The sequence below is a fragment of the Bos grunniens genome, chromosome 16, assembly GCF_055505025.1.
Source record: "Bos grunniens cultivar Pamir isolate PY7600 chromosome 16, Bosgru_T2T1.0, whole genome shotgun sequence".
In the NCBI taxonomy this organism is placed as follows: Eukaryota; Metazoa; Chordata; class Mammalia; order Artiodactyla; family Bovidae; genus Bos; species Bos grunniens.
In genome coordinates, this window is record NC_141180.1 from 75,059,139 (window position 1) to 75,131,227 (window position 72,089).

The 72,089-nt window shown below is 41.3% G+C and overlaps 1 protein-coding gene and 2 long non-coding RNA genes across 3 annotated transcripts in view; 2 read left to right on the forward strand and 1 right to left on the reverse strand.

Annotated features, from left to right (window-relative positions):
* Nucleotides 1–294: 294 nt before the first annotated feature.
* Nucleotides 295–22,327, reverse strand: LOC147357026 (uncharacterized). Its single transcript, XM_086342941.1, has 13 exons — nt 22,165–22,327; nt 19,556–19,626; nt 19,047–19,071; nt 17,355–17,425; nt 16,826–16,901; nt 14,954–15,024; nt 14,504–14,528; nt 12,591–12,661; nt 12,140–12,164; nt 9,621–9,692; nt 5,748–5,795; nt 807–874; nt 295–378 (listed from the first exon to the last, which is right to left on the reverse strand). The coding sequence occupies exons 1-13, from the start codon at nt 22,325–22,327 to the stop codon at nt 295–297; spliced, it is 870 nt and encodes a 289-aa protein (XP_086199067.1).
* A 14,145-nt stretch (nt 22,328–36,472) lies between these two features.
* Nucleotides 36,473–38,033, forward strand: LOC147357027 (uncharacterized). Its single transcript, XR_015143730.1, has 2 exons — nt 36,473–36,826; nt 37,422–38,033. It is a non-coding gene; the product is annotated as an uncharacterized LOC147357027 (long non-coding RNA).
* Nucleotides 38,034–64,219: 26,186 nt separating this feature from the next.
* LOC147357028 (uncharacterized) overlaps nt 64,220–72,089 on the forward strand; it is a 12,046-nt gene continuing 4,176 nt past the window's right edge. Inside the window, exons 1-2 of the long non-coding RNA XR_015143732.1 lie at nt 64,220–64,438; nt 71,714–71,841. This is a non-coding gene — a long non-coding RNA (uncharacterized LOC147357028). The remainder of the gene's footprint in view (nt 64,439–71,713; nt 71,842–72,089) is intronic.

The window sequence follows — 72,089 nt, forward strand, 5'->3', positions numbered from 1 at the left end:
ACACAGTGGCCCCACAGTGCCCCCAGCCTCCCTGCAAATGTAAGAGCTGCCGGAGTAGCCAGCCCAGCAACCTGGGGTGTCTGTGGACGGGACCTGTGCCCTGGGGAGACGTGCTAAGGGCATCCTCCACTCATCAGTGCGGATTGTTACCACCCTCTTGTCTCCACTTTTGTGGTCACACTCAGCAGCAGACCCCAGGGTTTTTGCTCATGTTTCTGAAGCACCAAGTGAGCTGGGATCATGATGGAGACACATGCCCTCGTCTGCCTCACCTTTTCAACTCAGGCCCCACGTTCACACTTCCTCCTGGTCTTTTTCATCAACACTGATGACATTTTTGCCATTCTCCAAAGAGCTGATTAGAGAGTTGTCTGACATCTGGAAGGAAGAGATCAGTCAGGCAGGTCCCAGAGCAGGAAAGCAATCATATGGAGTAGCTCAGGGCAGTGCAGACTTTATGGGGCTCCTTCAGCTTTGTGGGTCCAGACCTGCTGACAACAGCCTCAACTCCTGCTCAGGCCACTCATGGTGACAAAGCCAGGTTCAAGGGTGTAGACGTGAGGTCAGGAGCCAGGGCAATGCTAAGAAAATGGGGGAAGAGGGCTGCAGACAGATTTCATAGATTTTATATAAGCTTCTAGAACCCTAAGTGCCTACAAGACACCAAGTCCTCCAGAAGGTTAATCACAAAAAGTTGAAAAGAGGAGATGGCGAAGGGTTACAAGGAAGAGTCTATGGATCAGAGAAAGATAAAATTTTTGAAAGATATGAAAGAAGAAATAAATGACCTCAGTATTCTTGCTCACCGTCTCCAAATCTTCATTATCTGCCATGTACCCATCTGGTGTCTGAGGGCAGCAGTCATGTGGAGAGGCTGTGGGAAAGCAAATGGGAGACTTAGAGTCAGGATATGACCAGGGGACCCTGGTGCTCCTCACAGCCTGGCGTTGGGACCCCTGGTGTACTTGCCTCAAGAACCTCCCAGGGCCTCAGAGTTTCATCTCTGCAATGAAAAAGTGGGTCTCTGACCTCCAACATCCTGTTGCCACCCTCAACTTGTCTACATGTGACCAGAAATGAGGCCGTGACTACCTGTTCCTCCTCCAGGTGGTCACTGTCTCCATGCATCTCTGCCCATGACCTCGCTTGCCTCCTTCTCCCACTACTTCCTCTCTCTTCCTTCCTCATTTCTCTCTTCTTGTCCCTGTTCCTTTCCTTCCTCCATGAACCTCCACCAACCCTAGAGTTCTCCAACAGGGGCACATTGGAAGAAGGACCATGGGTGTATGACCAACATCTCCAATCAGCCCATTATTGAATTAACCAATCCATCCCTCCCAGGAATGGCATGGTTCTGAGAGTGTTTTGACCCCTGCGGGAGGGAAGGACAAAAATTCCACACAACAGAGACTCTCCCGTTGACTGAGGTGACCTGAGATATCTGGGAGATGCTTAATGCTCACAGCAACATCTCAAGTTTCCCAAACCCTTAGAGAGGACAGAGGCAAATGCTTCCAAATTCATTTAGCCAGAATGATGTGGCAAGAGTCCTCCATAAACACCTGGTAGCTTCCGGGTTTACACTGAGACTTGGAAAATTGGAGGGATGAAACCTGGGAAGGTGTAAGGAAAGGACAGAGGATGGGGCAGGCCTGGGACTGGGAAGAAGGGGCAGGACTCTCTGGATGCAGCAGTGGGTTATGAGAGCAGAAGTGACCCCAGGACCTGCTGCCCTGGGACTGCTCAATCCCAGGAGAGCAGGTCAGCAGGGCTGTGAAAGCAACTGTGTGAAGAAGCCCCGTGGCCCCTTCACAGACTCTAGAATCTGCAGCCATGGAGGCTCTCTAGGAGCAGCTGGACGTGGACTTCTCACATGGAAGCACATCAGCCTTGGCTGGTGTGGAGGCTGAGTTGAGCCCAAGGAGACCGAGCCCAGAGAGGGACACTAGGACCTGTGCGCTGTGACTCATCCACCCCTGGGAGCGACCTCTACATGAGGAATTAACAGTGAAGGCAAACATGAGGGGAAGTCACAAGTCCTGAAAGCTCAGGAGGAGAGAGTTCACATCTCACACACTACCTCACATGCGCTACAAGTACATGGTTTCCAGTGTCAAGTGGCAATGAGAGTTTTGTGCCCACTAGGATATGGCCATCATAGTTCAACATGAAATAGAAAACAGACTTCAGTGCACAATACCCGAGGTGCTGACCAGAGACCAGGCTTCCATACTAGTGGAAAAGCAGAAAAGAGCAGCTCTTATGGGCAAAATAATTTTTGAAGAGTAAAGCAACAAAAGGTGTTTATAAACAGAGCACAATGCAAGTCCAGGACACGATTTCTCTATCATATCATGAAAATATGAAAATAGTAAGTCAGAACTGTACACAGAGTTCCTTCTTCCTAATTTAATGTTCACCTTCCTTAGGCTCCAAGCAGGATATTTAACCCTAAAGTTCCAGGAAGCCTCTCCCATCAGATCCCAACTGAATATTGTTTCCTGCCCGTGTCCCCTTTCTCATCACTGCACCAAATGCTCTCCACAACACATTCCATAGGAACACAACCAGGAGCAACAAGGTGATTAGATGAGCGACCCACCCACTTCTGCCCCAGTTGAGGCCCTGCTGGCTCTCACAGCATCACCCTGAACTTTTCCCTAGGATACTAGAAAGACACTTCACCATGGATAGCAGATGGCAGTCATCTGTGCTCTGTGCAGTCAGAGACCTTCAATAAGACACTGATCTCAGTTGCAAACCTAAAGATAGAGACGGTGAAAGAGTGAATTCCAACCTCTCACTTCTACAGGCCCATTAGACTTCTCACCTTCATGCTAACCAACCTGAAATTCCAAGTGTTTTTGACACCTGTAAAACATGCCTTTAAGCAAATTATAACAGTCACATCTGGCTAGTGGCTACCACACTATAACACACAACAACCACTATATCCGTTTATCCACGTGCATGTGCTTAGTCACTGAGTCATGTTCAACAATTTGTGACCCTATGAACTATAGCCCACCAGGCCCCTCTGTCATGGATTTCTCCAGGCAAGAACACTGGAATGGGTGGTCATTTCCTTCTTTAGGGGATCTTCCTGACCCAAGTTTCAAATCCAGGTCTCCTGCATTGCAGGTGAATTCTTTACTGTCTGAGTCACCAGGGAAGATCGAATGAATCTGGAGATCAGTACCACTTGTTCTAACACTTCTGATAGATTGTGGTAGAATAGTTTTTGGAATGCCAGGGGACTTTGTTACAAGGGAGGATGTAGGGCTTCCCAGGTGGCTCAGTAGTAAAGAATCTGCCTGCCAATAGAGGAGACATGGTTTGAATCCCTGGGTTGGGAAGAGGCTTTGGAGGAGGATATGGTGAACCACTTTAATATTCTTCCCTGGAGAATACATGGACAGAGGAGCCTGGTGGGATATGGGTCCATGGGATCTCAAAGGGTCAGACAAAACTGAGTGACTGAGCATGCAAGGCTATATATAGGATGTTACCACCCCTCTGTTATTTTCCCTCTCCTGATTATTTCCTCTGCAATTTCTGGCCATTTCAAGATGGCTGTTTGCTGATAGATTAACAAAGACAAGACTTCAGCCCCATGAAAGTATTTAGCCTGAGGGGCTAAGAGAGGGATGTGATGCTCTACTGGTTTTCATGGTAACCAATTTAACCAAGGAGCCAACCTGCTGTTCATTCCCACTGTAACTGGTAGACTCCCAATCCCCCCGAGTGAAGAATGCTGCAGCTGCTGTCTTCTGCCTGTCCCCTGCTATCCACAGTGGGTGTCTCTCCAGGATCCTTTTACTTCAGACATGGAAATCATCCCATCTATTAAACCTTTGATATCTCTGTCAACTCTGGGATCTTTCTTTGGTCTCAAGTCTAGATAAGCACAGGACTTGCAGGCCTGTGAATTGTACCCCAACAGTTTCTGTAGAGCATCCGACTGGCTTGATTTGATGATTCATTTGTAGGTATTTCCTGGGCTCATGCACACATCCCAGGTACTCATGAGCCTTTGGGACACTGAAACAGCAATGTCAACACCCAAATCTTAGAGGAATTCCCAGCAGGTATTCCTCTTGAGGGGCCAGGTATGGATACAGGGCCCAGGGCACCTGTGCTGAATATCATCAGAGAAGAGGTGAGGAGGAAGGGAGAGACACTGTGTCTCCTCACAAGCCCATCCCTCCACCACTGACTCTGAGATCAGGGAAGGAGGGATACGGGGCCTTCAGAGAGACACGAACAGCACACTGAACACTACACACCACACTGAGAGAGTGACTCAAGGATGAGGAATTGACATGACATTCCATGCTCATAGACTGGAGACTTAGTACTATTGACATTTCTGCAGTACCTAAACCTAAGTAAAGAATCATTGCAACACCAATCAAAATATTAATGTCATTTTCATAGAAATAGAAAAAACAATTCCAAAAATATGTATGGAACCACAAAGAACTCCAAATAGACAAAATGATCTTGAGAATAAAGATCAAAGTTTCTCACCTCTTGATTTCAAAACACATTACAAAGTTACTGGAATCAAAGCTGTATGATACTGACATAGAAATAGATGCATAGCTCTAAATACCAGAATGAAAAACAAACAAACAAGTAAACTCATGGATACAAGGTGAAATAAAATTTATGAAGGTTCTAAGACAACAAAATAGGGAAAGGGTAGTCTCTTCAACAATCAGTAGGATGAAAAGTTAACCTACAGAAAAATTGCAAACCATATATCACATTAGGAGCTCATACTCAAAATATATCAGAAAATCCCAAAGCTCAAATGCAAAACAAACAAAAAAATAAAAGGTAAACAAATGAGTTGAGGAGTGTGCAAAGATGGTGATCAAAACCACCTGGAGCTTTGGTCTGGAGGGAGTAGTGGTTCTAAGGGGAGCAGTCACCCCAGGTCCTGCTGCTCTGAGTCTCTGACCTAGGTCTGGTCAGTCCCAGGAGACCAGGTCAGCAGGACTGCTAGAGCAAATGTGTAAAGAAAGCCAGCAGCCCCTTCACAGTCTCTAGAATCTGTGGACATGCTGGTCTCTAGGGGCAGCTGCACATGGACTGCTCTCATGCAACACAGCATCCTTGGGGAGGTGTGGTGCTGAGATGAGCTCCAGGAGACTCAGCCCAGGCAGGGACACCAGAGCACATGAGCTTTGACTCATCCAACCCTGAGAGCACCCTTCATACAAGGAACAAACAGTGAGGACAAATATGAAGGGAAACCACAAGTCCTGAAAATGCAGAGGGAGATGGGTTCACATCTCACCCACCACCTGACACTCACTGCCAGAACTTGGTCTCCAGTGTCAAGTGACCGTGAGAATTTTGTGTCCATAGCATGTGGCCATCATAGGAGAATTTAAACAAAAAGCCAAAGTTCCTTGTACATAAAACCCTGCAGGTATTGACCAGAAGCCAAGCTTTCACATTTAGCAGTGAAAGGACAAGGAAAGAGTAGTCTTGTCGGAAAGGAGATTTTTAAATGGACAAACAAAAAGAGATGTCTTGAAGCACAGCACGATATAGCACATGATCACATGGGTCTATAAAATCATTAAAATATGAAAAGAACAAATAAAAAGTCTACGCATATTTCCTTCTACTTCCTCAGTTGATATTCACCTTCCTTCATCTCCTAAGAGTTAAGTGTAACTCAAGTGGTCCTGGAACCCTCTCCCTGTTAACCCCACCTGAGAGTTGTTCCCTACCTGAGTTCTCTTCTGCATCACTGTTGCTAATATTTTCCAGGAAGCAGTCTGCAGAAAGACAACCAGGAGCAATAATACAGTTATTAATACAAGTTGACCCACCCATTTCTCCTCCTCAGCTTGGCTCACACATCATCGCCCTGGTCTTTCTTCCAGGTTCACAGACCTCCCCTGTGTTTGTGGAGTCAGAGCCTTTCAACAAGATGTCAATCCCAGTGCAAAATTTCATATGAGAGAGAGATGCTGACAGAATCACATTGTAACCTTACACTTCTACAGGCCCAATATAGCTTTTACATTCAAGCTTACAAAGCTGCAATTCCAACAGTTATGGACACACTGGAGATATGGCTACTGTGATCAACAAATGTGTGTTTTTTGTGATTTTTTAAAAATATGTTAATTATTGTTTGAAATATGTTAATTATAGATAGGGAGATCTGACTACTGCCTACTACATTGGAAAGTTCAGCTCTCATAGCTACAAAGACAAGGAAAAGGTAATTAATTGCCTCTTCAGGTTTTTCTCTATTGTAGACAATTTGATGCCCTGATGAGATCATTCATATATAGGTATACCTGGGGCTCTTGAACCTAGGCCAGGGATTGGGAGAGTGCTTGTGAACATTAAAATAGTAAGATGAACACTCAGATTCAAAGCAAATTCCCTGTAGGGAGCTCACTTGTAGGCAGTGGTGAAGGGCATGGCCCAGAGCTCCTGTCTGACAAGTAACTAGAGAGTAGGTACAGAAGGCAGGGAAGGGACATTCACAGTCTTCAAAAGCCCATCTTTCCCATCCTTGACTCTAGAGGTCCCAAGCAAGGCAACACAAAAGGCCCCTTAGGAAGTGAAAGATTTGTGCACTGAAAACCATAGAATGCTTTTGAAAGAAAGACGAGACAAGTAATCAGAATACCATACTATATTCATTGACTGGAATATTTAGTGTTGTTGACCTTCCTATACTCCTAAAAGTGATGTACATATATATTGAAACCACTCACAAAGTCTCATGTCATTTTCACAGAAATGGAAAGAAAAAATCCCCAAATACTGAAATTTATGCAACTGAAGAGAAACCCAAAGAACAAAACTAATCTTAAGAGCAAAGAACGACAATGGGGTCTTCAGGCTTCCTGAATTCAAAACAGGTAAGAATGCCACAGTAGTCAAAACTGTGTTCTACCTGCAGCAAAATAGGCAGAGACACCAATGAATCATAAGGAGGGAATCTTGAATAAATTCACACATGTGAGGCCAAATGATCTTTGCCAGGGTTCTAAAATGACAAATAAAGAAAAGATGGTCTCTTCAACAATCAACAGAAAGGCTACTGATGGAATGAGAGGAAGTATCTGCAAACTTTGCATCTGAATAAGGGGCCAATATCCAGAATATATAGCAACTACTACAACTCAGCTTCAAAACAACAAAAGGCAAATAACTGACTTTTAAAAATGTGTAAAGGCTTCAATAGATATTTTTTCATAGAAGACAGAGAAGTGATCAATATACATAGGAATAGTCCTCAACATCAGTAAGTATTAGTGAAATGGAAACCACGTCAAACCACCTTTCAGGTTGTGTATTTTAAAAAGAATGTAAAAGATTTTGGCAACAGTGTAGCAAACTGGAAATTTTGTACCTGTTGGTAAGAATGTAAAATGACATAGCCATTATGGAACAGTTTGGAAGTCCCTCAAAATATTATTAAGAGACTGATCTAAGATCCAGGAATCACTCTTTTGAGTTTATGTCCAAAGAAGATAAAATGAGAATGTTCAGGAGATATCTACAATCACATATCCATTGCCATATTGTACACAAAATCCAAGAAAACTGCCCAGTGTCTACGGGCAGATAAATAAAAAAGAAAATGGGGTGTACACATACACTGGAAGCCTTTCAGCATTTAATAATGAAGGATACCTTGTCATTCGCAGCACTGTGAATGAAGCTCGAGGATACTGGTAAGAGTGAAATAAGGTAGTCAACGAAGGACAAATACTGCACAATTCCATTTACCTGAGGTTTCTAAAGGAAAATTCAGATAAGCAGAGAGTGGAAGGGTGGTTCCAAGAACTGGGAGGAGGCTGACAGAGGGATTATCTGTTTAATGGTTATAAAATTTTTGTTGCAGGATGGGGAAGTTCTAGAGACAAGCTGAACAACACAGCGCACTGAATTAATAGGACTGACTGGACACTTCAAAGCTTAAGAGGCAAAGCTGGCCTGAACTTCATCTATGCTTTTAAGTTCCTCCTTTCTCAGACTCCTCTAGACCTGGGTGTGGCATGTGGGTACCACCAGGGATCCCTGCAGAAGGAAGGAGCCTCCCCAGTACTGGGGGCCTTGATTGAAGGGGAAAGATTCATTCTGAGGCTCTAATAGGAAAGAGTTTGAATGATGGAAATGGCAGATGAATCATGACCAATCAAAATGATATAAGACCTAGTAAGAAATGGGATTTATGACTAAATGAAGGTGTAATTGGCCCAGGAGGGGGACAGTTTTGTTTTTTATGAATCGTATAGGGCTTCACTGGTGCCTCAGTGCTTAAGAATCTACATGCTAATGCAGGAGATACGAGCTCAATCCCTGGTCTGGAAAGATTCCAAATGCTTTGGAGAAACTAAACCCGTCAGTGCACCACAAGGACTGAGCCGTGTTCTAGAGCCCAGGAACCACAAGTGCTGAGCCCACCTTCCAAAACTACTGAAGCCCAAGAGCCCTAGAAGCCATGCTCTGCAACAAAAGACGCTGCTAAAGTGATACACCTACGCACCACAACTAGAGAGATGCCCTCATTCTCCACAAGCAGAGAAAACCCTGCAGAGCAATGAAGACCCAGCAGAGCCAAGAAGAAATTCAAGAAAAATTAAAAAGACTCCAGGGTAAACATTCTCCTGGGTAGTGATGAGATTTGTCTTTCAGGGTATTGGATGTTCACTTGGTATAAAATCAATGGATACAGTGAATGTGTATACTTGGTTTAATTTTTATGTACATACTCGTTAATGGTACATGGTGATGGGAAATTTTTTTGGGGGAAGTTGACACCAGTAACAGTGATGTTTAAGGTGACAAATATCGAGGAAAACACAAGACAGAAAATTCACAGACACATGGAGAATCACACTATTCATTACACACAGAGACACACCCAGTCCCATGGACACAAACCTACACTATTAACCATAGTACAGCTTCCTCCTGGAACTACAGTAATCAGCCACATTGCTGTACTTATACATTACTTTCTATCACTAGGGCCCCTATACTCATTGCCAGCAGGAATTTGGAATCAGTTTGGCCTCTATACTAAAACCGGAGAGAAAAGCCCCAACTTTCTCATCTACAAAGTTTTTCTCCCAAAGTGAATGATTCTACAATACATACCACTTTCACATTCTGAAAGGGCCACCTGCAAGTACAGAAGAGAAGACACTATGAGGATAAGATCACATAGATGCACACTCTTTGGTTCATTTAGTGACAGTTCCTGATGAGGAACAGTGGTGGAGTTCAGCAACATCAGAACACACATACTCAGGATGAAAGGCAAGATCTTTGCCTGGAGGATGGAACTTCTAAGATCGTTTGGGTTGGAAATTGCAGAATTCTTTTCTTAGAGGAAATCTGACTGCAGGAGAGAGAAATCTGTACTCAACAGGATGTAATGGATGCTAACAATTTTAATATCCTGTGGACTGAGGCATCATGATCTGGTAATAAGTATCTCACTCCACATTATCCCAACCAAGGGAATCGTCTCTATCTGAAATGAACACCTTCAAAGACTCATAACCTAATTCTACTCAAAAAGAAATGAAACAGTATTTCTATCTCAGACCAGGAAAAAAAAAAAGAACTTTCCTTGGAGACACATGGAGTCTCTTTGGTCCTGTCACAAGTTGGGTTGACTGGCAGGTCCTCAGTGAAACCTAGGGGACACAGAGTAGCTGTTAGAATGCTAGAGAGGAGGCTGAGGAATCATGCAGGATTTTTTCTCTTTGTGTGGACATGGGGTGGTGTGTATGGATGTGGGAGGTTAATAAGCATGGACTGAACGTGTGTTCCTCCATCCTCTTGGAGGAGGAAGGAAAGTAAAGGAGAGGAGGAAGGAAATGAAAACAGATCTTTGGCTTTCTAGCTAGAGGAATCTAATCAACATGAAATAGTCAATCTAAAAAATGGAAAACTCTAAAATGTGTGTACTCTTCAATGAAAGAGACCCATGACTCCTCCTGCTCGTTTGCTGCTGCTGCTGCTAAGTCACTTCAGTATGTCAGACTCTGTGAGACCCCATAGACGGCAGCCCACCACTGGAGCTCCTGCTAAATCGCTACTGTCTCCTGATTTTTCCCAGATCACTCTTCCTCCGAGATCCACAGTTGCTGCTACTCTGTTCATCATGTTTTCTATGAGACTTTGCACTTGATTTAAAGTAAACTCTGTTAGAGGACTGAAATCAATCCTGGGCAAAGTATGCTATTCTATTAATTCACTAATTACTTGTCTTAGAGAAAATCAAATACACAAGATTTTATATTATTGAATTCCTACCATTTAAAAATAGCTATTATGAATAATATAGTATTTTTCTATCAATATTCGTTTTCTATACAGTGTGTACATGCCCACTGAGCCAGTAGCTGCCCATACTCACAGGAGCCATCTGTTTAGTGGGACAGCTGATTATAGAAAGCATAGTTCCTCCACCAGGTTTTCCTGGGGAGCTAGAGGGACAGAGTAGCTCTTAGGACACAGGTGAGGCTACTCACCAGTCACTCAGCTTTTTTTTTTTTTTTTGATAGGGACAAGGGGTGAAGTGTATGCATGAAGGGGTAAGTAACTATGGACTAAGCTGCTGTTGAATCATCCTCTTTGCTGGATGAAGGAGAACAAACGAGAGGAGCAGGAAAGAAGTGAAAGAGAGCCTCTGGATTTTAACAAGTGATCTAATAATAACCTAAACAGTGGGGAAAAAAGAAGCACTAAAATGCATTCCAGCTTTAAATGACAGAGATGAACATCCCTCCTGCTTGTTTGGAGCATCTGCTAAATCAGCCCAGGATTTCTTCCTAGATCACTCCCTCCCCAAGATGCAAAGTTGCAGCTATTGAAATGAACAAGTTTTCTGTGAGATTTTGTTCTTGATTAAAAGCAAGCTCTATTAGAGGACTGAATTCAATCCTGCCTTTACAAATATCTATTATCAATCATGTGATATTTTTTCCCAGTCTTCACTTTCCAAACAATATTTGCATGTCCACTGAGACAGTGGCTGTCCACAATGAGAGAAGTGATACATTTAATGGGACAGTTCATTATGGAGAGAAACCAAGGGTGAATGCTGACTGTCTGTGACCCAGCGCTTTAGGAGATTACAACGACTCATAGTCATGAGGCTAACTATCAAAATCGAATGTGAGATCTATTTGACACATTCCCTAGAGTGTGTGTTACCAGGTTTAATCAATGTAGGGCTTGTGGTAATATCATCCAGTAAAATGAAATATCTCCCTGATGATAATCTGCTTTATTCCTTGTTTAAGCATGACACTAGCACCAAGAGATAGGACCAACATTGTCTACACAAGGCCGCAAAACTCTAACAATCTGTGAGTTCACCAGGGGATGCAAACCCCGAGGTGCCTTTCAAAATAATGACTGTGCCAAAGTTAGCTGTTAATCCACTTTGCTTGCCCTGGTTTTGAGACCACTGTGCCAACCTTATAATGATGGGCACGGTCTGGACCTCCAGCTTATAGTACCTCCAGGTATAAACATAGATGCAGGGACCCCTTGTTTCATGACTAGGATTTCAAGGATGAGTGATCAGTTCAGGTGAGGTGTGCAGACCAGAAACACTGGAAGCCCCCTAGGTACTAAGTTTGGCTTTTCCACTTAGGAGGACAAGGGCTTGGGCCATTTTTCTCAGCAGCATCTTCATCTGAGGAAAATGAATATTAATGAAACTTGAGGAATGGCTGAGTTGAGGAAACAATCAGGTAATGTATAATCAGTGGGCAGTGGTGATGAGAAGTGTTTAGAAAGTTCACAGTTGACTTGTGCTGTGTAAGGGGGAAAAATCTCCTGAGGAAACACACATACACACACTTTAAGAATCACATCACAGGGGCTTACACATGGGCCCCCAACCCTGATTCATACAAACTCACATCATCTAAAAGATGTGGTTGTTTCCAGGGACCATAGAACACAGACATTGTTCTTAATGTGAGATCAGTCTTTTCTCAGAACCCCCAACCCTCACTCCCATTAGGAACCCAGTATTAGGGTGACTCTGCAAAGCTAGCTGGCAAGAGAGCCCCACAATCATCAGCTAAATTGTTCCTCAGCAGAGGGACGGTTGCTGAATATTTACCATGTTCATTGGCTGCTCCGGCTGCCTGTGTTTAGAGAAAAGAAAACTGTGAGGGTGGCAGCATCGTGTGTTCTCTGCAGTAACTTTTATGTTATCTGATTTTTTTTTGTTTTCCTCAGGTAACTAAACTCTTTAATAAATCATTCATTCCAAAATAAAACAGAGAGGACCCTTGTTGAAAAGGCTGGGCTCTTTCATTTAAGATCTTTCAATTTCAAGGAGGAAAAATTTCTACTTAGGAAAGTGCCTACAGTAGTAATTGATAGTACTTTTAGTGTCCTTTTGAATCAGGGCTGTGTTTATAACAGATTTAACATCAATATTTCACCAGCAAGGAATTTCATACATAAGTGCTAATATACATTGTCTGATTACTATAACTGTATTTCGCTGAATGAAACATAAAGAAGTGAGGCAGCAGTCTATGTGAGATACAGAGAGTTGAGCTTACCTCCAGGGGATGCAGGGGCGGCTCCTCAGCCCCAGCCTGGGGCAGATCCAACACCACGTGCTCCTGGGGAGCTAGAGGGAAACAGAAGGCCATCAGGACAGATGAGAGGCTGCTTCCAAAGATCTCAGGCTTCTTTTTTGTTTGTTTGATGGGACATGGGGTGCAATGTGTACATGAGAGAGGTTAGTAACTATGAACTGAACTGTTCTTGAATCCTCCTCTTTGCTGGATGAAGTGCAAAAAAAGGAGACAAGCAGGAAGGCAATGAAAGAGATTGGCTGCATTTAACTGGTGATAACCAAACTGATGGGGAAAAGTGAAACATTACAATGCATGCCAACTTTCAGTGACAGAGACGCATGTCCCTCCTGCTTGTTTAGAGCTTCTGGTACATCACACCTATCTTCTGGATTTCTTCCTAGCTCACTCAAGCCTCAGGATCCACTGTTCCAACTATTGTACCTACCAAGTCTGGGAGACTTTATTCTTGATTAAAGGCAAACTCTTGTTAGAAGACTGAATTCAATACTACCTTTCCAAACAGCTGTTATCAATCATGTGATGTTATTTCCCAGGCTTGATTTTCCAATGTTTGCATGTCCACTGTGTCAGTGCTATTCACACTCATAGAAGTCATACTTTTAGTGGGACAGTTCATTATGGAGAGGAAGCATGGAGTGAAAGTTACTCTCTCTGACCCCACTGTGCATGAGATTTACAACAAGGATCATGGTCACTAGACTATCATTTTCCACTGTGAGCTTTATTTGACAACTTCCCTTGAGTGTGTACTACAGGGTTTAATCAATGTGAGGTTACAGTAATGTTACCCAGTACAATGAAATACATCTCTGATGAGAATATGCTTTTGTCCTTGTGTAAACAAAGACAGGAACACCAACATATATGACTTCCACTCTACAAAAGGCTACACAACACTCAGAATCTGTGAGTTTACCAAGAGGATCTGAGTCCCGATTACTTTTCCCAATAATGACTGTGCCAAAGTTGGCATTAATCTAACTATGGTTACCCTGGGTTCCTTGAAACGGTGACCACCTTATAATGATGGGCAGGATCAGGACTCCTGGACCTGCTAGTACCTCCAGGGATGGACATCGATGTAGGCACCCTGGTGCCCCATGACTGAGGATCACTTGACTGACTGGTAAGAGCAGGTCACTCCTCCAGAGGAGCCAAATTGGGATCAACACTAGGTACTCAGTTTGGCTTTTTCACTACGAGGTCAAGAATGTTGGGCATTTGTATCATTTCCATCTTCACCTGAGGAAAATGAATATTAAGCTAGTTTGAGGAATGGATTCCCTGATTGCTCAGTTGTTAAAGTGTACACCTGCAATGCTGGACACCCCATTCGATCCCTGGGTTTGGAAGATCCACCAGAGAAGGGAAACACTACCCACTCCAGGATTCCGGCCTAGAGAATTCCATGGACTCTAGTCCACGCGGCCTCAAAGAGTTGGACACAAACTGAGTGACTTTCACTTTGGCTTTTGAGGAAAGACTGAGTTGAGGAAAGAATCAGGTAATGTATAGTCAGTGTGCAGTGGTGATGAGAAGTGTTTAGAAAGTTCACAGTTGACTTGTACCGTGTAGGAGGGAAACATGTCCTGAGGAAACACACCTTAAGAATCACACCACACAGGCTTACACAAGGGCCCCCAACCCTGATTTACACACACTCACATCAGCTAAAAGATATGGTTGTCTCCAGGGACCATAGAACACAGACACTGTTCTTTCTTTGAGATCAATCTCTTCTCAGAACCCCCAACCCTCACTCCCGTTAGGAATCCAGCATCAGGGTGACTCTGCAAAGCTAGCGGGCAAGAGAGCCCCACAATCATCAGCTAAACTGTTCCTCAGCAGAGGGACGGTCACTGAATATTTACCATGTTCATTGGCTGCTCCGGCTGCCTGTGATAAGAGAGAAGAAAACAGTGTGAAGGTCGTAGAATCGTGTCTTCTCTGCAGTAACTTTTATGTTATCTGATTTTTTGTTTTCCTCAGATAACTAAACTCTTTAAAAAATCAATCATTCCAAAAGAAAACAGAGAGGACCCTTGTTGAAAAGGCTGGGCTCTTTTACTTAAGATCTTTCCGTTTCAAGGAGGAAAAAATTCTACTGAGGAAAGTACCTACAGTCGTAATTGATGGTATTTTTAGTGTCCTTTTGAATCAGGTCTGTGTTGATAACAGATTTAATGTCAATATTTCACCAGCAAGGAATTGCATACATAAGTGCTAATATACATTGTCCGATTACTATAACTATATTTCACTGAATGAAACATAAAGAAGAGACGCAGCAGCCTTTGTGAAACACAGACTGTTGAGCTTACCTCCAGGGGATACAGAGGTGGCTCCTCAGCCCTGGCCTGGGGCAGTTCCAACACCAGGTGCTCCTGGGGAGCTAGAGGGAAACAGAAGGCCATCAGGACAGAGGAGAGGCTGCTTCCAAAGATCTCAGGTTTCTTGTTTGTTTGTTTGATGGGACATGGGGTGGAATGTGTACATGAGAGAGGTTAGTAACTATGGACTGAGCTGTTCTTGAACCCTCCTCTTTGCTGGATGAAGTACAACCAAGGAGACAAGCAGGAAGGCGATGAAAGAGATTGGCTGGCTTTAACTGGTGATAACCAAACCAATGGGGAAATGTGAAACATTACAATGCATGCCAGCTTTCAATGACAGACCCATGACCCTGTTTTCTGTTTCGAGCTTCTGGTAAATCACACCTATCTTCTGGATTTCTTCCTAAATCACTGCATCTGCAGGATGTGCTGTCTCAACCATTGTACTTAAAAAGTCTGGCAGACTTTTTTCTTAATTAAAAGCAAACTCTTGTTAGAGGGCTAAAGTCAATACTACTTTTCCAAATAGCTATTATGAATCATGCAATGTTATTTCCCAGGCTTGATTTTCCAAACAATGTTTGCTTGTCCACTGAGTCAGTGGCGGTTCACACTCACAGAAGTCATACTTTTAGTGGGACAGTTCATTATGGAGAGGAAGCATGGAGTGAATCTGACTGTCTCTGACCCAGCTATGCATGAGATTTACAACAAGAGTCATGGTCACTAGACTATCAGTTCCATTCTGAGCTTTATTTGACAATATCCCTTGAGTGTTTACTGCAGGGTTTAATCAATGTGAGGTTATGGTAATGTTACCCAGTACAATGAAATACATCTCTTTTGATAATATGCTTTTGTCCTTGTGTAAACAAAGACAGGAACACCAACACATATGACTTCCACGCTACAAAAGGCCACCCAACACTCAGAATCTGTGAGGTTACCAGGAGGATATGAGTACTGAGATTCTTTTCCCAATAATGACGTTTCCAAAGTTGGTGTTAATCCACCTATGGTTACCTGGGTTCCTTGACCACTTGCCCACCTTATAATGGTGGGCAGGATCTGGACCCCTGGACCTGCTAATACCTCCTGGCATGGATATAGATGCTGAGACTCCCTTTCCGCATGACTAGGATCACACTGGTGACTGGTAGGAGCAAGTCACTCCTCCAGAGGAACCAAACTGAGATCAACCCTGGGTACTAAGTTCGGTTTTTCCACTAGGACTTTAAAAATTTTGGCCATTTGTCCAATTACCATCTTCACCTGAGGAAAATTGATATTAAGCTATTTTGGGGAATGGATTCCCTGATAGCTCAGTTGTTAAAGAGTCTGCCTGCAATGCTGGATACCTGTGTTTTATCCCTGGGTTTGGAAGATCCCCTGGAGAAGGGAAAGGCTACCCACTCCAGTATTCTGGCCTGGAAAATTCCATGGACTGTAGTGCATGGGACCGCAAAGATTTGAATACAAACTGAATGTCTTTCACTTTCACTTTTGAGGAAAGACTGAGTAGAGGAAAGAGTCAGGTAATGTATGGTCACTGTGCAGTGGTAGTGAGAAGTCTTTAGAAAGTTCACAGTTGGCTAGTGCTGTGTAACAGGGAAACCCCTCCAGAGGCAACACACACAGACACAGAGCTCCAGAATCACACCACTTGGGCTCACACAAGGGCCCCCAACCGTGATTCACACAAACCCACAACATCTAAATGATGTAGTTGCTTCCAGGTACCCTAGAACAAAGACACTGTTCTTTCCTGGGAGATCAGTCTCTTCTCTGCACCCACAGCCCACACCCCAAGTAGGAATCTGGCATCAGGGCCACTCTCCAACCAGAGCCAGAGAACCCCACCTTTATCAGTTGGATTGTCCGTCAGCAGAGTGATGATCTGTGAATATTTACCGTGTTCACAGGCTTCCCCGGATTCCTGTGATTGCAGAGAAGAAAACAGAGTGAGTGTGTCAGCATCTTGAGTTTTCTGCACTAAGTCTTCTCTTATCTGGTTTTTGTCCTCAGGTAACTAGCACTCTTTACTTCAGTGGCTGCAAAATAAAACAGACAGTCTCCTGTTGCAAAGACTGGTGTGTTTCACATAAGATCTCTCAGTTTTAATTTGACCAACGTTTACAAATTGTTTTTCAAGAAAGAACACTTTCTGCTGAGCAAAGTACCTACAGTAGTAAATGATGCTGTCTTATTTAAATGTCCTTTTGAATCAGGACTGTGTTGATAATAGACTTATCCTCTCTACTTTCCCAGCCAAGGATTTGCATGCCTCAGTGGTAATGCAAATTCTCATACTACTATAACTGTGTTTGACTGAAAGGAAAATAAAGAAGTGAGGCCACAGCCTTGCCCCGGTTAAGAAAGCTGCACTTACGTCCACCGTCCTCAGAGGCTCGTCCTCAGCCCCGGCCTGAGGCAGCTCCACCGCCATGTCCTCCTGGGGAGCTGGAGGGACACAGAACAGCATAGGGACACAGGTGAGGTGCTCACTAACCTCTCAGGAGCCTTTTTCATTGGAGGGGCGTGGGGTGGAGTGTATGCATAAGGCATTAGTAACTATGCACTGAGTCGTTTTTGAATCCTCCTCTTTGTTGTATAAATAAGAGCAAATCAGAGGAGCAGGAAACTTCTGTATTTTAACTAGTGATAACATAACAGTTCGGGAAAAAAGAAACACTGGAATGCATGCCACCTTTCAATGACAAAGACTCATGAAACTCCTGCCTGTTTATATCTTCTGCAAAACCACCCTATCTGGAAGGATTTCTTCCTAGATCACTGCCTCCCCAGGATTCAGTTTCAGCTGATGCACTTATTAAGTTTTCTGTGAGATTTTGTTCTTGATTAACAGCAATCTCTGTTAGAGAACTGAATTCAACCCTACCTTACCAAATAGCTATAATCTATCATGTGATGTTTCTTCCTAGTCTCCATTTTCTGAACAATATTTGCACATCCACTGAGTCAGTGTTTGTTCACACTCATTGAAGCCATACATTTAGAGGGACAGTTCATCATGGAGAGAAAGCATGGGGTAAACGTCGACCTTCTTGGACCCTGGTGTGCAGGAGGTTCACAACAAGAGTCAAGGTCACCAAGGAGAATGTCAAGTTCCATTGTGAGATCTATTTGACACCTTCCCTTAAGAGTGTGCTACAGGGTTTAACCAATGTAAGGCTTATGGTAATGTCACCCAGTACAATGAAATATCTCCCTGGATGACACTCTGCTTTTGTCCTTGGTTAAGCAATGACACTAGCACCAACAGATATGGCCTGTACTGTCTAAACAAGGGAACACAACTTTCAGATCTTTGAATTCACTAAGAGGATATGAATCCCAAGGTGCCTTTCACAATACTGACTGTGGCAATGTTGGTGATAATCCACCTATGTTTGCCCTGGGTTCCATGACCACTGAGCCCATCTTACAATGAAGGGCACAATCTGAACCTCTGGAGGTCTAGTACCTCCAGGCATAAACGTAGATGCAGGGACCCCCTTGCTCCATGACTGAGGATCCCATGGTTGAGTGATAAGTGCAGGTCAGGGGTCCAGAGCAGACACACTGGGAACACCCATAGGTTCCCAGTTTATTCTTTTCCACTTTGGAGGTCAATATCTTGGTCCATATTTCTCAGCACCATCTCCATTTGAGCAAGATGAATATTAACCAAACTTGAGGAATGACTGAGATGAGGAAAGAATTAGGTAATCTACAGCCAGTGCACAGTGTGTTGAGAAGTGTTTAGAAAGTTTACCGTTGACTTGTGCTTTATAAGAGGGAAACATCTCCTGAGGAAACACACACAGACAGCTTGAGAATCACACTGCATGGGCTCACACATGGGACCCAAACCCATGCATCTAAATGATGTAGTGGTTTCCAGGTACCATAGAGCACAGACATTTTCTTTCCTGGGAGATTAGTCTCTTATCTGCACCCTGTGCCTTCACCCTCTTTAGGAATCCAGCATCAGGGCAACTCTCCAAACAGAGCTGGCAAGAGATTGCCACCTTCATCAACTAGATTATTTTCATCAGAGGGATGATCCCTGAATAATTACCGTGTTCACTGGCTTGTTCACAGGCCTGCAATTAGAAAGAAGAAAACAGTGTGAGGGTGTCAGCATCTTCAGTCCTGTGCATTCAGGTCTTTTGTTCTCTTTTTCTTTTCAGAAAACCAAATGGGAATGTGGTGTTGCATCCATAGCCCCAAAATAACACATAGAGAACACCTGTGGGAAAGGCTGGAGCTCCTCCTGGAAGAGCACTCCAGCTCATTTTCACCAGTAATTAAAAGTTTCATTTCTGGAAGGAACAGTTTCTGCTGAGGAAACTGATCCCAATTCCAGTTTTTAATTTATGTTGTAATTTTTGAAAAACATCCTTTTGAATAAGTTATCTGCTGGGAGAAATTCATCCATCAAATTAAAAACTGTTTATATGAACTGTCTTGAATATTTTGAACCTTTATCTGAATTCAGCTAGAAAATATAGTCATTAAGCAACACTTTTGTATCAGATGAATAGAAGGCACTTACTAAAAAAAAAAAAAAAAAAAGAAGGCACTTACTGTGGAGTTGGGCAGAGCCTCTTCCTCCAACGTTGAAATGGATAGCTCCTCAAGCTGGTCCTCGGGGAGCTCTAGGAGGACATAGAGGAATTTTCAGGGCATCTGTGATGCTGATCGGGAAGACCATGTTAATGTGGATACATCGGGGGAGTGTGTGGATGTGGGTGGTTAATGTGTGGGCTGAAATCTGTTGGACAACCTTTATCATGGGTGGAGGAAGGCAAAGGAGATGAACGTTTCAGAAATGAGTCAGAGAGACTTAAGCTTTCTGGCTAAGGGGAACCTGATCGACTTGAAACTCGGTCTGACAGAGGGAAGCACTAAAAATCACACTAGGCTTCAGTAGTCATGTACTGTTGTGAGACTTGGACCATTAAGAAGGCTGACTGCCAAAGAATTAACGCTTTAGAATAGTGGTGCTGAAGAGACTCTTGTGAGTTCCTTGGACAGCCAGAAGATCAAACCAGTTAATCATAAAGGAAATCAATCATGGATATTCATTGGAAGGACTGATGCTTAAACTTCAATACTTTGTCTGCCTGATGTAAAGATCAGGTTCACTCAAACAGCCCCTTATGCTGGGAAAGACTGAGGGCAGGAGGAAAAGAAGGGGCCACAGAGGATGAGATATCTGGATAGCATTATCGACTCAATGGACATGAATTTGAGCAAACTCCAGAAGATAGTGAAAGATAGGTCAGCCTGGTGTGCTGCTGTCCATGGGCTCACAGACATAAACTAGGGACTGAGCATTGTCATCAAAAATAAATTGTATTTATTCTTCTCATAATTTTTAAGAATTAAAAAGTTCCATCAGTTCAGTTCAGTTGCTCAGTCTTGTCCAACTCTTTTTGACCCCATGAATCGCAGCACACCAGGCCTCCCTCTCCATCACCAAATCCCAGAGTTCACCCAAACCCATGTCCATTGAGTCGGTGTTGCCATCCAACCGTCTCATCTTCTGTCATTCCCATCTCCTCCTGCCCTCAATCTTTCCCAGCATCAGGGTCTTTTCAAATGGCTCAGCTCTTCACATCAGGTGGCCAAAGTATTGGAGTTTCTGCTTCAACATCAGTCCTTCCAATGAACATGCAGGACTGATCTCTTTTAGGTTGGAATGGTTGGATCTCCTTGAAGTCCAAGAGACTGTTCAGAGTCTTCTCCAACACTGCAGTTCAAAAGCATCAATTCTTTGGTGCTCAGCTTTCTTTATAGTCCAACTATCACATCCATACATTAATACTGGAAAAACCATAGCCTTGATTAGATGGACCTTTGTTGACAAAGTAATGTCTCTGCTTTTTAATATGCTGTCTAGGTTGGTCATAACTTTCCTTCCAAGGAGTAAGCATCTTTTAATTTCATGGCTGCAATCACCATCTGCAGTGATTTTGGAGCCCAGAAAAATAAAGTCAGCCACTGTTTCCCCATCTATTTGCCATGAAGTTCTGGGACTGGATGCCATGATCTTAGCTTTCTGAATGTTGAGCCTTAATCCAACTTTTTCACTCTCCTCTTTCACTTTCCTCAAGAGGCTCTTTTGTTCTTCTTCAGTTTCTGCCATAAGAGTGGTCTCATCTGTGTATCTGGGGTTATTTATATTTCTCCCAGCAATCTTGATTTTTCTGTATTCACAATTTAGTGTACCTATCAACACCATCTACATCTTTTCATCAGATCCAATATAACCTCTGTACCCATTAAGTCATAATCCACCTTCTCTGTTGCCTCCTCGCTTTGGTAACTTCTATTTCCAGCTTCCATGAGTTAGCCTAGTCAGTGTACCTTAAACCAGTGGAAGCATACCATATTTGTCTTTCTGTGCCTGCCTTATTTCACTAACTATAATAAATGTTTGTATTAATCGTCCATCCATTTTACAGCATATTTCTATCCTTAATTCATTTTATGGTGGGATAGTATTCCATTCTGAGTACATATCACATTTCATTTATCCATTCATCACATGATGGTCTTTGGGTTGTTTCTAGTATTTAAGTACTAATAATACACTGTGAACATTAGTGTGTAGATTTCTGTATGGTACTATAATTTAAAAGTGCATATTTAAAATATCACTGAATGTAACAATACAAAGTGTGAATGTTAGGTGAACTAACAATGTTAGACTTTGAACTACTAAAAATATATTTTCTCACTAATTATAAAAAATGTAGCACACATATGTTATCTGTGAGTAGAATTTGATAGCTGAAACTGAAGTGATATGTTATTGGAATTTTCTGTATAATCTATACAACTTTTATGTCAATGTAATCCTGCTTTAAATAAAGTCTAGTGATTTAAAGAAATCTTGAAACATGACTTCAGGGGGGAACACATCACACCTAGTGTTAAAAAATTAGCTAATGTCCAAACCATAGCTAGAGACCATCTTCACTTTTAAGCATGAACCAAATGTTGAATTTAAAGTGCATCTTTCCTTTCATAGTTAAAGCAGTACCAACTGATATACTTTCAGTTTGAACACATGAAATAAAAGAACATTGCTTAATATTTCTGTTTTTTTTTTTTCCTTAAATATGAGTCCCTGACCATACTACAATAATCATTCTTGAATGAACTTAATGAGAAAATTTCCACAGTACCTTCAGTTGAGTCAGTTAGAGGGTGCACCCTATTGTGTGGCCAACAACAAACTCTCTTCATCCAACTGGTTCTTGATGTTCTTGACATTTGAGGGGTGTCGCTTCTCGCCTTCTGGATGAGACATCCTGTGAAATGCATTATAATGGTGAGAGCTGTTGACATGTTGCCGGCAGAGGACCACCCAGGAACTAATAATAATTGACCCATAATTCAATCCTCTGGTTCCCTTCCTCACCAGATGCCTTGCAAGGCCTCCTGAATCCAAGGTGGACTTAGGAAGATCTGCAGTTTGATATGCACTGAAAACATCCAACAGACTGGCTGTGTGTGCAAATATCTCTATTTAACTGAGACCTAGAAGCTCAGCAGAGCATGGTGACCATGGCTGATGGACTGGATTCAAATCACATTTAGGAGAAGCAGGTACTTGGGAAAGACATACGGATCCCTCTTTGCTTCAGTTCCCTGTCCTGATTTGGAGAAATGTTAACATGGCCTATTTTTAGTATTATGAGGCCAAGAGTGATTAAATACAGGTAAAATATTAGAAAAATAAAGGAGGGACTTCCCGGGCAGTCCAGTGGATAAGAATCTGCCTCTCAACACAGGGGATGGGGTTTGATTTCTGGTCGGCAAACTCTGGTCCTGTATGCCTCTGAGCAATTAAGCCCACATGTTGCAACTACTGAGGTCAAGCACCACAAGTAGAGAGTCAGTGCCCTGCAACGAAAGAGCTGCACAGTGTGATGAAGATTCCACGTGCCACAACTAAGACCTGATGCAGCCAAATAAATGAATGATAGATAGACAAATAAATAAATAGAAAAGTAAAGGACTGGTGCTTTGTAATTTCTCTGTAAGTGTTCAACCTTGAATGACGGCAAGAATAAGATGGACCTTCAGTAGTGGTTGAAAGCAGAGAGGACATTTTGATGGCTCCAATAAGGGGGGATGGAAGCTTATTCTTCAGCTTTTTCACTGAAACAAGTTTTTATAGCTCATGGAGAGTATCTATTATCACCTCTTCGGACACCCAGCCCTGTTCAAGAGGAAGGGTGGACAAAGTGTGGGCTGTAATCCATATGTTACATTAGATGGTGTTGAAATTGAAAGAGATGAAGTGATTTTCCAATGGTCACGCAATAATAAATAGTGGATCTGGGACAGGATTGTAGATGGTTCCCTGAGGACACAGATGCCTGCACCTCTGAGACCTGTGCTAAAACCCCTTAACCAGGACCTCAACCCTACCTCCAACTCAAATTATCCTGCCCCTAGTTTTCTGTGGATGAGAGCTGATGCCCTGAGAAGGTGCCTCAGCCTTAAAAAGAGCTCCAATCCTCCTCCTACCACTCATCTCTATATTTCAGTTCCTGATCCAAAATACAAGCTTCCTCTGAGAAAAGCCCCTCAGAAAGACCACAGGATTCCAACTCTGTCCATCCTCTAGAGCTTCTTCACACACTCAACCATCTCACGAGCAGCCTTCCCAATGTCCAGTTCACCTTGCTAAGTGACCAGTCATCTGTTTGGCCAACAAGTTGCCTCAGAGCTCAGAACCTTCTAAACCAAAGGGCAAATGATGGCTCTACAAAGAATTAGCTTCCTTTTAACTTGACCAAGTCTGGATGAGCACTTAATGTGAGTTAACTCGGGAGGTGGCCATCTGTGCTGGCCTTTGGTGGCTTAACTAAGTCTGAGATGCTCAAAGTCTCACAGCTGATCTGCACACTTATTTGAGCAGCCTGGACCAAGTGCTAGTTAAGAATGGGCAGGAGTTCAACCTTCCCCCACTAAAATTCTGACTCTATCAACTTCTCATTATGCTCTAGACCCTGTAGTAGGAGACAACAGAGCCCCATATTCTTTTTGAAAATCATCTCCATCCTCACAGCCTGGAGACTGTAACCCTAGATTCTCTTTCAGGATCAACAGACAAGCTCTCCTTCCCTCAGTGACCAAATGTTCATCCTACCAACCCAACAGCACTATGCCATCTCACTAAACTCCTTGGCAACAGCCAAACAATGATCCAGCCCACATCCACCCATGGGAATCCCACCAGTAAATCCCAGTTTCTTTCCTTTTTATCCTGTAAGTGTAAATCCTGTAAGTCTCAGGATTTACACTGCTAGTGTTTGTAGATTTGGGCAGCAGCATTTGAGAACAGTTGAGATGTAATTCCCTTTACTATAATGTCAGATGTTGGGGAGACATCATGGTTCTCCTCTGTTAGTTCTTTCCATCTGTTCTCTGGTAAGAGTGTATACAAAACTGGCATTGGGAAATTGGAAATTTAGGAAGATACTTAAGGCAGCCAGCTGACAGGAAAATCAAAATATAATTTAAGGAATAAAACAAGACTATAAACCACATTTATAACTCTGTAGATAAATTAGAGTGATGGAAAAGAAAAATAATAATAAAAAATGAGGAAAATTCATCAGTAAAAGTTAAACAGCCCATTTGAAGGAACAGCCTTCAGAGGAACAGTGGGAACCTACCTCCCAAACAATTCAGGTTACCCATTTCTCGTTGCCACCATACATGAAGCTCTCAGCTCGCAAACACACTGAATGCAGAATGTGTATCACCACATTACCATGGCAACCACACATCACAGAACCTTCAGAATTAACTGGACTCTGCACAGGATGAGTCCAACTGCCACTGTCCAACTGCTACTGTGATTCTATGCACATGTTTGGCTTTTCAGAGTAAACATTTTATTTCAAAAATTGAATCTCAGACTCACACATTTCTCTCTGATTAGAAAATAATTTGTATGAATGAAAATGTTCTGTCCCCAAGTATAGCTGATAGTGAACATTTCGGGGTGAGGAGGGACAAATCTAACACATTGAGAATAAAAAGAGATTCTATTCTTGATTAGAATATCATCTTGGTACTGATCACAAGTTTGTGCTCCTAACACACAGTGAGGAGAGAAAGCCTTCCTGCAGGGCCACACAGGGAGAAAAGACAGACAAACAAAAAAAGGTGAGCACCCAGAAAAAATGTCAGCAAAGTGCTTTTCTAGGAAAGCTGAGGGAATGGCCTGGTTACTTCTGGGGTCAGAGTCTTTGTTCCTGAGGTCAGGTCATGGTCAGGGCATGATGTTCTTGTGGTGGTGGTGGTGGTTTAGTCACTGAGTCAAGTCTGACTCTTGCGGCCCCATGGACTGTAGCCTGCCGGGCTCCTTTGTCTATGGGATTCTCCAGGTAAGAATACTGGAGTGGCTTGCCATTTCCTTCTCCAGGGGACCTTCCCAACCCAAGAATCAAACCCTGGTCCCCTGCACTGCAGACAGGTTCTTTACTTATGGAGCTATGAGGGAAACCCTAATGTTGCTGTAAACCTCCCCCCAAATCAAATGCTACTCTCAGTTCTGACAAGAAGGCATCAGGTCCCAGGCACCACCCTCTATTTCTGGGGTCCAGGCCCAGGCCAGGAGGAGGGGGTCCTGGGTGGGCAGGGTATCCGGCACCCAGTCGGGGCCCTATGTCCAGTGCCCGGCCCTGGCTGAGGGGGCGGGTCTCAGTGGGCAGCACCTCAGAGCCAAGTCCCAGACCCCATCCAACTTCCATCTCTCTCAGTGCCTGGCGCCCAGGACCCAGCCAGGCCTCAGGCTGTTCATTTAAGCTGCAGAGACACACTTGTAGCAATTTCCAACTGGGTTAATCTTTAGTTCACAACAATTACTCTCTTTGAAAGAAGTCCCAACCGCAGAGGCAAGCCTGAAATGATGTGTAAGATCCTTGCACACCAACCTAACCTCCTGCCACCTCTTGGGGGTGGACAACCGATCAGTGCTGGAACAAGTGTGGAAATGTGAATGGAGAGACAGGAGCTGGGAAACTCTTTCCTTAGTAGCCAGGGTCATATCCTCCAGCTGCCCAGGGCTCTGGGGACCATGCCCAGATCATTCTCTGCAGCGTATAGGTCATGGAGGCAGGGAATGGGGAGAGGTTCACTGCTTTGTATTGGGAAGACCCCCTGGAGAAGGCAAAGGCTACCCAATCCATCATTCTTGCCTGGAGAATGCCATGGACTGTATAGTCCATGGGGTTGCAAAGAGTCAGACACGACTGAACGACTTTCACTTTCACTTCAGCAGCTTTGTGGCCTGGATCTGGCCTGTGGGCCCCCGTGGCAAGGGCTCTGGGACTCTGTGGGACACAGTCCCCAAACTGTCCTGGGCCTTTATCTCACCCACCTGCCCTGAGGCCTGAGGGCCTGGATAGTGCATGGAGAAGGCCTCTGTCCCAGACTCATCAGACTCTGGAGAGGACTGCTGACAGGTTTCCTGTTGGTGGAGCATGACCTCTAACCCTAGTCTAAGGGTCTCGCTAAAGGTCTTACGATATTGACTGTGCATCCACCCCACCCCTAGTACAGTCTCCTCCACCCATTTCTACTCTTTCCGAGTCCCCAGACTTCCCTAGAAGAAACAAAGCCTAAGATTTAATCTTATACATCAGTGTCTCTTTTGCTGTCTTTTGGACTCTGTGGGAGAGGGAGAGGGTGGGATGATTTGGGAGAATGGCATTGAAACATGTATAATATCATATATGAAACGAGTCACCAGTCCAGGTTCGATGCACGATACTGGATGCTTGGGGCTGGTGCACAGGGACGACCCAGAGGGATGGTATGGGGAGGGAGGAAGGAGGAGGGTTCAGGATGGGGAACAAATGTATACCTGTGCCGGATTCATTTTGATATATGGCAAAACCAATACAATATTGTAAAGTTAAAAAAAAATAAAATAAAAAGACTTTCCAAAAAAAAACCACAAAGATTTAATCTTATAAACAAAATTAAGTTTCATACCTAATGTATCCACTTGTACTCTTTATTTGGAGCCCCGTAAATTCTTCTCACAAAAATGAACGTTTTTGTTGTGTGTTGCAAGCGTGTTTTCAATTTATCACTACCTTTAATTTTTTTTTAATTTTTATTTGATTTTGTCTGTGCTAGGTCTTCCTTGTCATGCTTGTCTTCTCTCTAGCTGTCCTGAGTAGGGACTTCTCTCTTGTTGTGGAGCACAGGCTCTAGGTGCACAGGCTTCAGTAGCTGTAACTCGCAGGCTCTAGAGCCCTGGGTCAGTAGCTGTGGTGCACAGGCTAGTTGCTCAGCGGCATGTGGGATCTTCCTAGACCAGGGATCAGATCCATGTCCCCTGCACTGGCAGGAAGATTCTTAACCCCTGGGCCACTAAGGAAGTCCCATCACTGTCTTTTTATTATGGTTACTTTTACTTATATCATGAAGACATTTACTTTCAAAAACGTCAGTAATTTAAATATTTTTGTTATTTTGATTGTTAGAAGGAAAAGGGGAAGGATGTTATGACTAATATTTTTATTAAGGCCCAAATACTCCTTTAAAAATATTTTAATAAATAGGAAAATAACAGCAGATGTTTAAAGACAATTTTTCTATTAAACAATTCTAAATATTTCTAAAGATGTTTGTCAAAATGGACTAATTAATTTTTTAGAGTAATGATAGAAAATTTCCTGATACAGGAAATATACTTATCCTGATACAGTCATAAATGGAACGGAGTATTTTGTAAAGCACATGTGATAATTTATGTCTCAAAAACTTGAAAACATTTTGGAAGTGATAATGATGGTATATCAATGATTAAGTCATTTTAACAAATTTCATTCACAATGTGTCTATTCATCAGATAATGAACTTGCAGTTGTTTTCTGAGACAAGAGGGGCACATTCAATTCATGTTAGTTAAAGAACTTTAAAAGAATTTGTGATTAAATTTGTTATGTCCTATTAATGATTTAAATGGTGGAGAATTCACTAAGTTTTAATACAGCTCCAATTTGCCAAGTTTATTTGTATTTCTTTGACCAAGCAACATATTGGACTTTTTGAAAGTTCTCCTATAGTTGATTTAAGAACTATTTATAAAAGTTGGTGAATATTTATAATAATTATACAGGATAAATTATGTAAAACAAGGAAATGGGACCAACTTAGAGAATATCACTCTGTAAAGTGCATAGTGCCTCAAACATCCTAACTAAATTCTGCTGACTCTAAGTAGTGTGAGCTATTCTTGTTATGGACTAAACCTCTGTGTCCGCACATAAATTTATATGTCGAAACCCTGACCTCCAGTGAGATGGTCCCAGGAGGTGGGGCCTTTGGGAGGTAATTACATCATGAGGGTGGAGTCCCCATGACATTACCATCTTTCTACAAAGAGGAATAGAGCTCATCCTTTCTCTCTTTCTGCCACATGAAGATAAATGAGAAGGTGGCAAAATCTAAGGAAGACACATTCACCAGAACCTGACCTTGCTGAATCCTGACCTTGACTCTCAACCTTTAGACTATGAGAAACAAATAATTATTGTATAAGCACCCTCATCCAAGGTATTCTGTTACTGCACCCCTAACTGACTGAAGCACCTATCATTATGGATTTTGAGAGTAAAAGTTATCTTTAGCTATTTAGTTAATAGAAAGGAGCCACAGATGCTCCCAAAAACATTGCACTGGAAAGAGTTAAATAGGCAAGGAAAACTTTATTCAAGACATTGTGATAAAGGTCAAGACTATTGCAAGGAGAAAGACTGAACTCAAGTCCCCTGAAACAAGTGACTGGGGATAGGGGGATTTGTAAACACTGAGTGAGCTAATGAGAACATAACACAGGCCCTCAGCCTCAAGCTTCCCATCTGTGCTTAGTCATTGGCACTTGTGGAAATGAAGCTTCCGCCTTTCCACACAGACTGGGACAAAGGGACCCATTTTTCAGATGATCACTTTTAGGAAGGCGGGCTCACAGGTTCTCGAGAAAGACATTCCTGGGTTGTAAAATGTTCACAGATCATCATGGTAGAGAAGGAACTCACACACCTTCTAAAGTAGATGGTCAAAGAATAAGGAGATCAAGAAAAAGTGTCTGGAATAAATTGGGAGGTTGGGATTTATATTTACACACTGTTGTATACAAAGTAGACAACTAATAAGGCTCTACTCTACAACACAGGGGACTCTCTTCAATACTCTATGTGCTGTGCTTAGTCAATCAGTCGTGCCCAAATCTTTGTGTCCCCATTGAGTGTAATCCATCAGGCTCCTCTGTCAATACTCTACAATGGATATGTATATGTGTGTATATATATATATATATATATATATATATATATATATAAAGAGTCTAAAATAAGTGTATATATGTAACTGATTCACTGTGGTGTGCAGCAGAGACTAGCATGACATTGTAAAGCAACTGTACTCCAAGATGAATTAGTTTTTAAGTGTCTGAAGTTTATACAAACTGTGGGGACTGTTAAGACCCTTTTTGTAAAGCCCTAGTTCTTGCTTATTAACTCTTGATAGAAAGGCAAAAATAAACAAAAGAAAATCTGTTGATCTGGTAGACATGTACTGCTAATCATTTTACATTGTGGTTTATTCATGAAGAACCTTTGAATAAACGAAACAGTAAAAATAATCCCTCAGCCTTCTTGATAATACCTTTTTATTAATACATACTTTACAATTCTACATTTTAATGAAGGACAAATATGATAATTACAACAAATCAAATCTTTTGGATATTTTGCCCAATGATATTAGAGTATATATTATAATGACTAATCTTGTAATGGTAACAGTGTGAGGGGCTAGAAGTCATGCCAGATTGCTATCAGCTTGGGATCCCTCTGAGACACCCAGACCCCTGAACAAATACAGATATGTGCTTATTCCTATTTGCAAGCGTATTAGCCAGGGTAAAATTGAAGAAAATTTACTAAAATACAGTTTCTTGTTGTTGTTCAGTCACTAAGTCATGTCCAGTTCTTCGCAACCCCATGGACTGCAATATGCCCAACTTCCCTGTCCTTCACTGTTTCTGGACTTTGCTCAAATTCATGTCCATTGAGTCAGTGATGCTAACTAACTACCTCTGACTACCTCATCCTTTGCTGCCCTCTTCTCCTTTTGTCTTCAATCTATATCAGCATCAGGGACTTTTCCAATGAGTCTGATCTTCAAAACAGGTGGGTAAAATATTGGCATTTCAACTTCAGTCATTCCAATGAGTATTTGACATTGATTTCCTTTAAGAGCGACTGGCTTGATCCCCTTGCAGTCAAATGGACTCTCAAGAGTCTTCTCCAACACCACAGTTCAAAAGCATCAACTCTTTGGTGCTCAGCCTTCTTTACAGTTGAACTCTCACATCCACACATGACTACTGGAAAACCATAGCCTTCACTATATGGAGCTTGGTTGGTAAAGAGATGTCTCTGCTTTTCAATACACTGTCTAGGTTTTCTTTCAAGGAGCTTGGTTGGTAAAGTGATGTCTCTGCTTTTCAATACACTGTCATAGCTTTTCTTTCAAGGAGCAAGTGTCTTAATTTCATGGCTGCAGTCACTGTCTGCAGTCACTTTGGAGCCCTCCAAACAGCAGAGACAATTATTTGCCAACAAGGGTCCGTCTAGTCAAGGCTATGGTTTTTCCAGTGGTCATGTATGGATGTGAGAGTTGGACTGTGAAGGAAGCTGAGTGTCAAAATATTGATACTTTTGAACTGTGGTGTTGGAGAAGATTCTTGAGAGTCCCTTGGACTGCAAGGAGATCCAACCAGTCCATTCTAAAGGACATCAGCCCTGGCTGTTCTTTGGAAGGAATGATGCTAAAGCTGAAACTCCAGTACTTTCGCTACCTCATGCAAAGAGTTGACTCATTGGAAAAGACTCTGATGCTGGGAGGGACTGGAAGCAAGAGGAAAAGGGGACAACAGAGGATGAGATGACTGGATGGCATCACTGACTTAATGGACATGAGTGTGAGTGAACTCTGGGAACTGGTGATGGACAGGGAGGCCTGGCATGCTGCGATTCATGGGGTTGCAAAGAGTCAGACATGAGTGAATGACTGAACTGAACTGAAAATAAAATCTCATTGTTTCCATTGTTTCCCCATCTATTTCTTATGGAGTGGTGGGACCGGATGCCATTCAGTTCAGTTCAGTTTAGTCACTCAGTCGTATCTGACTCTTTGCTATCCCATGGACTGCAGCACACCCGGCCTCCCTGTCCATCACCAACTCCCAGAGTTTACTCAAACTCATGCCCATTGAGTCAGTGATGCCATCCAACCATCTCATCTTCAGTCGACCCCTTCTCCTCTTGCCCTCAGTCTTTCCCAACATCAGGGTCTTTTCAAATGAGTCAGCTCTTCGCATCAAGTGGCCAAAGTACTGGAGATTCAGCTTCAACATCAGTCCTTCCAATGAATATTCGGACTGATTTCTTTTAGATGGACTGGTTGGATCTCCTTGCAGTCCAAGGGACTCTTAAGAGTCTTCTCCAACACCACAGTTCAAAAACATCAATTCTTCAGTGCTCAGCTTTCCTTAGAGTTAAAATCTAATGTCCATACATGACTACTAGAAAAACCATAGCCTTGACTAGACGGACCTTTGTTGGCAAAGTAATGTCTCTGCTTTTTAACATGCTGTCTAGGTTGTTCATTATCTTAATGATAATATCAGATACCATTATCTTAATTTCTTCAATGCTGAGGTTTAAGCTAGCATTTTTTTTTTTTACTCTCGTCTTTCACCTTTAGTTCCTTTTTGCTTTCTACCATGACTGGTTTTGCAATAGAAATTACTAGGCAGTCAGTGTAAAACTCTGAAACCTCAGTCTTGTTTTCAGTAAACGTCCTGCTCCCTTGTCCTGAATTCTTGGAATGTGTCTTTAGTCTGATCAATTTTCAGCACTCAGATCCAAAGAAGAGCATCAATTAAATTCTGTTCCATATGCTTGAGGGAGAAACAATGGTGATCATTAATCTTAAGCCCATACCTCTGGCCCATAGTAAAATGGACAGAGGGCATGAAAAAGGGCAGTGACTTAATCCAAGGATCAAAAGAAGTCATAAAGATGATGTTAAGTATCTTGACCATTTGAAGTGAATGTTTAGAAATAATGTGATTTGCTCCTGCTAAGTCGCTTCAGTCGAGTCCGACTCTGTGTGACCCCATAGACGGCAGCCCACCAGGCTGCCCCGTCCCTGGGATTCTCCAGGCAAGAACACTGGAGTGGGTTGCCATTTCCTTCTCCAATGCATGAAAGTGAAAAGTGAAAGTGAAGTCGCTCAGTTGCGACCCCTTGGACTGCAGCCCACCAGGCTCCTCTGTCCATGGGATTTTCCAGGCAAGAGTACTGGAGTGGGGTGCCATTGCCTTCTCCGAATGTGATTTAAAGGAAGGATATAAAAACCACCTTGGGGATTCTTTACCCCCTCTCTATGCTGAGTGTCTATGCTGAGAGCTTTGCAATTTCCTTCTCTTTAATAAATCTTATTCAGTTACTACCATGAGTGTTTGCATGTTCATGGATTCCATTCTTTGGCTGCGTGGACAACAACTCGGAATCCTGTCTCATCTTTTGGGGGCTTGTCTGGAAATCCTGAATGCCTACTCAAGGTAAGCACAGACACTCACTCTCAAATCTGTCATTCACTTCTCATTACCTAATCCAGCTGCATGATCTCTTGAGCCACTCTATTTCACAAGCCTGCCTGAGTTTCAAAGGCAGACAGCATTAGTATACAGTGGCCTTGGGTCTCGGTATTAGCCAGCAGATTGACCTGGGGTGCTGAGCAAAATCTCTGCTAGGCTGCTGCCTTAGTGAGAACTGCAGGACATCTACCATTTCTCTTTCCTAACATTTAGAGGTTATGAGAGTTTTCATTTAAGGTAGGATCATTTCGGAGTGTGTGTAAATACTACTAACCTTGTTCACTACATAGCTTGCTTTAGGGGAACTCCAGTTCAGGTACACCCAATGTTCAAGAGCACAGCAAGTCCACCAACTTAGGCTCTCACTCTATATCTCTAGGTGGAAAGGAAGATAGAGACAGGAAGAGGACAACAGTCCAGGGTAATCGGATAATGATGCTCAAGACCAGGTGCACTCCAGAGTTGAGGGAAGCATACTTTATTGGTGTTTCTTTTCTCCCACTGTGCAAGGTGGGGACACCCTCTATCAGAAGAACCAGAGAAAAGACGAAGAGCACTGGACGCTGGTCTTTTGTCTTTCAGATGGGAGCCACCTCTTCAAGACCTACACCCAGGTCAAAGCGGATGCCTTTGAAAAGTATACTGAAGAACTAGAAGAAGTTTGACCCTTAGACTTTGTTAAAGAAGTGTATGATCTTTTTCTGCACTAAGGCATAGCCTCAATAGGATCTATCTGATGGTGAAAAATGGCCCCCTGAGGGCTCATTTGATTATAATACCATCCTCCAACTAGACCTCTTTTGTTGACCAGAAGGAAAATGGTCAGCAGTGCCATGTATACAGGCTTTGTCTTGAGAGCAAACCCTCTTATCCAGGAGTTGTGGGCTTGCTACTTCCATGCTGCCTATAACTTCCTCCACGTCCTCAGGTCCAAACTGTCGCCCTTAACCAGAGCTGCCAAAACCTAGCCTGCAGGAGCCTCCACAATCTCTGGTAATGCCTTGGGCACCAGCAGCAGCTCCTACCCCAGTGGCTCCTAACCCAACACTGGTGATCTCTAGGCTATATCCTCCCCTCCTTCCATTACAAGAAGCTCCTAATGGGGACTTGGGAGCCACAGGAGTCCATGTTCCTTCCCCCCTCCGAGATTTAAGGCAAAGTAAATTAGACCTAGGAAGCTTTACTGAAGATCCTGACAATTATATAAGTGTTTTCCAGGGTCTAAACCAATCTTTGAAATGGCACGGAAAGATATTATGCTAATCCTGACTAGCACCCTTACTGACAATGAAAGAAATAGTAGTTAAAAATGCCCAGGGATGGGGAGATGAATAGTAAGCTATTGGCATGCAGTGGAGACCCGACAGTGAATCAGCCTGGTTACCTACTGTGCTCCAGACAGTGCCCATAGCCGATCCTAATTGGGCACATGACAAAGACAGTGATGACTGGAAGAGAGTTCACTTTATCACTAGCATTAGGGAAGACTTAAAAAAATCACGAGCTAAGCCCTTAGACTACTCCAAAGTATCTGGAGTGACTCAGGAAAAGGAGGAAATTCACACAGCTTTTCTGGAAAGGCTCAGGGAGGCACTGAAAAAGCACACTAATTTGGACCCAGATGCCCCAAACTTATTCTTAAAGACAAATTTATTACTCAGTCGACTCCAGATATTCAGAGGAAACTCTAAAAACTGGCCTTTGGCCCCCATATAGATTTAGAGGGCCTCGTTTAAGGAAAATAGTCTGGAGTTAAAACTCACCTCCAGGTCCTCCTCACCATTCTATGCAAAACAAAGAACTCTGACCTGAAGAAAAAAAATGGACAATAAGGTTGATCATGCCCAGCTCCTAGCTGGTCCCAGCTGGTCTCCAGAATTCCTTGCCCCAGCCGTTTATGAAATAACTACTCTGAACACTTCCCTGGCTTCCCTGTGGCTCAGATGGTAAAGCGTCTGCCTACAATGCAGGAGACCTGGGTTCAATCCCTGGGTTGGGAAGATCTCCTGGAGAAGGAAATGGCAACCCATTCCAGTATTCTTGCCTGGAAAATCCCATGGACAGAGGAGCCTGATAGGGCTACAGTCCATGGGGTGCAAGAGTTGAACACGACTGAGCGACCTCACTCACTCCAAATAATCTTGGAGAAGAACAGGCCCCCTTAACAGTAAATGCCCACATATATGCCCATATATACTTACTCTTTTCTTGGGGTAGTGCAGCAGCTCACAATCTGACTGCTGCTCCTTCTTGCCTCATTAAAGGTGAATGTTCCCTAAAGTGCCGGTCTCCTTCTTTTTCTGAACCTTGCCTCTTCCAACTCCCTTACCCTACACTGTTAAGAGCTGCCACATCAGTACTCCTAAACAGAAATCAGGAAGAACTTAAAGAAAAAGAGAATAGAGATAAGAGAAAGGCCAAAGCTCTCATTATGGCCCTACAGGGAGTTAACTTTAGGGCTACAAATGTGGGAGGACAAAAGCAAAAACCTGGCGTCTGTTTTTGTTGTGGCAAGAATGGACACTTTAAGGGACAATGCCCCCAAGGCAAGCAGAGGCCACCACCAAGGCCTTGCCCCACTTGCAAGGGAGATCACTGGGAGAGTAATATCCCCAGGGACGTAGGTTTCAGGGGTCAGAAACTCAGACACAAGACCAAGATTCACGGGGCCCAGGGCTTCCCACTTTGGCTTCTGTCCTCATTACCACACAGGAGCCTCAGGTGACTCTAACTAGAAGAGGCCATCCTGTTAAATTCCTACTGGATACAGGAGCCACTTTCTCAACCCTCCTGTGTAATCCGGGTCCTCCTTCTACTAAGTCAGCTACTAAAGGTGGCATTTCTGGAAAGCCAATTACAAAATTCTTTACACAACAGTTGAGTTGTAACTGGGATTCTCTTCCTTTTTCTCATGTGTATATGTGCATGTGCTCAGTCGTGTCTGCAGCTCTGACTTTATGACCCCAGGGACTGCAGCCCGCCAGACTCCTCTGTCCAACGGATTTTTCAGGCAAGAATACAGGAGGATGTTGCCATTTCCTCCTCCAGGGGATCTCCCCCACTCAGGGATCGAATTTGCATCTTTTGCAACTGCCTGCATTAGCAGGCTGATTTTTTTCTACTGCGCCACCTGGGAATCCCAAGTGAGCACAGGGCGCCTGGCGTGCTGGGCGTGGGGTGAAGGGCAGTGGCACCGAAACTCCACGAGGTGAGGAAGGCGGAGGGCGATCACCCCAGGCCGGCCGACTGTCTCCTCCCACGGCGAGGCCAAAGAATCCCCCACACTCCATCCAGGAGGGATGTGGTGTCCTGCCCCAAAGCTCTGTTGGGGAGACTGTCCTCGAGGGCCCGGTGGGCTGGAAGTGGGGCTAAGGACACCAGCCGGGCACATCGGAGACGGCCGTGGCACCCTCACTTTCACCCCCCTGGGGGTGGCGGTATACGCATGGTAGCCAGCCCGTGACCCGCGCACACTGGGACAAGCGCACCGCAGGGGGCACAGGCGCTCCTCCTGGTCCAGCACGCAACAACGTCGGCGGACAGAAGGCGGCAAAGGGCAATGGAGCGGGTGCAAGGCGGGCCGGGAAAGTGAGACGCACCAAGGCGTAGCCGCAGGGATGAGAGGACAGGACGGACGAGGCACCAACGGAGTGCGGCCACACGTAGGCCCGCGTGGCAAAGACGCGGCAGAGGTACAGACCCGACGGTGGAGGTGGGGTGGCCGCGAGCGACAGTGAGGGGCCCGGAAGCCATTCAAAACGACCCGGAAGCAAAGCAGCTACCGCGTCACGCCACGGAATCTCACCGCCAGAAGCCTCCAGCACAGGAGCGGTCCCTGGCACCCAGGACGTCTACTGCCCTTCCTGGTCCCCATGGGGCCCCACTCTCCAGGCTTGCGCCCATCACCGCCAACACCCAGAGCCACAACTGGTCCTGGAGAACACTCTCCGGCTTCCCGCTGTGTACCAGCGCCTCCACAGCCCTCACGTGCAACTTGCTCTGCCCAGCCCTCACGTGCAACTTGCTCTGCCCAGCCCTCACGTGCAACTTGCTCTGCCCATCTTCCCCCCTTGGGGACCGAGAGCACTTCTCTGCCCAGAGATGCCACCAGCCATGGAGGCCAGGGAAGGACACCACATGAGGTGAGACCGGATAGGACCTAAACCGGGTAAGGGGGTGCTGAGCGGTCACCTCTGTGGGGTGGGCCGGGAGCTGGGGAAAGCCGGAAGTGACAGGGAAGGGCAACAAACACGCACAGGGAGGGCCGGCAGAGAGGGGCACCAACGCTGTCTGGTGATCAGAAAGACGGAGTCACGGCCGGCCACCCAGTTTTCAAGTAGGAATATGGCTATTTTTAAACAAAATGGGTCCACACCTGTTAAAGGATTTTGAGAGGCAGATTGGAACCGCTCACCCTTACATATACTATCAGCTGAATGAGTAGAATGATTTGAATTTGTTTCATGAATATAAAGATATTTTGCTGCTTTGTTTTCCAAAGGTATACTACAGATTTACACTCCAAATAGTAACAGAGATGAATTTCAGGTGTTTAATGCATTCATCACCTTTTGGTAATTTTTTTTTCTTTTTTGTTTTATTCAACCTGTTGAGTATGTAATGGATCCTAGTTTTCTTGAATACATATTTTTTCCTGATGACTAATGATATTATGCAGGTAAGTTTTGTGGTCATCCCTTTATTTTTGCCAACTTTTGTTGTGTTATTTGCCTTCAGATCAGATCCGATCAGTCGCTCAGTCGTGTCCGACTCTTTGCCACCCCATGAATCGCAGCACGCCAGGTCTCCCTGTCCATCACCAACTCCTGGAGTTCACTCAGACTCACGTCCATCGAGTCAGTGATGCCATCCAGCCATCTCATCCTCTGTCGTCCCCTTCTCCTCTTGCCCCCAATCCCTCCCAGCATCAGAGACTTTTCCAATGAGTCGACTCTTCGCATGAGGTGGCCAAAGTACTGGAGTTTCAGCTTTAGCATCATTCCTTCCAAAGAAATCCCAGGACTAATCTCCTTCAGAATGGACTGGTTGGATGTCCTTGCAGTCCAAGGGACTGTCAAGAGTCTTCTCCAACACCACAGTTCAAAAGCATCAATTCTTTAGCGCTGAGGCTTCTTCACAGTCCAACTCTCACATCCATACATGACCACAGGAAAAACCATAGCCTTGACTAGATGAACCTTTGTTGGCAAAGTAATATCTCTACTTTTGAATATGCTCTCTAGGTTGGTCATAACTTTCCTTCCAAGGAGTAAGCGTCTTTTAGTTTCATTGCTGCAGTCACCATCTGTAGTGATTTTGGAGCCCAGAAAAATAAAGTCTGACACTGTTTGCACTGTTTCCCCATGTATTTCCCATGAAGTGATGGGACCGGATGCCATAATCTTCGTTTTCTGAATATTGAGCTTTAAGCCAACATTTTCACTCTCCAATTTAACTTTCATCAAGAGGCTTTTGAGTTCCTCTTCACTTTCTGCCATAAGGGTGGTGTCATCTGCATATCTGAGGTTATTCATATTTCTCCCGGCAATCTTGATTCCAGCTTGTGTTTCTTCCAGTCCAGCGTTTCTGATGATGTACTCTGCATATAAGTTAAATAAACAGGGTGGCAATATACAGCCTTGATGTAATCCTTTTCCTATTTGGAACCAGTCTGTTGTTCCATGTCCAGTTCTAACTGTTGCTTCCTGACCTGCATACAAATTTATCAAGAGGCAGGTCAGGTGGTCTGGTATTCCCATCTCTTTCAGAATTTTTCCACAGTTTATTGTGATCCGCACAGCCAAAGGCTTTGGCATAGTCAATAATGCAGAAATAGATGTTTCTCTGGAACTCTCTTGCTTTTTCCATGATCCAGCAGATGTTGGCAATTTGATCTCTGGTTCCTCTGCCTTTTCTAAAACCAGCTTGAATATCAGGAAGTTCATGGTTCACATATTGCTGAAGCCTGGCTTGGAGAATTTTGAGCATTACTTTACTACCATGTGAGATGAGTGCAATTGTGCGGTAGTTTGAGCATTCTTTGGCATTGCCTTTCTTTGGGATTGGAATGAAAACTGACCTTTTCCAGTCCTGTGGCCACTGCTGAATTTTCCAAAATTGCTGGCACATTGAGTGCAGCACTTTCACAGCATCATCTTTCAGGATTTGAAATAGCTCAACTGGAATCCTGTCACCTCCACTAGCTTTGTTCGTAGTGATGCTTCCTAAGGCCCACTTGACTTCACATTCCAGGATGTCTGGCTCTAGGTGAGTGATCACACCATCGTGATTATCTGGGTCGTGAACATCTTTTTTGTACAGTTCTTCTGTGTATTCTTGCCATCTCTTCTTATTATCTTCTGCTTCTGTTAGGTCCATACCATTTCTATCCTTTATTGAGCCCATCTTTGCATGAAATGTTCCTTTGGTATCTCTGATTTTCTTGAAGAGATCTCTAGTCTTTCCCATTCTGTTGTTTCCTCTATTTCTTTGCATTGATCGCTGAAGAAGGCTTTCTTATCTCTTCTTGCTCTTCTTTGGAACTCTGCATTCAGATGTTTATATCTCTCCTTTGCTCCTTTGCTTTTCGCTTCTCTTCTTTTCACAGCTCTTTGTAAGGCCTCCCTAGACAGCCATTTTGCTTTTTTGCATTTCTTTCCATGAGGATGGTCTTGATCCCTGTCTCCTGTACAATGTCACGAACCTCATTCCATAGTTCATCAGGCACTCTATCTATCAGATCTAGGCCCTTAAATCTATTTCTCACTTCCACTGTATAATCATAAGGGATTTGATTTAGGTTATTTCCCTTATTAGTACACTAAACTTCTTTATAATTGGGACTATGAGTCTTTTCTTAGAATAATATATATTTCAGATAACCTTCTTCATACTTTGGCCTGTGTATTTACTCACAAAATGCATTTGGTAAGCAGAAGTTCTTATTCATAATACATTTCAGTTCCTTGTATTTTCCTGTGTAATTATTACTTTTCAAATCCTGGTTAAGAAATAATTCCTACTCCAAGATTTTGAAAATGTTTCCTTATGCTTTATCTTCTAAGAGACAATTCTATTTTTATTTGCACTTATATCTATAATCTATCTAGAATATATTTATGTGTTTAGTGTGAGGTTGCTGTTGTTGTTTAGTCACTAAATCCAACTCTTTGTGACCCCATGGACTATAGCCCTCCAACCTCCTCTGTCCATGTAATTTTCCAGGCAAGAATACTGGAATGGGTTGCCATTTCCTCCTCCAAGGGATCTTCCCAACCCAGAAATAGAACCTGTGTCCCCTGTCTCCTGCTTGGCAGGTGGATCATTACCACTGAGCCACCTGGGAAGCCCTTAGTATGAGGTAGGTGGTTACATTATTATTATTTTTTCTGTCTACTTATTTAAACAAACTCACTCAATTTCCTAAAAATAGTACAATTTCCTCTCACTTCACTGCAGTGGAATATTTCTTACACATAACATAACTTTGTAAAGTATTAATATACGTTTGTCTGGCTTCTGTTTTATTCTGTTTTACTGGCCTTTTTGTTTCTTCCTGTTTTTACACTAATGCTTCACAATCTTATTTACCAATGGTTTATAAGAGCCTTGATATCTGGCGGTTAATGATGATAATACCAGCAATTGAGATACAAAATGGTTTTGCTTTATAGAATCTTTTCTTATGTTATTAAGTGGAAGAATTACTTGAGTATTAGTTAGTGTTAATTGCTCAGTCTTGTCTGACTTTTCAACCCCATGAGTTGTAGTTCACCAGGCTCCTCTGTCCATGGGGTTCTCCAGGTGAAAATACTGGAGTGAGTAGACTTTCCTTTCTCCAGAGGATCTTCCTTACCCAGGGTCTCTTACATTGCAAGCAGATTCTTTACTGTCTCAGCTGCCAGGGATTTATCTTCTTGCTAACATTTTGCCATTAAATAGCAGCTGTCTATCTCACTAGTAAGCTTTTTGCTATAAAGTTAATTTTACCTTCACTGATTGTTTCCAAATTTGATACTGTTAGGTAGAAAGTTAGGCATAGGCAATGAGGGGTGGCCTAGCTAAAAAAGATTCAAGCTGATCTCTATAAAGCCCACCCCAGACAAGCTCCAGTGTGGCCCAGGAGTGCTCACATATATGCTACAAAGTAACCACAGAGACTGCTCCAACTCTATGTATGTGCCCTTGAAACGCAAAGGATACAAAGAAACCACAGGACTTCTTCAACTCCTAGACACTTGCCCTTGATGCACAGTTGTGTCCTCAAGTGGCCTTTGGCAGATGGGAGCCTATTAAATGTTCATAAATATTCTATACATACATGCATTTGAGTAAAACATACTGAATTATGGAAAGATATGAGCAATACTGTATGCTGTTATGCAACTTGCAACTGTCAATCAAAACTGCTAGTCTATGTCCACCTAAATGAATATGCAAAAGCCCTTTCTTGAAAACCCTTCTTACCTCATCATTCCAGCAGCAGTGCCTCTCTTGCACCAGCCCATCTCTCCCTTGAGGTGTTCTTTCTGTTCTTTCTTTAATACACTTGTTTTTGCCACAAGTAAGACCTCAGATTCTTCTTTGTTTCCTTATCAAGAACCGAGGCCCACAAAGGAGGATGCTCTTCGACCCTTCCCAAATCTGGTAACGATACCAATAAGTGACAGACCTCAACTTGAGGGTGAGAGAGTCATTTGCAAAAATTTTATTGAAAGTAGGGTGGCCATGAGTAAGAATATGAAACCAGGTCATTTTCAGGAGGGGTGACGGATTATTCCAGATCTGTCTGCTTACATCTGACATATTATGTTGCTATCTTCAGAACATTTCGTATGGGATTTTTGCAATAGCTGGTATCTGTAAAAGAAGAACTTGCTACTGTTGTATTGCTTGGTAAGAAAATGCATTATCTCTTTTGAGTCCCATCTTTGAGAAATCATTTCTATTCTTGGGGAGAAAGGTAAAAGAAGGCTCTGAGTTGTTTTTTTCTTATAAGCTGTCAAGTATATTGGATGTCTGGGTTTTTATCAGGAACTCTTTAAATATATGCTGAAAACCTGCCCAACGTGTCATTATTAGTAATATAAATACTATATTGGATTTAAAAATATCAGCATTACTATAAGTCAAGGAGAAATCATGTTAAGGTTAAATGGGAGAATGTTTCTATATCACTTTTATAGGTAGATAAATTGACAATAAAAATATATGACAATAATTCTAAGAGTCTCATCTTTCTCATATTAGTCACAAAGTTCTGTGAATTTTGCCTATAAATACACACCTTCCATTCATATAACTTAACTCCCTCTAACTTTTCATCCTCACTTTCACCATGTTTTTGTACGTATTGTGAACAGAAGTCACTTGTACCACATAGCAAACAAGTACATTTCAAACACATCATTTTTATCTAAGACCTGCATATGATTTGCTTTTTGGTTTGCAATGTCTTTCTCACATTTTCACATGGAATTCTCGGTGACACTTCAAGAATCGGCTTGTGCTTCACTCTTCTTATTCTCACATGTACCCTCCACCTTGTCCTCCATGGCACAAAAATAATTTCAACATAAACCGAGTGTCCCTTTCCATTGAATTCTGGATTCTGTTGTCAGATTGTGGAGTTTCGCTTAGTCCTTATGTTCTATTATTACTAATGGGGATGATAAATGTATCATGATGATTACATTACCTATTACGAGTATAATAGGCTTAGGAACAGAACAAGGTCCTATGTCTATTATATGTCTATTTATTTTATTGTAATATGATTGTTGATTTTTCTCATCTTGCATTTCTGAGAGATTATGAGCTCACTAAGCAAGACTCTGACTTTTACATAACTTGTTATTGACATATCAGTTTTCATGTACTCTAAATTTAAGGCCATGCCTAGAGCTAAAATTGCATTTGCTGCTGCTGCTGCTAAGTCACTTCAGTTGTGTCCAACTCTGTGTGACCCCATAGATGGCCTCCTACCAGGCTCCTCTGTCCCTGGGATTCTCCAGGCAAGAACAATGGAGTGGGTTGCCATTTCCTTCTCCAATACATGAAAGTGAAAAATGAAAGTGAAGTCACTCAGTCGTGTCTGACTCTTAGCGACCTCATGGACTGCAGCCTACCAGGCTCCTCCATCCATGGGATTTTCCAGGCAAGAGTCCTGGCATGGGGTGCCATTGCTTTCTCCGAAAATTGTGTTTACTAATCTTTATAATAAAGAAACTACTTAATCAGATGGTTGTATTGATGTCATGGTGTATGTTAATATTTTTGCAAAATACATTATTCTCTGAAAATGTATGTATGTATATACACTCTTGAGAGTCCCTTGAACTCTCAAGGAGATCTTGAGAGCTCAAGGAGATCCAACCAGTCCATCCTAAAGGAAATCAGTCCTGAATATTCTTTGGAAGGTCTGATTCTGAGGCTGAAGCTCTAATACCTTGGCCACCTGATGCAAAGCACTGACTAATTGGAAAAGGCCCTGATATTGGGAAGGACTGAAGGCAGGAGGAGAAGGGGACAACAGAGGATGAGATGGTAGGATGGCATCACTGACTCGATGGACATGAGTTTGAGCAAGCTCCAGGAGTTGGTGATGGACAGGGAAGCCTGATGTGGTGCACTCCATGGGATTGCAAGGAGTTAGACATGCCAAAACAACTGAACTGAACTGATAGATCAGTTCAGTACATCAGGCCTGCAGCATGCTAGGCCTCCCTGTCCATCACCAACTGCCAGAGTTTACCCAAACTCATGTCCATTACACAGGCCTCTAGGGCTTCCCAGGTGGTTCAGTGGTAAAGAATCAGCCTGCCAAGGAGGCTGACCTGCTTCAGTCCCTGGGTTGGGAAGATCCCTGGAGAAGGAAATGGCAACCCTCCCCAGTCGTCTTGCCTGGAAATCCAATGGGCAGAGAAACCTAGGGGGCTATAGTCCATGGGATCACCAATGAGTTGGACATGACTTAGTGACAAAACAAGGAGTGGAAGGGTCCTCTAATCTCCCCAAAGGAGGGAGAAGGGGTGGAAGAGAGATGGGAGGTAAGAAGGTTGATAGGAGTCTATCAAAGTTACAACTCATTCTCAGGGCCTTCTTTCCCAATCCAATCTAGAAATTTCAAGTCAAAGAACATTTGAAATTACATTATAATATGGCTACTCTTATGATTAAATTGGAGAACTTAAATTCAGATAGATATGTTTTCTGCATTTCCAAGAAATTAGAGGCTCTGAGCGTGCCCACAGAAGAGGTTCTTTGGCCCAAAACTTGTAGCATGATTCCAGAAGAGTACAGAGGATAAGTTTTGTGGTTGTTGCTGTTATTTGCCACTGAATTACATTGACTTCCACTCTCCCACTGCTGTGAAGAATAAACCATTGCCATCCTCTAACCTAACCAAATTAGACAACCTGTTCCAGATTCCAGCTTTAAGGATCTCTTTCCTGGAATCACTTCTGTAGCATATGGTTTCTATTTTGTCTCATTTTATCCTTGATTAACTTTCCAAGAAAACAAATTACTATATACTTGGTCATATTAATTCTCATATAACTTAACATCCATGTAGTTGTGTAATTTTTCTTCTTATTACTCCTTCAAATATAAATGTAAATATTTATGGGGTAACTCTTCTGAAGAGGAAAGTGTATGAGAAACATATATATATATATATATATATATATATATATATATACACACACACACACACACACACACAGATGTGTAAAGTGAAAGAAAGAAAGTGAAGTCACTCAGTTGTGTCTGACTCTTTGCGAAGCTATGGACTGTAGCCTACCAGGTTCCACCGTCCATGGGATTTTCCAGGCAAGAATACTGGAGTGGGTTGCCATTTCCTTCTCCAGGAGATCTTCCTGACCCAGGCATTGAACCCAGGTCTACCGCATGCGGGCAGAAGCTTTATCGTCTAAGCCACCAGGGATAGACAGATGTGTATATATATTTATATATTCACACACACAAATATATGAATTATCCCCTCATATTTGAAGGTGATCTAGTTGATAAAATTTTGATCCTAGCATTCTTTTTTTGTGATTTTTTTTAAAAAGTTAAGTTTTATTGGAATGTGGTTGCTTTTCTTTTTTTTTAAATATAAATTTATTTATTTTAATTGGAGGTTAATTACTTTACAATATTGTATTGGTTTTGCCATACATCAACATGAATCCGCCACAGGTATACACGTGGTTGCTTTTCAATGCTATGTTAGTTTCTAATGTATAGCAACATGAATCAGCATACTTATACATACATCCCCTCCCTATTGTATTTCCTTGTTATTCAGCTCACCACAGAGTATTAAGTAGAGTTCCCTGTGCTGTACATAACATTCTCACTACTGATGTTTTTAAAATACATAAAATATTGCATTATATTACTACTGAGCAGTCTGATGCCTAGCCCAATCCTTGTCAGAGTCTCAGATGCAGTCCTTGGGAATATCAGCCTGTTGTGTAAATTTGTGGGTGGGGAAACAGTTGCAGGCAAGACCCTAACTTGTACATATCTTTTCTAGTTTATGTACAAATGAGTGCCCAATTTAAAAGACAACTACATGATGTCATGAAACTGATAAAGATCATTTTTAATTACTTCCATGTCCAGCTTCCCCAAAGGGCAATTCCATTGATGGGACTGGAGAGATACTGAAATCATGGTGACTTAGAAGGAAAGGAAGAAGAAGGTTGAATGTCCACAGATGTGTGATTAGTTTAAGCCAATATTCATCTTGTCTGATAATGACCTGTGAACACATGCTTAGGTGTCAAATATTGTGAAAGAAAAAGAAGATCATAATTATCCTGGGGAACCAGAGAGAAATAAGAGATCAATGGAAGCATTCCACACTGTTCTATTTAATGCATATTCAGTATTCACTGCAACACTGATGCATATTTTCCCGACCTAAGACGTTCTTTTGTGAACATTTTTCTACTTAAGCCTTTACATAAGAGCAATTCTAGGGTATATACCTGGAAGTGGAGTTTTGGGATCATGTACAAGGGCATCTTAAACTTTCTCAGATATTAGCCAAATGTAATCTAAAGTACTGTAAAATATTTCTATTTATATGCCAGCAGTGTGTTAGAGTTTCCTCTACATTTTTATAAAAGAATAATATTTTAGACTATTTTAAATCAATATTTAATAGGTGTATAGTAGTATCATTGTCGTCGTTGTTCAGTCGCTCAGTTGTGTCTGACTTTTTGCAACCCCATGGACTGCAGCACGCCAGGCTTCCCTGTCCTTCACCATCTCCCGTAGCTTACTAAAGCTCATGTCCATTGAGTTGATGATACCATCCAACCATCTTGTCCTCTGTCGTCCCCTTCTCTTCCTGCTTTCAATCTTTCCCAGCATCAGGGTCTTTTCTAAGGAGTCAGGTCTTCACATCATGTGACCAAAGTATTGGAGCTTCAGCTTCAGCATCGGTCCCTCCAATGAATATTCAGGACTGATTTCCTTTAGGATTGACTAACTTGATATTTTTGAAGTCTCCAATGCCACAGTTCAAAAACATCAATTCTTCAGCACTCAGCCTTAAAAATTAGTATTTTAGACTATTTTAAATCCATATTATAGGTGGACAAGGGTATCATATAATCTCTAAATTTGAATATTCCTGATCATCAATGTGATTGATTATTCTTTTGTTTTCTGACTATTTTGATTATTCTTCTGCAGATTACCTGCCAATCCAAATTGTTCATCAATTATGCTCTTGGTCTATTCCCTTTTTGTGTGTGCACATTTAATGTGTATCTTTGAGACTAACATTGGTGATTTAGTTACATTGCATATTTGTCATAGTATTTAAGGTCAATTTTTAAAAAATAAATTTTTTTCTTCTGTGTGTGTGTTTAGTCACTCAGTCGTGTCTGACTCTTTGTGACTGCATGGACTGTAGCCTGCTGGGGTCTTCTGTCTATGGGGATTCTCCAGGCAAAAATACTGGAGTGGGTTGCCATGCCGTGCTCCAGGGGATCTTCCCAAACTAGGGATTGAACCCTGGTCTCCTGCACTGCAGACAGATTCTTTACCATCTGAGCCACCAGGGAAGCCAGTGTTATTTTATATTTTAAATGTATAGTAGGTGGATTCCCCTTTTGTACATCTCTTTTTTTGATTGGAATTATGTTTATTTTGGAGATTATTTAGGAAAAATAATTTATATCAGTGATATTGTTACTGTACCATTTATCACATTTATTTTTGCATGAGCACATTTTTGTTTTAAACTTCAGTGTTACTTCTGAGCATTTTAAAAGTGGTATCTTAATATTTTATGTGTTATATTCTTATGATTTTTCATTTTCTGATCACTTTTTTCGAGTTTTTAAATTCAGAATTTATAGAGAACTAACTTGGCATGTTTATTTAATTAATTTATTTAATAAATCTTTTTATTCCTTAACACAATCTATCTATCTATCTATCTATCTATCTATGTATAACCTTTTGGCCATACCAAGTGGCATGTGGGATTTTAGTTACCCAACAAGAGATCGAACCTGTGCCGCTTCAGTGGAAGCTGAGAGACCTAACCACTGGATCTCCAGGGAAATCCCTAACACCTGGCATGTTTTTAGTTTGCTTGTTTATTTAATTAATTTATTTTTTAATGAAGGATATTTGCTTTACAGAAATTGCTGGTTTCTGCCAAACATCACCATGAATCAGCCATAGGTATACATATGTCTTTGCCCTCTTGAAACTCCCTCCCATCTCCCTCCCTAAACCACCCCTCTAGGTTGATACAGAGCCCCTTTTTGAGTTCCCTGAGCCATCCAGCAAATTCCCATTGGCTATGTATTTTACACATGGTAATGTAAGTTACCATGTTACTCTCTCAATACATCCCAGCCTCTCCCTCCTCCCTTCTCCCCATGTCCATAAGTCTGTTCTCTATGTCTGTGTCTCCATTGCTGCCCTGAAGATAATTTCATCAGTACCATCTTTCTAGATTCCATATATATGTGTTCAGTTCAGTTCAGTTCAGTTGCTCAGTCGTGTCCGACTCTTTGCGACCCCATAAATTGCAGCACGCCAGGCCTCCCTGTCCATCACCAACTCCCGGAGTTCACTCAGACTCACGTCCATTGAGTTGGTGATGCCATCCAGCCGTCTCATCCTCTGTTGTCCCCTTCTCCTCCTGCCCCCAATCCCTCCCAGCATCAGACTCTTTTCCAATGATTCAGCTCTTCACATGAGGTGGCCAAAGTACTGGAGTTTCAGCTTTAGCATCATTCCTTCTAAAGAAATCCCAGGACTGATCTCCTTTAGAATGGACTGGTTGGATGTCCTTGCAGTCCAAGGGACTGTCAAGAGTCTTCTCCAACACCACAGTTCAAAAGCATCAATTCTTGGGTGCTCAGCTTTCTTCACAGTCCAACTCTCACATCCATCCATGAGCACTGGAAAAACCATAGCCTTGACTAGACGGACCTTTGTTGGCAAAGTAATGTCTCTGCTTTTGAATATGCTATCTAGGTTGGTCATAACTTTCCTTCCAAGGAGTAAGCGTTTTTTAATTTCATGGCTGCAATCACCATCTGCAGTGATTTTGGAGCCCCCCAAAATAAAGTCTGACACTGTTTCCACATCTATTTCCCATGAAGTGATGGGACCAGATGCCATGATCTTCGTTTTCTGAATGTTGAGCTTTAAGCCAACTTTTTCACTCTCCTCTTTCACTTTCATCAAGAGGCTTTTTAATTCCTCTTCACTTTCTGCCATAAGGGTGGTGTCATCTGCATATCTGAGGTTATTGATATTTCTCCCAGCAATCTTGATTCCAGCTTGTGCTTCTTCCAGCCCAGCATTTCTCATGATGTACTCTACGTATAAGTTAAATAAGCAGGGTGACAATATACAGCCTTGATGTACTCCTTTTTTTGTTTGGAACCACTCTGTTGTTCCATGTCCAGTTCTAACTGTGGCTTTCTGACCTGCATATAGGTTTCTCGAGGCAGGTCAGGTGGTCTGGTATTCCCATCTCTTTCAGAATTTTCCACAGTTTATTGTAATCCACATAGTGTTAGGATACCATATTTATCTTTCTCTTCTGACTTGCTTCACTCTGTAACAGGCTCTAGGTTTATTCACCTCATTAGAAGGGACTGAAGTGTTCATTTTATGATGGAATAATATGTACCACAGCTTCTTTATCTATTCATCTGTCGATAGACATCTAGATTGTGTCCATGTTCTAGCTGTTGTAAATCGTACTGTAATGAACAGTGGGGTACATGTGTTTTTTTCAATTTCTCTAACCTGGCATATTTTTAATAAGCTTTATTTGTGGTAAATAATAAGTATAAAATAAAACTTATTCAGAGTTTCTTTTTACAGTATTTTTTAACTGTGATGCAATATATATATTTGTGTGTGTATATATATATATATATAAGCATAGTTAGAAAATGAACATTTACCAGTAATTTCAAGAACTACAAAAGTATTATTAGTATTGAATCTAGATGTCTGATTTAGTGTAGTTTAATTTCACTCTATTTTATTCCGTAGTTTATTACTCTTTTAAATGTAAGTTATGCTTTCAGATATAATTTTGAACATCTTTTTCAGACTTATTTCAAGACTTTGAAATGTTGCTCTTTACAAATTAATTTTATGAGAAATCATTTTTTAGCTGTCAACTTTGTTGGAATTTTCAGGATTGCATTTCTTATTGTTTTACCTTTTGTTGAGAGTTCATTTTCAGCAAGAGCTTTTGGATATTTTTTTCTCTTTTCTTCTGTTTGGCATTTTGAAATTATGTAGCTCATAAGGCATTACAGCCTTAAGACATGTTTGAGCGAGTGAGTGCTGAGTCACTCAGTCATGTCCAACTCTTTGTGTCCCCGTGAACTGTGCCCACCAGGCTGCTCTGTCCATGGAATTTTCCAGGCAAGAGTACTGGAGTGGGCTGACATTTCCTCCTCCAGGGGATCTTCCCAGTCCAGAGAGATATGTTTAGTAGTATTTAATTATTTTCCCTTTTTTTATTCACTGAGAGCAGTGGAAATATTGAACTCGAGTATTATGTTAACCTGAGGTCTCCATAATCCTAACAGGTAAATTAGCATACCAACCAAGAAGGAGCAATACTCATGTGATAGACAAATTCCCTGTTCTCAGGAATTTATTTCATATATGAACCCAACTGTCTTTTTTCGCTTTCTTCATGTTCATAGTTGCTGTGATTTTAAATAAAGGGCAACATCAAGGCTAGAAATAACTTGCTGTACTGTGCCAGTTGTTTGGGCTGAGTTTCAAAACTGCTTCAGAATCAGGTAGAAAAAGCAATTTTCAATTATTCGAAATAAGTACAATATACCTTGACAATATAATAGGTAGCCTAAACTGTATACAAAGGGTCATTCTATGTCATTTTGCCTTCAAATTTATGATTTTGAGGAACCATCGAGAATTTTTATGCTGCATTAATAACATTTTAATCTATGCTGATTCATTTATTTAGAGTAGAAAGTGTTATGTTTTCTAGTTTTGTGGATAACATCTCGATAACATTGCTTGTGTAATCATATGTACTAGTAAGTATAGTATATCAGCAACTTCATTTTTTAGTTTGAACTATTTCTGTTACATATATTTTATTTTTTTTTTCTTTTGGAAAAGTTACAGTGACATAAAAATTAATTTATTTAAATTTACAAAATGCGTTATAGGAGCCAGAAAACCGGTGCCTCTCACTTTGGCCTATACAGACACGACTGGAAATTGAAATGCTATGAGGAACTGATATTCTTCGGGAAGACTCAGCTTATGCTTGTATCTATCATTAGTGTTTATGTGATAAGTGTTTTCAGCTATTCATGAGTTCTGATGTTTGTTTCACAGTAAGAACTACCTAGTCAAATACCTTAGCTTTATGACTAAGAAAAACCAGGATCAGACTTGTGACATTGTTATAAACTGTCACAAGTTGGAATGCATTCTTAAGATGATAAAAATTTATAAGTAAATGGATACAGTTCTTTGACATTAAGCATTGTAAGACTGTACACTTAAGCTTAAACTGTAAAACTCCTACATTAACAGTTAAAAAGTATATTCAAGTTCAAGAAATGTATATAATTTTTTATAAATTTATTTATTTTAATTGGAGGTTAATTACTTTACGATATTGCATTGGTTTTGCTTAACCTAATTATTTCTTACCTAATACAGTAGCCTGTAATTGGATTACTCCCATCAGATAATTCAGTTTTAAGAAAATATAATTTAGCAATGGACTGGAATATATAATGGCTGCTTCTATGTACTATTCTGCTTAAGTGCATGCTGTCATGTTTGTGACACCAAGCACTGCCGCCCTCCAGGCTCCTCTGTCCGTGGAAGTTTCCAGCAAGAATACTGAAGTGAGTTACCACTTCCTCCTCAAGGGGATCTTCCTGACCTAGGGATCAAACCCAATTCTCCTGTGTCTCTTGCATTGGCAGGCAGATTCTTTACCACTGACCCACCTTAGAACTTTGTTCATTACTTCCTACAGTGCTGATCTATGCAAAACAAATTACACACCTTCATTATCCTAAACTAATGTCAGCCATGCAGTCTCCTAAATAACAACATTTAACTTTGTTAGGGAAATCAGGTGTGACAGCAATGCAGATTTTTGGTTGATTATTGGTAAGCAATAAATAATAGCTTGTTTTATTTAGGTTAGGCTGTGTGACTTCAAAAAACAAAAGTTTAAAAATATTCCATAAAATGGTTATTTTCTGTGTTATATAGATGTTCTAAATAAATATTTTAGTCAGTACTTTTTATACATATCAGAAGATGGAATGTAAACAAAATTTCCACTTGAAGGTAGAAGATTAACTAGATCCACAAAATTTGTTTTCTAAGTGTGAATGAGTGTTATCCAATTTTTATGTTTCTTTCTGTGAAAATGAGATTTCTTGTTTTAAAATCTGCTCTTGCATACGTGCCTTACTCCTTTTCAGAGAATTAATGTGGTTTGCATGATTTCTCAGACAGGACTCTTGGTGTCTCTTTTTTTCATCTGGACTGGTATGAGTCCTGACCTTTTGTAAGGTCTGTATGGACACAGGAATCTTATAGAAAAGTACACTCTAGAGAAACACAAGTAATGTTCTGTTCTTCTTGGTCACATTTCTGTCTTATATCAGAAAGTTTTGGTTCTTATTCTGATCAAAAAAAAGTGATATTTATTATGTCTTATCAGTTATTTTATTTTTTACTATAAAGGTACATTTAATTATACTTGCAAAGTTACTTGCTCACCTATTTTCTGTATTGAAATCTAATTCTGTAATTTCTTTTTTATATTTTCCCTTGTGTCCAGGAATAATAATAATTACATTTACACTCGTTAGATGTAGCAACTAGTTTAAACACACACACATAATTTATTCTTCACAACAGCTTTTATGAAATAGATGTTATTACATCTCAGATTAGGAAGACAAGATAGGAAAAGGATGACTAACCACTCCTAGGATACAGACCAAGTAAATGATAAACTAAGGATTCATACTCAAGCAGCCTAATTTCAGAGTTCATATCTTTTAAAATTTATTTTATATCTCACATAGCATTTTTACTACTTTCTTCATTAAAATTATATGTAATATAAAAGAAAACAAAGTAATTGTGCCAAACAACTGACAATGTACTCCAGTTCAGTTCAGTTCAGTCACTCAGTCGTGTCTGACTCTTTGTGACCCCATCGACTGCAGCTTGCCAGGCTTCCCTGTCCATCACCACCTCCCAGAGCTTGCTCAAGCTCATGTCCATCGAGTCAGTGATGGCAGTGGCACTGAACAACCTCTCTATCTGCCAGTAATGCTTCAAGCTCCATTAGATCTGCTGACCCATGGGACTTAAGTGGCAGAGCAGTTGCAGCTGGTGCCCCTGGGCTTCCAGTCTACTGCAGTCTTCCTGTCTGACTGCTGCCTGTAGACATTAAGCTTCAGCTCAGTGTTGAATATTCTCTGAGTCTTAATGAATATTGCTGGTATACGTGAGTAGAAATAGGATGTTTAAATTATTTTGCATCTTCTTATTTTTCTATGCCTGTTCATCATGAGGCAAGATATTCTGACTTACCAAGGCACAAAGTCAGGCATGTATGACAGTGCTCCATTATCAAATGGAAGTGGGGATGAAGGAGACAGGGCTTGAGCAGGGCTGAGGGAAAAGTAGCTTGTGTGAAGGAAGTAGCTCACATGTCCATGGCTCCAACTCATATATCACATTCTTGAGCCCAATAAAGACAGTACTGTGGGATGTAAAGAGACCACCCAAAGCTGACAGCTGTGGCCATCTAGTTTCTGTCTGGGGGTGCCTCTAAAGGACAGGGCTGAATGGAGACTCGACCAGGAGACTTGTAACAGAGCATGGCCAAGAGCAGACCTTAGCAAAGCCGTACCTATGAGCTATTACTCTGCACCCTGTTACCAGGCAACAAGTCCTGTTCAGCAGTTTGCAATAGGTTCCTCCCCTCAATGAAGCAACTGTCAGTGAGTGACCATTAGTGGGGACATTCAGGCAAGGTCAGTGGGGCAGGGGTTGTCACAGGGACAATGAAGTAAGAGTCAATCCTGCCCTCCCCTCCAGGGTGCTCCAGTTAATCCAGCCTCAGACCAGCGGTGATCTGGGGGCCCAGGAGACATATGGAGGGCTGTGTCCTGTTGACCTCCAGAGCCCTCACTGTGGCCCCTACTGGCTGGGCCCAGGCCTTGAGGAGGCAGTGACCCTCTCCCCGCCTCTGCCACCTCCTGGCAGCACCGTCTGCCTGGGATGCCATCTGCAAGACCTGCTCCCACACCCTCCACCACATGGCCGGCCTGAGGAGCCTGAGCGCCATTTGGGTTTGGCACCTGGCTCCCTCAGTGACGACGGCTGAGAAAGGTCTGAGGACCCAGCCCTTAGGGCGCTGGCAGCTGAGCTCTGACTCTGCCAGGACTGGACCCTGGAGGGTAAGTCGTGCCTCAGGACCTGCCCTTTCTTGTCAGAACAGAGACTAACTGAGATATTTACAGGAACAGTTACCTGACCATGACCTGACCCCCAGAACAAGGGCTCTGACACGAAGATGTTTAAACAACTCACCACGCTCCTACCTCAGATTTCTAGGAAAGGGCTTCACTGAGAGCTTTCAGGGAGTTTGGGGTTTTTAAGGCATGAGCCACTCCTCTCCTTCCAGGGCCCTCAGTACATCTTTCTGGGCTCCACACTGTGACCTTCTGTTCTTGTTTAGCCTCCCTGTAAGTTGGGCATAGGGACTTGTTTTTCAGTAAAAGGCAGAGCTTCAGACAGGGTAATTGCCTGTTTGCTTTTGCCTATAAGGAGAAATGCCAAATAACCAGCTCAATACCAATTCATGAAATGTGGCCAATGGTTTGGTGAAATGATCAGGGCACAATTGTAAGATTCATGGAAAAAGAGTCTTGAAGATGGCCTGTAGGTAGATGTCTTTGGAAACAGGATAGGGAGATATTCGTGTTCCATGTGAATTAGTAAAAAGAAAACAAAACAAACAAAAAAAGAGGGGCTTTAGCAATCAAGTGATAAGACGGCCTCTACTATGAATGTCTGTGAGCATCCTGCTCAGCCACCTCTGTCTTTGCTCAGTGATTCATGTTAACAAAGCAGCCCTGGTGACAAGGATGGGATCAGCATGATCTTAGCAATGCTGAATTCCACCCCCAAGGCTGGCCTGGCTGTAGACTCTGTTGAGTGTCCATATCCCAACAATGGAGACTGACCCTGAGTTCTCTGAGGTGATCAGCCAGCTACCTGGTGGCTGGCTGACTGCATTAAATCCCTTTCTTTATCGAATTGGGTAACATCTTGCTTTTCCTGGAAAATACACTCACTCAGAAAATGAATTTGTTTTCCTTGTCCACAGTGCTTCCCCTGAGACTACCATGACTGCTATATCCACCGTCATGGTTTCCCACACAGCTTTGCTTCTGAACTAAATCCTGCGGAATTCCCTTTCTAGTGAGTTTCTACATTGGGTAGGCTGCAGGAGCTACACTCCTGTGAAACTTCAAGGAGGCTTTGAAATAACTATTTTATAGTGCACACACACACCTCCTAATGACCTAGTTACAGACTCATCTTTGCACTGCTGTGTAGGAATTTTGAAGCTGCAATTAAATTGATTTAATGGATCAGACCTAAGCAGTCAATTTTATTAAAAGATATATCATCTTGGGTGGACCAAATTTAATTAATCAAAAGGCCTTTAAAAGAGGGTGTGGGCATGTTAGTTGCTAAGATGTGTCTGAGTCTTTTGTGACCCCATGGATGGAAGCCCACCAGGCTCCTCTGTTCATGGGGTTTCCCAGCCAAGAATCCTGAAGCGGATTGTTGTTTCCTTTTCCAGGGCATCTTCCTGATGCAGGGATCAAACCCAGGTTTCCTGCATTAGCAAATGGCTTCCTTAGCATTGAGCCACATGGGAAATTCTGTTAAAAAAGGGTAGACCCTTTCCATAGAGGAAAGTAGACGGAGTTTCCAGTCATGATTTTTAGCTCATGACTGTATGCCTTGCCAAAGTTCTCTTCTTTAATCAGCCACCAGAAATGAGTGAACCAATCCCTTGTAATAAGTACTGCTTCTTTTATTGAATTTCTGTGCACAAAAGTAATTCATGTTATTAGAGATTATTTCTAACACCACAAGAAGCACTTTTATTAATTACATTTCTTTACTTTTGATTATAATTTTTACAACTGATGGACCAAGGTAGTCACATGATTATTATTAAGTAAGCACCATAATTTATGTTAGGCATCACTCTTCCTGTTGTACAGCTTTGTGGGTTTTGACAAATGCATCATGCCATGTGTCCACCATTGTAATATTGTATAGATAGTTTTAAGACCCTGAAGACCCCTGGGATCCACTTATTCATCCCTCTTTCTCCTCTCATTCCACCAAAGTCTTCAACCAAACTTCTGGCAATCCCTGATCTTTTCAACACCTGTAGAACTTTGCCTTTTCCAGAATGTCATATAGGTGAAAGCATCCCTTTTGATTCAGGATTTTGAGAATGACTTCTCTCACTTAGTAATAGCTCTTTAAACCTTCTCCATTTCTTTCAAGGCTCAGTAACCCATTTCCTTTACTTACCAAATAATAATCTATTGTATGAATGCATCACGGTTTATTCACTTACTGAAGGACAACTTGATTACTTCCAATTTTTGGCAATTATGAATAAAGTTGTTCTGAACATATGTGTGGAAGCTTTCATGTTTTCAGTGCATTTGGATAATTAACTAGGAGTGTGATTGCTGTATTACATGATAGGTAGCCTATATTTAGCTTCATAAGAAGCCCATAAAGTGCTTGTACCGTTTTACATTCCAACAACAGTTAATAAATTGAGTTCCTGTTGCTCTGTATCTTCACCAATATATGGGATTTTCTGTTTATTGGAGTTTAGCCACTCGATAATTGGTGTAGTGGTATCTCCTTTTAACAGAAATGAATTTTTCATTCTTTCTTACTTTACTTGAGACCTTACTTTTGTATTTGTTTAGTAGTGTAGCTATACTGTAGTACCTGAAAACTTTAATCCTAGAACCAGGTTTTTTAGATTCCAATTCTAACTCTACCTTTTACCCCTTGGTGACATAGGTTAGCTATTTAACATGTGCTTCAGTAACCTTATGGGTTTCCACAATAAAGAGCTCAGATGCTAAAGAAATCCACCTGCAGTGCGCGAGACCTGGGTTTGTACCCTGGATCTGGAAGATCCCCTGCAGAAGGGAATGGCAACCCACTCCAGTATTCTTTGGTGAATCCAGTGTACAGAGATTTTAGTCCATGGGGTCACAAAGAGTTGGACAGGAATAAGTGACTTTCACTTTTTTCAGTAGCTTTAATGATAAGATATACATCACAGAGTTGTTACAGTAATTAGGCTTAGGTTATTATGGAACATATAAATGGCAATGAGTATCTGGCCTGTACTAAACTCTTTTATTATTTAATTGTATAAAATAAGTTCATTTTTTGTCAAGAGGAAGCCATTTAGAATGTAAATAATTCCAATTATAGGTAGAATAATGATAATTATTTTAAGTTTAAGTTAATCTTAAGGAAAACTTTCACATAATGATAACATTCCTCCATTGCTGCAGCATTACCATATTCAGCTATGACTACACTATTTAAATTGTATTTCAGTAACTTCACAGTTGTAGGTCTTTTCACAAACCTTCAGTATTGAGAAGGGCAGCCTAAAGAATTCTTATTTATTTTTTTATTTGTTATTTAATGAAAGGGAGAAGGATACTTTTTTTATAATTTTTTAATTTATTTATTTTAATTAGAGGCTAATTAGTTTATAATATTGTATTGGTTTTGCCATACATCAACATGAATCCTCCACTGGTACACGTGTTCCCAATCCTGAACCCCCCTCCTCCCTCCCTCCCCATACCATCCCTCTGGGTCATCCTAGTGCACCAGCCCCAAGCATCCTGTATCCTGCTTCAAACCTGTACTGGCAATCATTTATTAAATGATATTATACATGTCTCAATGCCATTCTCCCAAATCATGCCCCCTTCCCTCTCCTATAGAATCCAAAAGACTGTTCTATACATCTGTGTCTTTTTTGCTGTCTCACATACAGGGTTATCATTACCATCTTTCTAAATTCCATACATATGCATTAGTATACTGTATTGGTCTTTTTCTTTCTGGCTTACTTCGCTCTGTATAATTGGCTCCTGTTCATCCACCTCATTAGAACTGATTCAAATGTATTCTTTTTAATGGCTGAGTAATACTCCATTGTGTATATGTACCACAGCTTTCTTTTCCATTCATCTGCTGATGGACATCTAGGTTGCTTCCATGTCCTGGCTACTATAAACAGTGCTGTGATGGACATTGGGGTACACATATCTCTTTCAATTCTGGTTTCCTCGGTGTGTATGCCCAGCAGTGGGATTGCTGGGTCGTATGGCAGTTCTATTTCCAGTCTTTTAAGGAATCTCCACACTGTTCTCCGTAGTGGCTGTACTAGTTTGCATTCCCACCAACAGTGTAAGAGGGTTCCCTTTTCTCTACATCCTCTCCAGCATTTATTGCTTGTAGACTTTTGGATCGCAGCCATTCTGACTGGCATACAATGGTACCTCACTGGGGTTTTGATTTGCATTTCTCTGATAATGAGTGATGTTAAGCATCTTTTCATGTGTTTGTTAGCCATCTGTATGTCTTGTTTGGAGAAATGTCTATTTAGTTCTTTGGCCCATTTTTTGATTGGGTCGTTTATTTTTTTGGAATTGAGCTGTGGGAGTTGCTTGTATATTTTTGAGATTAGTTGTTTGTCAGTTGCTTCATTTGCTATTATTTTCTCCCATTCAACCTGCCTGACTTCAGGCTCTACTACAAAGCCACAGTCGTCAAGACAGTATGGTACTGGCACAAAGACAGAAATATAGATCAGTGGAACAAAATAGAAGCCCAGAGATAAACCCACGCACCTATGGAACCTCATCTTTGACAAAGGAGGCAAGAATATACAATGGAGAAAAGACAATCTCTTTAACAAGTGGTGCTGGGAAAACTGGTCAACCACTTGTAAAAGAATGAAACTGGAGCACTTCTAACACCATACAGAAAAATAAACTCAAAATGGATTAAAGATCTAAACATAAGACCAGCAACTATAAAACTCTTAGAGGAGAACATAGGCAAAACACTCTCTGACATAAATCACAGCAGGATCCTCTATGACCCACCTCCCAGAATATTGGAAATAAAAGCAAAAATAAATGGGATCTAATTAAACTTAAAAGCTTCTGCACAACAAAAGAAACTATAAGCAAGGTGAAAAGACAGCCTTTAGAAATGGTGGATTTTAACCACCACTGTTTTGTAATTTTGTTTGCTCATGGCTTTGACTTGATGAAACTGACTTCAGTATAATAAATGAAATTGCAAGTTCAAGATTTTGATCCTATATTTATTGTTAACAATTCAATAAACTGAATTCTTAAAATTTCCATTCTCTTTAGAAGATGCCATAGCTAAGCATCTTAATTTCAATATATAAACAGATTGTTACTGGTACCCTGATTCACCTACGACAACTGAATAGCCTGTGGCCTGACCCTAAGAGGGCACAAAGTTCAGAGACTTAATTATTACAAAGAGTATGTCTTCTGTTTTAATTTTCTAATGGAGAGTAATTCTAAGACACTTATGCAAGGAACTGACTTATGTTTCATGGCCTTGAAAAATGTTGCCATCTCAGTTAAATTAAGGGTCTACACCTTTGACCATTTTGGGAGAACTGTCAGTAGTTATATGTCCTAAATTTGGCCAGTTTCATATGAGCATTGTTAAGACATTACAGGACTTCCTCAGTGGTCCAATGGTTAGGACTATGAACTTTCACTGCCCAGGCCCAGGATCCGATCCTTGGTCAGGAAACTAAGATCCTGCAAGCCACAAGGTCTGGCAAAAAAAAGATAATAAAACAACCCCACCTCCTTTCTGAAATATTGTTAAACCTCAGAACTAAGTTGTGCTTGTCACAGACATCATATTTAGGAGTTTTTCTATCACATCAAAATTTTCGTTGACACTACCAAATTTTAGAGATAATGAATTTTTTACTATATATATATTTACTACATATACAATTTTACTATATATATATATATACATATCACAAATGGCTTAACTTTTTCATAGAACTTGTCCTGTGAATTTTCAGCCTTATCATGACACTGAGTAATGCTGTGTGTTTTAAATAATGTTATTTTTGGTTGTGGAATGTGGGGCATAATTTTTCTCCCGCATTCAAGAGATAATCTCTTATAAACTCTTCATTGCTAAACATTTTAATGAACAGAGGATATTTTTCAATTCCTATGCAATTAGATTTTATAGAATAATTATTATATTTTTCATATTGATATTTTATAAATCTGGGGAATTTCCAACTATGCTGAGGAATACCACTGGAAAAAAATTAAAAAGAAATCAAATAATAATTCCCTGTACTACTCTGGGCTCTTATCTTGGCAGTGAAAAGCACATTTCTAAGAAAAGTTAATTTCAACAACAGTAATATCTTAAAGGTAAATATTTCCCTTAAACTTGCCTATCATAGAACCACACAAAAAGTAGATAGATTAAAAAAAAATCAGAATTTTTTGTCTATTTGGTCAGAGCCAAAGGGCCAGTGATTCTTTTTTTAATATTAAGCTAATATATAAAATAGAGTGAAACACAGTTTTGTAGTTTGTAAGTCAAAGCCATCTCTTAAATTATATTTATCACATTGAATTTTATTTTATATACTTTCCAGTTTATTTATTTATTTTTAAAATTTATTTATTTTAATGGGAGGCTAATTACTTTACAATATTGTAGTGGTTTTGTCATACATTGACGTGAATCAGCCATAGGTTTACATGTGTTCCTCATCCTGAACCCAGTCTCCCACCTCCCTCCCCATCCCATCCCTCTGGGTCATCCCAGTGCACCAGCCCTGAGCACCCTGTCTCATGCATAGACCTGGACTGGTGGTCTGTTTCACATATGATAATATACATGTTGCAATGCTATTCTCTCAGATCATCCCACCCTGGCCTTCTCCCACAGAGTCCAAAAGACTCTTCTATACATCTGTATCTCTTTTGCTATCTCGCATATAGGGTTATCATTACAATCTTTCTAAATTCCATATATATACATTAGTATACTGTATTGGTGTTTTTCTTTCTGTCTTACTTCACTCTGTATAATAGGCTCCAGTTTCATCCACCTCATTAGAACTGATTCAAATGTATTATTTTTAATGGCTGAGTAATACTCCATTGTGTACATGTACCACTGCTTTCTTATCCACTCGTCTGCTGATGGACATCTAGGTTGCTTCCATGTCCTGGCTACTATAAACAGTTCTGCGATGAACACTGGGGTACACATGTTTCTTTCGATTCTGATTTCCTTGATGTATATGCCCAGCAGTGGGATTGCTGGGTTATATGGCAGTTCTATTTCCAGTTTTTTAAGGAATCTCCACGCTGTTCTCCATAGTGGCTGTACTAGTTTGCATTCCCACCAACAGTGTAAGAGGGTTCCCTTTTCTCCACACCCTCTCTAGCATTTATTGTCTGTAGATTTCTGGATAGCAGCCACTCTGACGGGCATGAGATGGTACTTCATTGTGGTTTTGATTTGCATTTCTCTGATAATGAGTGATGTTGAGCATCCTTTCATGTGTTTGTTAGTCATCTGTGTGTCTTCTTTGGAGAACTGTTTAGTTCTTTGGCCCATTTTTTGATTGGGTCATTTATTTTTCTAGAATTGAGCTGCAGGAGTTGCTTGTATATTTTTGAGATTAATTCTTTGTCAGTTGCTTTGTTTGCTATTATTTTCTACCATTCTGAAGGCTATCTTTCCACTTTGCTTATAGGTTCCTTCATTGTACAAAAGCTTTTAAGTTTAATTAGGTCCCATTTGTTTATTTTTGCTTTTATTTCCATTACTCTAGGAGGTGGGTCATAGAGGATCCTGCTATGATTTATGTTGGGGAGTGTTTTGCCGTTGTTTTCCTCTAGGAGTTTTATAGTTTCTGGTCTTACATTTAGATCTTTAATCCATTTTGAGTTTGTTTTTGTGTATGGTGTTATAAAGTGTTCTAGTTTCATCCTTTTACAAGTGGTTGACCAGTTTTCCCAGCTACTGCTGCTGCTAAGTCGCTTCAGTCGTGTCTGACTCTGTGCGACCCCATAGGCGGCAGCCCACCAGGCTCCCCCGTCCCTGGGATTCTCCAGGCAAGAACACTGGAGTGGGTTGCCATTTCCTTCGCCAATGCATTAAAGTAAAAAGTGAAAGTGAAGTCGCTCAGTCGTGTCTGACCCTCAGCGATCCCATGGACTGCAGCCGACCAGGCTCCTCCATCCATGGGATTTTCCAGGCAAGAGTACTGGAGTGGGGTGCCATTAGCACCACTTGTTAAAGAGATTGTCTTTTCTCCATTGTATCTTCTTGCCTGTTTTGTCAAAGGTAAGTTTTCCATATGTGTGTGGATTTATCTCTGGACTTTCAATTTTGTTCCATTGATCTATATTTCTGTTAAATTTTCAAACCCTCGTTTTCAAACAATATTGAAAACAGAGATTTTAAGAAAAATTACCAACACCTTTTTGGATATTTTATTTTTTAAAATGATAGCGAATAGTAGTTTATTTTTTTTTAATAAATTGTGTACAATTTAGAAATACTTTACATATACACTATTCTTGGACATTTTCTTACAATGGTAAACATTCAGAGCACTTCATGATATTCTACAATGACATTTTTAAGTTTATTTTCCATTCTATTATGATCTATTGTGTACATCTGTTTTTGTGCACATTAAGGAAAATGTCAAAGTGGTTTAGTATTACATTTTCATTACAAAAGGTAAGCTTCCATAAAGGAACAACTGTGAAAAATCAAACAGTATCAATTTTCTGTTTTATTGCCCTCCAAAGCAATCTGTGGTTAAATAATTGCAATTTTGACCTCTATTGCAAATGATCAATCAGCTGAGACATATTAAAAACTCTTAATATGACTGACAAAAGAAGATACAATTGGCCAACGAAATGGCCAGAGACATATTGATCTTAGTTTTTAAAATCTTTATTTGCTCAATGACAAATATAAATATTCAACTCTTTCATTAAATTTATTCAATAAATACTTATGGTCTTCCCAGTGGTCATGTATAGTTGTGAGCACTGGACTGTAAAGAAGGAAGAATGCCAATGAATTGATAGCTTCAAACTGTGGTGCTGGAGAAGACTCCTGAAAGTCCCTTGGACAGCAAGGAGATCAAACCAGTGAATCTTAAGGGAGATCAACCCTGAATTTTCACTGAAAGGACTAATACTGAAGCTAAAGCTCAAGCTCCAATGTTTTGGTCATCTCATGCAAACAGACAACTCATTGGAAAAGACTGTGATGCTGGGAAAGATTGAGGGCAGCAGGAGAAGAGGACATCAGAGGATGAGATGGCTGGACAGCATCACCAATGCAATGGACATGGGCAACTTGGGCAAACTCTGGGAGATAGTGAGGGACAGGGAAGCCTGGGGTGCTGAATTCCATGAGGGTCACAAAGAGTTGGATATGACTGAGCGAGTGAACAACAACAACAGCGAATATTTATTTAGCAGCTAACATGTGTTAGGCACTAGTCACTTGGGATCTACAGTGAAACGTTTGAATAGCATAATGAACGGTGGCTTATCTAATAAAGTTACCTCGAGCAGGCCTCAGAAGAAAAGTGAATGAATAAGCCAAGTCTTGGGGATGAACTCGGCAGACAGAGAAGACGCCTAAAACAAAGGCTCCCCTCTGTGAACTGTGCCTGCCAGGAACAGTGAAGAAGTCAAGGAAGTGGACATAAAGTGAGGAGTTAGGTGGTAAATTTGGAGGAGTCAACAAGAGCACGCACGGCCTGACCTAACTTACTGTGTATGTGCATGTGCGTATGTGTGTGTGTGTGTGTGTTTAGATCTGTTTAATCAGAAAGGAGGTAGGAAAAGTAGCAAGGTGTATATCTGTGTGTGTTCTTATTCTTGCCTACTAACAGTGATGAATTCTTTATCTGATTCTTGGACTTGCCTGAGAGCTCAGGTGGTAAAGAATCCACCAGCAATGCAGGAGACCCCAGTTGCATTCCTGGGTTGGGAAGATCTGCTGGAGAAGGGATAGGCTACCCACCCCTGTATTCTTGGACTTCCCTTGTGGCTCATTTGGTAAAGAATCCGCCTGCAATGTGGGAAACGTGGGTTCAATCCCTGGGTTGGGAACATCCCCTGGAGGAGGGAAAGGCTACCCACTCCAGTATTCTGGCCTAGAGAATTCCATGGTCTGTATAGTCCATGGGGTGACAAAGAGTCTGACATGACTGGAGCCACTTCCACTTCTGATTTAATTAAAGAACTCTCTGTGTTAGAAATTTTATTTCTCTTTTACATGTGAAGATATGGCCCTCAGATTCTTTTTTTTTTTTTTTTCCTGCTTCCTAAACACATCCTCTTACTACCTACCAAAACTGTCTTTCTAGGATCCCAGGGAGGCCAATGAGAAGTGCTAAAGAATGCCTTCGAGGCAGCATGGTGCAGATAGGGTGTGGAAATTGGCCCCGGATTTATCTGGGTTTGAATCCCAGTGTTGCTGCTAGTTAGCTAAATTGACACTTATTCACAGAGCTATACAAATAGTTCAGATAATCATTGGTTTCATTGTCTATGAAATGAGTGTAATAATTTCATGTATGTAAAGATGGGCTTCCCAAATGGTACAGAGGTAAAGAATCTGCCTTTCAATGTAGAAGAGGCAAGAGACTCAAGATCAGTCCCTGGGATGGGAAGATCCCCTGGAGAAGGAAGTAACTGCCCACTCCAGTATTCTTGCCTGGAGAAATCCATGGATAGAAGAGCCTTGTGGGTTACACTCCATGGGACCGCAAAAAGGTGGACCCTACGGGCACGCACACAATTAAACAGGGAGTTAGCCTAGAATCACCAGATGTAGAAAATATCAGTTCCTTTCTTCTCTCTGCCTTTAGTTAGAGATAATGGGGATCAGGTGATTTGATCAGCCTGCTCTGAGGAAATTGATGGAGAAAAAGAGCATATGTGGGACTACTCTGTGAGGCAAAGCCCCCTTGCTGGAGGAGAGTTGAGGTGTGTGGTCTGATCCTTTGCAGGGTTTGTGGTTCAAGGACTGAAAAGAACTAATGTAAGGGGAGATTTGATTCAGAATTGGTGGAGGTGGAGGTGGGGAGGATGGTCACATTCTGAAGGTTGAACTAGCAGATGTGGAATGGGAAGTGAAAGAAAGTGAGGGATTAATTACGCTTCTCAGCTTTTTGTCAAGAAAACACTGTAAGGAGTCTATGGGACTCTGAAGTGAGGCAGATTGCAGCAGAGAAAGATCCCTTCTCTTGAGTTGATGGCACACTTGAATATGACTCACAAGTTCCAGGCAGAAGATTTGGGAGCCCCAACAAATTGGCATTTAAATCGGAAACCAAAATTCATTAATTGCTTATACAACAAGATGAAGTCATTTTCATTTTCTATTTACTGACATTGTAATACTGTAAGAATTTCAAAGGGTGTTATTCATTTCAAAATTTTTCATTTCAACAAAAACAATAATATTCTAACAGACATATTCATGAAGAATAGTATTACCAGAATGAGAGGGAAGTAAAAATAAAACAAGAAATTATTTGAATAATATTTTGTAAATTTTATGCAAGCCAACTTTCTCTAAATGCCTTGGACTATTAACTTTTTCTCTTCTCATTTTCTTTGCCCTTATATGTATAACATGAACCAGTGACGGGATTCAGTTTGTTGTTGTTTAGTTGCTAAGTCGTGTCCGACTCTTTGCGACCCCATGGACTGTAGCCCACCAGGCCTCTCTGTTCATGGGATATCCCAGGCAAGAACACTGCGGGGAGGGGGGGTTGTCTTTTCCTTCTCCAGGGGATCACCAACCCAGGGATCAAACCCACATCTCCTGAATAGGCAGGTGGTTTCTTTACCTCTGAGTCACCAGGGAAGCCCTGAGAATGAATTCGATGAGTAGTTCATTGGAATTGGAAGTCACAGGAAAAACATACCAAGAGAAAATAAGATTTATAGGTATGTACACCATTGTCTCTAGATTATTTCATTTGTTAGTTAATACATTGTAATTATAAGTTATATAAATAGCTAAAGTAATTTAGATCCAAAGATGTTTTAGAGTCTTGTCTTGGTTTACTAGGACTGCCGTCACAAAATACCACAGAACAGGTTGTTTAAAAGACCGAACGCTATTCTCTCATGTTCTGGAGGCTGGGATTTAAGGTCGAGTTGGATTTTCTTGAGCACTCCATCCTTGGCTTTGAGATGACTGCCTTCTCCTTGGGTTCTCTCATGGCTTTCTCTCTGTGTAGATATAGAATTAAGACTGCAACAGAAAAGTGTCGGATGATAATATTAAGTTCAGAACACTCACATGGCTATTAAACAATAAAACTGGGATTTTCCTTCTCCCAGAATGCACAATGCAAGCTGTGCATGTGTAGTGTTTGACATCAGACTGAGGCCTGAGACTAGAGATAGAGGTAGGAGCATACAGTGGGAAGGGAGCAGGGGTCACTTGAACAGTCTTATGTAATGGAGGTATATAAATGCTGATACTGAAATTATTGCTTACTTTGCTTTGAGTCAAATTACCTGTAGGCCATTTAAAAATGTATATATTTTTGGAATAATATTTAACTTTTTTTAAACTTTTTATTTATTTATTTTAAATTTTATTTTATTTAACTTTGCAATATTGTATTGGTTTTGCCATATATCAAAATGAATTTGCCACAGGTATACATGTGTTCCCCATCCTGAACCTTCCTCACTCCTCCCTCCCCATACCATCTCTCTGGGTCGTCCCAGTGCACCAGCCCCAAGCATCCAGTATTGTGCATCGAACCTGGACTGGCGACTCGTTTCATATATGATATTATACATATTTCAATGCCATTCTCCCAAATGATCCCACCCTCTCCCTCTCCCACAGAGTCCAAAAGACTATTCTATACATCAGTGTCTCTTTTGCTGTCTCATACACCGGGTTATTGTTGCCATCTTTCTAAATTCCATATATATGCGTTAGTATACTGTATTGGTGTTTTTCCTTCTGGCTTACTTCACTCTGTATAATAGGCTCCAGTTTCATCCACTTCATTAGAACTGGTTTAAATGTATTCTTTTTAATGGCTGAGTAATACTCCATTGTGTACATGTACCACAGCTTTCTTATCCATTCATCTGTTGATGGACATCTAGGTTGCTTCCATGTCTTGGCTATTATAAAAAGTGCTGCAATGAACATTGGGGTACACGTGTGTCTTTCAATTCTGGTTTCCTCAGTGTCTATGCCCAGCAGTGGGATTGCTGGATCATAAGGCAGTTCTATTTCCAGTTTTTTAAGGAATCTCCACACTGTTCTCCATAGTGGCTGTACTAGTCTGCATTCCCACCAACAGTGTAAGAGGGTTCCCTTTTCTCCACACCCTCTCCAGCATTTATTACTTGTAGACTTTTGGATCTCAGCCATTCTGACTGGCGTGAAGTGGTACCTCATAGTAGTTTTGATTTGCATTTCTCTGATAATGAGTGATGTTGAGCATCTTTTCATGTGTTTGTTAGCCATCTGTATGTCTTCTTTGGAGAATTGTCTGTTTAGTTCTTTGGCCCATTTTTTGATTGGGTCATTTATTTTTCTGGTTTTGAGCTTTAGGAGTTGCTTGTATATTTTTGAGATTAGTTGTTTGTCTGTTGCTTCATTCACTATTATTTTCTCCCATTCTGAAGCCTGTCTTTTCAACTTGCTTATAGTTTCCTTTGTTGTGCAGAAGCTTTTAAGTTTAATTAGATCCCATTTGTTTATTTTTGCTTTTATTTCCAGTATTCTGGGAGGTGGGTCTTAGAGGATCCTGCTGTGATGTATGTCAGAGAGTGTTTTGCCTATGTTCTCCTCTAGGAGTTTTATAGTTTCTGGTCTTACGTTTAGATCTTTAATCCATTTTGAGTTTATTTTTGTGTGTGGTGTTAGAAAGTGTTCTAGTTTCATTCTTTTACAAGTGGTTGACCAGATTTCCCAGCACCACTTGTTGAAGAAATTGTCTTTAATCCATTGTATATTCTTGCCTCCTTTGTCAAAGATAAGGTGTCCATATGTGCGTGGATGTATCTCTGTGCTTTCTATTTTGTTCCATTAATATATATTTCTGTCTTTGTGCCAGTACCATCCTGTCTTGATGACTGGCTTTGTAGTAGACCCTGAAGTCAGGCAGGTTGATTCCTCCAGTTCCATTCTTCTTTCTCAAGATCGCTTTGGCTATCGAGGTTTTTTGTATTTCCATACAAATTGTGAAATTATTTGTTCTAGCTCTGTGAAGAATACCGTTGGTAGCTTGATAGGGATTGCATTGAATCTATAAATTGCTTTGGGTAGTATACTCATTTTCACTATATTGATTCTTCCCATCCATGAACATGGTATATTTCTTCATCTATTAGTGTCCTCTTTGATTTCTTTCACCAGTGTTTTTATAGTTTTCTATATATAGGTCTTTAGTTTCTTTAGGTAGATATATTCCTAAGTATTTTATTCTTTTCGTTGCAATGGTGAATGGAATTGTTTCCTTAATTTCTCTTTCTATTTTCTCATTATTAGTGTATAGGAATGCAAGGGATTTCTGTGAAAGTGAAGGACTGGAAAAAGATTTTCCATGCCAATAGGGACCAAAAGAAATCGGGAGTAGCAATACTCACATCAGATAAAATAGACTTTAAAACAAAGACTGTGAAAAGAGACAAAGAAGGTCACTACATAATGATCAAAGGATCAATCCAAGAAGAAGAAATAACAATTATATATATATATATATGCATCCAACACAGGAGCACTGCAATATGTAAGAAAATACTAACAAGTATTAAAGAAGAAATTAACAATAACACAATAACAGTGGGAGACTTTAATACCCTGCTCACACCTATGGATAGATCAACTAAACAGAAAATTAACAAGGAAACACAAACTTTAAATGATACAATAGACCAGTTAGACCTAATTGATATCTATAGGACATTCATCCGAAAACAATGAATTTCACCTTTTTCTCAAGTGCACACGGAACCTTCTCCAGGATAGATCACATCCTGGGCCATAAATCTAGCCTTGGTAAATACAGAAAAATTGAAATCATTCCAAGCATCTTTTCTGACCACAATGCAGTAAGATTAGATCTCAAGTACAGGAGAAAAATTATTAAAAATTTCAATATGGAGGCTGAACAACATGCTGCTGAATAACCAACAAATCACAGAAGAAATCAAAAAAGAAATCAAAATTTGCATAGAAACGAATGAAAATGAAAACACAACAACCCAAAACCTGTGAGACACTATAAAAGCAGTGCTAAGGGGAAAGTTCTTAGCAATACAGGCATACCTCAAGAAACAAGAAAAAAGTCAAATAAATAACCTAACTCTACACCTAAAGCAACTAGAAAAGGAAGAAATGAAGAACACCAGGGTTAGTAGAAGGAAAGAAATCTTAAATATTAGGGCAGAAATAAATGCAAAAGAAACAAAAGAGATCATAGCAAAAATCAACAAAGCCAAAAGCTTGTTCTTTGAAAGGATAAATAAAATTGACACACCACTAGCCAGACTCATCAAGAAACAAAGGGAGAAAAATCAAATCAGTAAAATCAGAAATGAAAATGGAGAGATCCCAACAGACAACACAGAAATACAAAGGATCATAAGAGACTACTGTCAGCAATTATATGGCAATAAAATGGACAACATGGAAGAAATGGACAAATTCTTAGAAAAGTACAACTTTCCAAAACTGGACCAGGAAGAAATAGAAAATCTTAACAGACCCATCACAAGCATGGAGATTGAAACTGTAATCAGAAATCTTCCAGCAAAGAAAAGCCCAGGTCCAGACGGCTTCACAGCTGAATTCTACCAAAAATTTAGAGAAGAGCTAACACCTATCCTGCTCAAACTCTTCCAGAAAATTGCAGAGGAAGGTAAACTTCCAAACTCATTCTATGAGGCCACCATCACCCTAATACCAAAACCTGACAAAGATCCCACAAAAAAAAGAAAACTGCAGGCCAATATCACCGATGAACATAGATGCAAAAATCCTTAACAAAATTCTAGCAATCAGAACCCAACAACACATTAAAAAGATCATACACCATGACCAAGTGGGCTTTATCCCAGGGATGCAAGGATTCTTCAATATCTGCAAATCAATCAATGTAATACACCACATTAAGAAATTGAAAAATAAAAACCATATGATTATCTCAATAGATGCAGAGAAAGCCTTTGACAGAATTCAATATCCATGTATGATAAAAACTCTCCAGAAAGCAGGAATAGAAAGGACATACATCAACATAATAAAAGCTATATATGACAAACCCACAGCAAACATTATCCTCAATGGTGAAAAACTGAAAGCATGTCCTCTAAAGTCAGGAACAAGACAAGGGTGCCCACTTTCTCCATTACTATTCAACATAGTTTTGGAAGTTTTGGCCACAGCAATCAGAGCAGAAAAAGAAATAAAAGGAATCCAAATTGGAAAAGAAGTAGTAAAACTCTCACTGTTTGCAGATGACATGATCCTCTACATAGAAAACCCTAAAGACTCCACCAGAAAATTACTAGAACTAATCAATGAATATAGTACAGTTGCAGGATATAAAATCAACACAGGGAATTAATATTTAACTTTTATTGAAGTATAGTTGATTTGCAATGTTGTGTTAATTTCAGGTATACAGCAAAGTGATTCAGTTTTACATATATATATGTATCTTCATACGTATCTGTGCGCTTCCCTGGGCTTTCCTTCTGAAGTAAAGAATCCGCCTGCCAATACAGGAGATGAGGATTCAAGTCCTGGGTGCGGAAGGTGCCCTGGAGAAAGAAATGGTAACCACTGGTAACCACTAGTTTGGTCTCTCTCTCTATAGAGGATGAGATGGCTGGATGGCATCACTGACTTGATGGACGTGAGTCTCAGTGAACTCCGGGAGTTGGTGATGGACAGGGAGGCCTGGTGTGCTGCGATTCATGGGGTCGCAAAGAGTCAGACATGACTGAGAGACTGATCTGATCTGATCTGATCTGATCTGTGAGTCTGCTTCTTTTTTGTCACATTCACTAGTTTGTTGTGTTACTGATATTCCACACATAAGGGATATCATTCAGTATCTGTCTTTCTCTGATTTATTTCACTGAGCATACTGCTACTGCTACTGCTAAGTCACTTCAGTCGTGTCCGACTCTGTGCGACCCCATAGACGGCAGCCCACCAGGCTCCCCCGTCCCTGGGATTTTCCAGGCAAGATCACTGGAGTGGGTTGCCATTTCCTTCTCCAATGCATGAAAGTGAAAAGTGAAAAGTGAAAGTGAAATCGCTCAGTCGTGTCCGACTCTTAGTGACCCCATGGACTGCACTACCAGGGTCCTCCATCAATGGGATTTTCCAGGCAAGAGTACTGGAGTGGGGTGCCATTGCCTTCTCCTCACTGAGCATAATACCTCCAAATCTATCCATGTTGCTACAAATGGCATATTTTAATTTTTATGGATGAGTAGTATTCTTTCTATTGTATGTCTGTGAATATAGATACACACACACACACACACACACACACATATATATATATATATATATATATATATATATATATACACACACACATACACACACACATAACATCTTCTTTATGCACTCATTGGCTGCTGGATACTTAGGTTACTTTCATATCTTGGAAACTGTAAATAATACTGCTTTAAACAGTGGGCTTCATGTACTTTTTTGAAATAGTGGTTTTGGTTTTCTTCAAATATATACTCAGGAGTAGAACTGCTAGATCATATGGTAGCTCTATTTTTATTTTGTTGAGGAACGCTTATACTGTTTTCTGTAGTGTCTGTTGCAATTTACATACCCACCAACAGTGTGGGAGGGTTCACTTTTCTCAGTATCCTCACCAACATTTGTTTTTTGTATACCTCATTGTTTGTTTTTTTTTAATCTGCATTTCCCTGATGATGAATGATGCTGAGCATCTTTTCATGTGTTTCTATTGAGTATTTTTAAACTGATATGTACAGGTATAAATCTTAACACCTATACAATTTCTTTTATGTTTCACCCACTTAGATGTGGGTCTAGGCCCTTTCCTTTAACAAGAGTTGATACAGAGTGATGAGGGCTTACTTACCACTGACAGATGTCCTGGAAATAACACTGTGTAATGTCCACAGTTAAGCCTGAAAAGGCCATGAGCCACTCAGGTCTATCTCCTGTTTGAGCCCTCCACCACCCACAGTGAGCTCTGCGGTTCTGCCTTCTAGGAGGAAGCCCAGGCCTCGTGGGGAGGCTTACTGAAGCTCGGCCAGCATACCCAGCTTCAGCTGCAGACCTGACAGTGACGTCACCTCCAGAGGAGTCCAGCTCCTAGTGTCAGTATCAACCCCAACTGGTGAGTCTCCTCTCCTGAGATCCCAACATCCTAGAGCAGAAATAGCCATCCCCACTGTACCCTAACTGGATTCCTCACCTTGGGACCAAAGTGGGTGTCACATGCCATGACATGGGGCTTAGTTTATAAAAACATTTTATATTAAAAGCAACAAGAAAAACACACTTGTGGAAAATTCACAGGTTACAATAGACCGTACATTAAAATCTGTTTCCTTCATTTCCTATTCTGTAGCCTTCTAGATGTTG

Excerpts from the sequence above, each read along its gene's own strand:
- LOC147357026 (XM_086342941.1), bottom strand. The coding sequence starts at position 22,327 with ATGTCAACAGCTCTCACCATTATAATGCATTTCACAGGATGTCTCATC. Across the intron at positions 19,627-22,164 it reads TCTAACTGACTCAACTGAAG|AGCTCCCCGAGGACCAGCTT; the intron begins GTACTGTGGAAA and ends ATGTCCTCCTAG. Across the intron at positions 875-5,747 it reads TGATGCAGAAGAGAACTCAG|CCTCTCCACATGACTGCTGC; the intron begins GTAGGGAACAAC and ends GCTTTCCCACAG.